At 36.8% G+C, this 68,484-nt stretch overlaps 2 protein-coding genes across 5 annotated transcripts; both read left to right on the top strand.

The window, feature by feature from the left end:
• The first annotated feature begins 5,072 nt into the window (after nucleotides 1-5,072).
• On the top strand, nucleotides 5,073-7,040 carry LOC107788834 (uncharacterized). The gene is made up of 2 exons (XM_016610567.2): nucleotides 5,073-5,207; nucleotides 5,750-7,040. Exon 2 carries the CDS (start codon nucleotides 5,792-5,794, stop codon nucleotides 6,773-6,775), a length of 984 nt encoding a protein of 327 aa, XP_016466053.1. The 5' UTR covers nucleotides 5,073-5,207; nucleotides 5,750-5,791; the 3' UTR covers nucleotides 6,776-7,040.
• Nucleotides 7,041-10,618: 3,578 nt separating this feature from the next.
• LOC107789490 (ABC transporter C family member 13) lies at nucleotides 10,619-45,820 on the top strand. 4 transcript variants are annotated; one of them, XR_012711156.1, is made up of 36 exons: nucleotides 10,619-10,752; nucleotides 11,634-11,675; nucleotides 11,760-11,846; nucleotides 12,755-12,910; nucleotides 12,991-13,122; nucleotides 13,676-13,776; nucleotides 14,447-14,510; nucleotides 14,829-15,086; nucleotides 21,236-21,305; nucleotides 22,027-22,087; nucleotides 22,831-22,918; nucleotides 24,000-24,118; nucleotides 25,733-25,830; nucleotides 26,348-26,414; nucleotides 35,179-35,296; nucleotides 35,386-35,502; nucleotides 35,590-35,670; nucleotides 35,749-35,997; nucleotides 36,724-36,825; nucleotides 36,897-36,964; nucleotides 37,194-37,325; nucleotides 37,424-37,571; nucleotides 38,584-38,864; nucleotides 39,058-39,214; nucleotides 39,736-39,911; nucleotides 39,987-40,098; nucleotides 40,219-40,272; nucleotides 41,029-41,151; nucleotides 41,927-42,025; nucleotides 42,230-42,308; nucleotides 42,415-42,525; nucleotides 42,600-42,761; nucleotides 43,475-43,662; nucleotides 43,823-44,012; nucleotides 44,136-44,303; nucleotides 45,435-45,820. XR_012711156.1 is itself a non-coding variant. In XM_075256599.1 (36 exons), the coding sequence occupies exons 1-36, from the start codon at nucleotides 10,714-10,716 to the stop codon at nucleotides 45,513-45,515; spliced, it is 4,392 nt and encodes a 1,463-aa protein (XP_075112700.1). In that variant the 5' UTR covers nucleotides 10,619-10,713; the 3' UTR covers nucleotides 45,516-45,820. The 4 variants fall into 4 exon arrangements, 1 of the variants encoding a protein (XP_075112700.1); XR_012711155.1 differs by having other exon boundaries at nucleotides 42,230-42,322; nucleotides 43,497-43,662; XR_012711154.1 differs by having other exon boundaries at nucleotides 42,230-42,322; nucleotides 43,465-43,662.
• Nucleotides 45,821-68,484: the final 22,664 nt, after the last annotated feature.

Here is a 68,484-nt window from a genome sequence, read left to right as displayed (position 1 = left end):
AGGTCAGCAAACAGTAAAAGTAGCATGCAATAATAGTAACATTGCAGTCCCATTGTAGTCCCAGCTACCAAGACTTCCCGAACTACATTGACCTGATTCCTATTTAGCCCAGAATATGTAGGAAACCTTTGAAGCAAAGGTTCGGTCAAATCTTTTTCAAAAAAAATGCTTCAACAGAGTACTCGGATGGGCAAAAATCGCTCGCTTTATCTTTGCGCGAAAACCCTTCGTGTCTCCGGGCAAAGAGGGGCAGCTGTAAGTACGTGATTTTTGCCCTATATGAGAATTACTCCCAAAAAATTCAAAAATAAAATGATTTTTCTTTGGTGTGCAATTTTGTGATATTTTGAATAATTATTTGTATTTGTCTGTGCGTGTTTATTTGCTAAATTAATAAAAAATACAAAAATATGTCGCATTTTGCATGTAGGATTTAATTCTACAATTGATAGTAATTAAATTTGTTTTACAAAAATTAAAAATTACAAAAAAAGGCATCGTTTGCATTTTTAGCATTTAATGTCCAAATATACAATTTTATGCTTAATTAATACTTAATTGTGCGTTAATTGTTGTTGGGAGTTAATTTGCGCTTTTATAACTTAATTTAGTTCTTAATAATAGTTTAAGTATTTTTATAATTTAGTTTTAGAAAAATAAAAGAAGAAAAGAGAGCGAAAATATAAAGAAAGTCGGAATTGGGCATCTTCTTCGATTTCAAGCCATAGGCCCAAAAAATGGCCCAATCTTCCCTACAACTCAGTCCATTTCGAACTGGGTTGACCCAGTCCATAACCCAACACCCCTATTATTTTACAAACAAAATAAAACAAAAAAAAAAAGAAAAAAGAAAAAACCCTAAAACTACTAAGTCATCCGCCACCCCCCTCATTTTCCTTCTTCTTCCTCAAAACTCCAAAACACCCCATCCATGGCTGCCTCCCCCACAAACCCCAGCCTGCAACGTCGACCACCCTCCCCCATGAACACCCCCTCACGTCGTCACACTCACACACACATACACAACCAAACGACACAACCACCACGATAGTCCATCGCCCCAGCGTTGTTTCTCCATTGACGAGCTCAAGCTCGACCATGGACTGCCCGCTGCTTCATCGTCCAAACCACACCGTCGCCGCTGCTCCTCCTTGCGTCCGAGCTGCTGCTGCGTCCATTTCAAGCTCCGATGTCAAGCAGTAGCGATGCTACTGCTTCAGTCCAGTCGAGTTCGCGATGGCTTCTTCATTAAGCTGCTGCTGCGTCCATTTCTCTTCATCGTCAACTGTTTCTGCTTCATCTTCGTCATTCAGTTCAAGCGCCGATGTCCAGCAGTAGCGGATGCTACTGCTTCAGTCCAGTCGAGTTCGCATGGATGAGTTTTGGTCGATGTCGTCGATCACTGTCCGAGTTCGTCGTTGGTTGGTCGTTGTTCGTCGTTTCATTTCCGGTTAGTTGGTTTTTGAATCTCATTTATCGTCCATATTTTTGTTTGGTATTTTTTGGATCCAAAATCGATAAATGATTCAATTCTTGTTTAGTTTGTTCTTCGTTGAAATAATTTTCTAGCTTGTTCAGTATTTGGTGAATTTTTCATGTTTATTTCATGTTTGTTTTATTGTTTAGGTAAATGTTGTTAGTTTAATGTTAGTTAGATACAAATTAAAGTTTAACTAATTATTTCCTCAATTTGGTTTATGTATTTTATGTATTTTCCAAAAATGGTCAATATTGTTAAAGTTCAAGTTTAAATTCATAATTGTTTCTTCTTAGGTTTTGTTTTGTTATTTGCCTAAAAGAATTTAGTTGTGATAGAGAAGTATGTTGGTTTAATCATTTGAATCCGTCATGTTGTTTTTGTTCAAAATAAATTTAATTCATGTCCATACTTTGTTTAATTGTTCTTGAATCCGAATTTTGTATAGTTTGATTTCTTGTTTATCATTTATGATTATTTCTTGAATTTGTCTCATAATCTTGTTTAAAGTTTAATATAGGAATTGTTTGTTGTAATGTTGTTAGAGTTGATTTTAAGTTCAATATTATTGAATTTAGAAATCTAAATATACTTGTTTGTTGTTGTTGTTGAATCCGAAAATAGGATTGTTTGTTGCTAAAATATTGTTTAATCAAATTTTAGTTGTTATTTATTGTTCAATTTGTGTTCATGTGATTTGTTGTTGAAATGTTGAAGAAATCATGTTCATATGATTTGTTGTTGAAATGTTGAAGAATTCATGTTCATGAAATTTGTTGTTTGAACATTGTTAGAAATTAATCATATTGTCTATATTTTGGTTAAGTTTGATTAATTGATGTGTTATAACTGATGGGTAGTTTGGTAATTTATAGTACTTTCGGGGGTAAAATAGTAATTTACAATAGTGTCGGAGGGGTAGTTTAGGAATTGTACATTTTGTAATTGTTTATTTGAAGCATGGGGGACAAAATGAAATGGGGTGGGTTGTGATATGGTTATTTAATATAAATGGGGGACAAGACAAAATTTAGTGGGGGGAATCTTGCATTATTTTATGTTAGGCATGTGAGACAAAATATAATGGGGTGATGTGATATCTTTATTTAATGTAATGGGGATGATGGGAAGATAATGGGTTTGGTAGAGAAAATGGGTTGATTTTAATTGATTAAAAGATTTATGGGATGAGATATAAGTAGAAGTTTTGAAATCAGATAGAGAGACAGACAGAAAAAAAAGAGAGATTAGAGAAAAAAAGGAGCTGAACATTTATTCCGAAAAAACATTGAAACTCTCAAGAAAAGAAAAAACTTACAAAGAAAATAAAAAAAAAGTTGAAAATTAGAAGAGAAAGTAGTACACACCTAATAAATATTCTGGTATACAGGTGTAGAAATTAAGGGTTGAAGATTAACTAGCCTTTCAAAAATCTGAAAATTTCCCTTGGTTTCTGTCCGTTATTTTCGGCATTCCTGGATTTTATTTTGAAATTTTCAAATCTGTCACTGGGATTTTCGTTGACTGGTTATTGCTGGTTATTGTTGCTGTTGTTGTGTTACGTATTACGTTGCTGACTTTCTTCTTCTTATATTGACAATATCAGGTACACAACTGTAATTTTGGCATTTTGTAAGCTGAAATGAAGAATGGAGCGTTAAATTTTTAATTTAGTTTATTTTTTTTTTGTATTGTATTTAGGTTATTCATGTATTATTATTCTGTAAATCACTGTCATTTGGCATAACTAGGCATATTATAGCGACATATTAAATAACGCCTTAACCAGATTATTAGGAAATATAATTAAGCCTGATTACTAATTAAAACTGTTTAATAATAAAAAATAGAAAAAATAACGTAAAAAATGGCGTTATTGAATCAGTTTGACAAAAATTGACTAAGTTCCTTATTCATAAGGTTTTTCGTCAACGATAAGTTAATCGGAATCATGTAGTTAATTTCAGTTAAAACATGAATTAGTTTGCGAATCAAGTATTAGGACATGATGTGAATTAAAACAAAGTTAGTTAAGGTTAAATTGTTTAATTTTATAGAAATATGGTTTAGTAATCCAGTTTTTTTTTCTTTCAATTTTCAGTATTTGTAAATAATTAGTTTCAATAAGCTTAAGTCTTACTAACAATTTGAATTTTAATCCAACTATGGGATAATTAGTTTTTTTTTTATATTTTTTTATTTTATTTTTTGACAATTCCATGTTGTATTTATGATTATAATTTTTATTACTTTCTGTTAATATTTGTTTTTCTCTTCTATTTAATATGTTATTTTCAAGAATGTAGATATTGATTTTATATTTATAGACAAACTTAGTAATAATAAAAAGGTAGTCATTAAAGGATATTCTTAAAATAAGGAAGGATTTCGCTAAAAATAAATAGATGTAAATAATATAAAAATTTACAGGATTCTCCAATCTCATTTATTTATTTAATTATTTTAAAAAAAATTACTTAGAATTTGGGATGGATTGTTTAGTGAATTTCACTTCCTTCCCCAAAGATAATGACGCGCTAGACTCTTTAGGCGCGATTTAATTAATTTTACCTTCTTAAACTCGGATGCGCATTTCATGCGACCCAAATCTAAATCCTAAAACATTGAATAAAAATGTGTTCCGGATTGCGGGTGCATTTCATGTGACGTAATCCAAAGACATGTTTTAAACGATGTTCACAATTTTTTTATTTTTTTTAAAAATAATAATAATAAAGTGGTAAAAAGTTAAAATTGGCACATCGGTTCATAATTGTATTAAAATCAGATAAATAAGCCAAATATGACAATTGAGCGACCATGCTAGAACCACGGAACTCGGGAATGCCTAACACCTTCTCCCGGGTTAACAGAATTCCTTATCCGGATTTCTGGTACGCAGATTGTAATATGGAGTCATTCTTTTCCTCGATTCGGGATTAAAATTGGTGACTTAGGACACCCTAAATCTCCCAAGTGACGACTCTGAAATAAATAAATAAATCCCGTTTAGATTGTCCTTTAATTGGAAAAAACTCCTACGCCCTTCGCGGGGTCGGAAAAAGGAGGTGTGACACCATGTAGAAAAGGTATTTGTTTTCCATTTTAATAAAAAAAGTATTTTCTTTCATGATGTAGAAAAAATATTTCTTTTATTTCAATAAAATGAGTACTTTATTTTCATGTTGTAGGAATAGTAGTTTCTTTTTCAACCAAAAAAGAGTATTTTCTTTTTAGTTATGGAGCACAAATTTTAACGTTTTTTTTTTCGTAAAAAAGTAAGGCAACACATTAGTTCCTTTGGGTTTTATGAATTTTTAGAGACTTGGGGGAGTGGGTGAGAAGAGTAGCATAAAAAATATTTTCTACTCTTTAACCAAACGCTAGAAAATATTTTTCGAAAAATATTTTACACTCACCAACCAAACAAAGAAAAATAAGTGATAAAACCACTCATTTTTCATGAAATGTTTTTCCATGGAAAACATTTTCCTTCATGCCAAACACACCCAATTATAAAACAGAATGGTCATCTTTATACTTAAAAATGTTGAAGGACTAATTTATCATCTAGTCAAAGTATAAGGGGTATAAGAGCACTTTTAACCATTTCTCTTCTGAACAGGGGAAATCAGAAACAGGTCCTCATTTCCCCCCTTCAATTCTCCCGCCATGTGTGAAAAGGAAAGAGCTATAAACCCTAACTGGCCTAGAATTTCTCGACGAACTGGTATGTTTCTCCTCTCTCGAAATGAAACCTAATCGTTGATCGATGTTCGGTCATATTTCATCTATTTGAGTTTTCACTTTTGCTGGTATTTGCAACCGATTACTTGCTAATCGACGTTTCCCGGGACTGATACATTGGTTTCCTATTTATTTACTTTTGAAATCGATAGTTGAATGGTCAATATAGAACATTAGTATGTATATAGAGTCCCGTATATCTCTTTACATCCGTATTTTTATTGAATTCATGATTGAATTCTAGGGCTCCTAGATTATTGTTTTTCGCATGCACTGTAGCTTGTGCAGTTTGGGCTGTATCTATAGTTCTTACTACTGGTCTAGAGTATTTTACACTAGCGTTGCTGGTTAATTTATTTTACTGCATGTATACTGAGTGATGTTATGACTGTCAAAAGCTCTATTTGCATATCTATGAACTCTAGCTAGTCCAGGTCAGCTAAGAACCTTTATAGTTGCATATGTCGTTTATTTCGAATCCCCTGATATTTTCATAAATACTGAAGAGATCACTTGGTCTTGCAGTAATCTCGGGGGTACACATTTCCTTGTAGAATATTGAACAAAATGAAGTTCAGGGCATTTCTAACAGACAATGGTGTCAACCTCCTGGATAAGAGGTTCCTTCCAGCTCTTGACAAAATGGGAAAGATCTGCTACCTCTACCTTACGAGAGACCATGTATATTTTCTCCATAACCTCCTCAATGGTGATGGCATCCAATCCATTGCTCAATTCCGCATTGAGGCACTGTTTGATGAGTATCGCATCTCTAGCCAAAATGATGATCGGATATCTTTCACTATTGATCTTTCTCTTCTGCACCGTGCCCTTCGTAGTATCATTAGTATTTACACCGAGTTCAGTGCCAGTCACGGTGGAGATCCTGTCGGAGACAGTGCCCCTAACCGCCTCCAAATCAAGCTGGTAAAGAAGCTCCCTCCTCATTCTCAACAACCTATGCCTTTTCTCACTTTGGAGGCAAAAGGTTACAGGTCTGCTGTTATTCAAGATGTGCCCATCTCTAAGCCCTTGTCAAGGTCTGATGTACTTGAATTACAAGCAGCCCTTGATATGGCTCAAGATTTGCCTCAGACACTTATACGAGTCCCAGATATGCATCAGTTACAGAACTTCGTGGATCGAATGAAAAATGTTGGTGATGTGCTTAATGTTTCTATAAGTAAGTATGGTGATCTCCATCTGCAAGTTTCTACTACCCTGATTACACTTGGTGCTGAGTTCCGGAAGCTGTTAGTTATTGGAGAACAAGCAGAGAGCCCAACAGGTGACCAAAATTTGAGTGCTCAGTCAAGAACAAGAGTAGCACTTCAGAGAGGAGATGCAATGATGGTTCAAGTGAGTGTGAAGCATTTCTTCAAGAGTCTTCAGTGTCACTTTGCAAAGCCCGATTGTGCTTTCTATGGTATTGCTCAGCAGGGTGCTTGCCTAACAGTCATATTTCAGTTCTTCATTCCAGGGACACATCAAACAGATAAGGCAATTAGTCTTTACTGCCGACTACCTGTCCTTGACCCTGGATCTAGTTGAAATGTCACTGAATTAAGATTTTTACTTCTCTGTCTTAGAAGTTCTTTGGGATGTTAACCTTCCTACATTCCATGTTGGTCAAGTGAGAGTTGTCATAGCTGAACGCACAGTCATCATAGCATGGATTATAGTGTCCTATCTGTATAATTAAATGAAGCCTTGATTGCGTGGATTCAACTCTTTGTCCTGCACTGGTGCTTCCTCAAGACACTCAGATTTATACAACTGCCTGGACTTCACCAGGGAAGGATGGTGTCTTCTTTCCCCCTAATCTTTCGCTAGTCTTGGAAGGCATAATATGCGTTTTCCTGATACTTGTATGGTGTGCTCTAGATTTCTATGTTGCTTTGGTTTTTATTGGTACTCGTTTGGTGTTTTTTATATTTCTAGTGTGCCCTTAGTTTGCATGCCGCAGCTCTGACAATCAGAAGTAGCACTTAAAAGACCGGGTGTTTACTTAAAGTTAACCATAGAAAGAAACTAATTAAGGTATATTAGGAGTCCTGTTTTAATAAATAAAGAAATCAAAAAAAAAAAAAAAAAAAAATCAGTGGCCGTGCGACTATAGAAAAAACTTACCTGCATTCGTCTTTCTTCCTCTTCTGCACGATATTCTACGAAAAACCTCAACCAAGAATGTAATGGGGAGACAATTTCTTAGGTATTATTTAGTTTGTTATTTGTTAGTGTGTTGAAAAAAATTCTCCTAAGCTTTAGTTTAGTTAGTAACCCCACTTAGGCTATTATTGTCTTCACAAAAAAAAGTCATCAAATATAAATTTCTTTTCAAGATTAAGTTTGATAACCTTTTCATGATTAGTAATAATATAATTATGCAAGGCCAAGTGCAATTGATGAAGTTCTTTTGTATGAGTTTAATCTTTTTGAATATACATGTATGTTGTTTTCGCAAACTAAGCCATTTACCTTTTGTATGGTAAAGCATATTCACCACTAGTAGACAACAGTACTGTCGATGTACTTGACATTTCCGTCTAGAACATAACATGGAATTTCAAGATGTTGGGTGTTTTTATATTAATATTTAATCAAGGTTATGTGCAAAATATATGGTACTTAACTACAGTTAAGTACTAATAATTGTAGTTAAATAAAGTGACATGTGTTATTTGCTTATTGGTCGGGTGTAAACATCCGGTGCGGATAAGTTTTTTCCAAGGCTAGGTTGACAGATTAGTGTATGGTTAAGGAAACTAAAAGTAAGCCAGAAGATCTGTATCTTTCCTATTTTCTTCGGACTATAAGAATCTCTTGGTGAAGGTTAACAAACAAATATAATGTTAGCTGAATTACGTCTTTACTCTTATGTAGCTTTTTGTGAAGATTTACTGGGAAAATTTGTTCAGGATGCTTTATCATAAGCTTGTTTCTTTAATCGTAAAATGTACTTATAATAATTACTTTGAGTTTCTCAGAAGTTCGTTCTTTAAAGCATGGGATTGTTCCGATGGAAGAATGCAAGAGTAGATGCATATGGTCACCAAAGTAATTTATTCTTATAGTATTATCATTTAACATGCATTCTTTCTTTTCTTTCATTTGTCATTAATTCTTGGTATTTTTCTGGGTCTCTTGCTTCTCGATAAGATGATTTGTTTTCTTCAGCAAGGTTGTATATACAGCTATTTCAATTTTTTAGTATCCTATCCTTCAGATCGGTGAATCAAAGCAAAAGATTAATTCACATTTTCAACGGAAAATTGGTTTTTTGGGTCTTCGGTTTTTTAAAAGAAAGTTACCTTTCCTTGCTTTTTAGGTGACACAAAAGTTAACACTATCTTAAAGTTCATTCTAGCATATGACCAAAAAAAGTTCATTCTAGCATCATTTTGGACATGGACACTGCCACTTAAGAGTTTTCAGAATCATCAATCTTGTTATGCTTCCTTAGATTTTTAATCCTAACATGTGACGTCCACCAACATGCTATTAACTGGTGGATTCGTGACGTATACCATGAAAAATTTGTATAAGATCCATTCCAAAAGCAATTGCGCCTTGCCATAGTGGATTTGTTTTTTTGACTCCCTATTCACTTTCTTCATTCTACCTAATGAACCTTGGGCCTAATTCAACTCTAAAAGCTAGCTTAAGAGGTGAGAATTGCCCAAATCCATATAAAGAAACCACCCATCCCCTTCATTGTCGACGTGAGACTCAACATGTTCCTTTTTCATATTTAGTACTCTTTTTTCTCTTCTCCTTTCTTTTTGGGTAAGGATTTCACCCGATGTTTATTAATTAGTATTCAGATATCACCGTTTAGAAGTCATTTTTTAAGAAGATTCACATATTTCTCTAATAAAAGTTTATAACATAAAATCAATTAGTATTTTTTTCAACAATATAAATCAATTACCTATATATATTACCGTAATCATAATCCAAAGAATTCTTCTATCAAAATGTCACTCTTTACGTTAAAAACGGTGATGAAGAAACATAATCGTAATTTTTGTTAAAAGCAATAATAATCAAGTTAAAAGAAATAAGAATGTGCCATTATTCAGACTCTTGGGAAGGGGGGCGTGAAATATTTCGTGATCTATATTTTTGAAAGGTTATAGTATTTCTTTTTATAAAACTTTATAGCATTTCAATTGTAAGAAGCAATAGTCGAGTGGGGAGGATGTGGCTTTCAGACTTTAGAACTTTTTCCGTTATAGTAGTAGTAAAGTAAAGTAAAGTAAAGTCTATTGGCCTCTTCAGCTTTAAATCGCACCAGTCTCGGCCCGTACCCATAAAGCTTAAAAAAGCAGAAGCCAGTAAAAGAAAAATGAGGCGGAAAAAAAGGTAAAAGTAGAAAAAGACGAAAGCACATATGCAGACTCAGGGGCATGCGGAAAGCAACGAGCAAAGTTGCACAAGGCATTTGCATCTATACTCTTTTTGTATCACGTTTTAACTTGTGTTCGTTTTGAAAAAAAATTATAAGTGTACCCGTTTTTTCGCATAATTTCAGCATACGGGGCTGAAGTAGCAAAGGCAATCACGCAAAACTTCAGCATTCTAGTAACCGGGCCTGAAGTTCAGTTCTAGACCTGAAGTTTTTGTTAAGTTTTTGTTTGTAAGCTTCAGCTGTTTTTGTTTGTATAGAGCTGAAGTTTTTTATTTTGTAACTGTCGAGCTTCAGCTCTAGAGCGGAAGTTTTTGTTTGTAAGCTTCAGCTCTAGAGCTGAAATTTTTGTTTGTAACTGTCGAACTTCAGCTCTAGGAAGGTTGCATGCATGATTACTAAGTTCCAACAACTCGATTTGTCTTAGCTTTTGAATCTTTGCCACCAAAAACATGCGACAATCCAAAATCTGATATTTGAGGTTCATTACCGTCTAGAAGAATATTGTTATTCACCTCCAGATCTCTATGGATAATATGTATCCTTTATGAAGATAAAAAAGCCCCCCGGGCAATGATAAAAACACGAATCCTCCATTAATCTAGCATTTCTTTAATTTTTGTTTGAATCAGTCAATTCCTTTGTTAGTAATTGAGAGACTATAGTATCACTGAATGGGAAGAACGTTCTAAGGTTTTTAATTGAGATTCTCCTGTATATAATTCGAGAGAGTTGCAAAGCAAGGAGGAGGAGAAAGATGACTGGAGTTATTTAAAAAGTGGGTAGAAGTTAAAAGTTTTTAAAATAATGGGAATATGTTAAATGAGGGCGACCAAATAGGCGCCCGTGCAATTTTTACCTTGCCGAATGATCCATAAACCCGACCCGCATTGACATAAAACAAACACAGTAAAGGGACGTCATGATCCATAAACCCGACCCGCATTGACATAAAAAAACACATTAAAGGGACGTCGGATTCGCCAACTCGCTTCTATGTTGCCATCCATGCACTACTCCGCCATTTCTTCCAATTCGACCGTTCCTCTATCTCTCCTCAATTTGAAGCAAAGGTTTCCATATGGAATTGATGAAGCGCGTCTGCCCTGAGTCTCCATATGTATGTTCCTTTTTTCTTTTTCCTCGTCCATACCCAAGTTTCTACTGTTACTTTCTTCTGATTTCACTATAATTTACTTTTTGATCATTTTTCCTTGACAAGCATCTTTCTTTCTTATATCTTTTACTTATAGTCCAGTTTATGCATTAGAAAAATGTCTTGAATTTTTATGACAGGTTTTGTTTTCAAGAATACAAGATTCTAAGCAGAGTAGATAGATATTCGCCCACTTTTCTTCCAACTCATGAGATACCTCATCAATTTTTTTTAGACTGTAATTACTACACAGAGTGGGATACCTTAGTACCTAAACTTTCGAAATTACTCACCTTGCTGCACGGTATTCTTTCTCTTTTAAATTTCAGCAGTTTTCTGCAATGGCTTTTCTTCTGATGCTTTTTTGTTTTATTTTATGAATAGAAATAAAAATAAAAATAAAAAGGCTAATGTTCCTTTTCGCTTTTAATTATCTGAAAATTTGTCTAGCCTTTTTGTTGCGATTTACTTTGCAAGTGTTCAAGATTTTGTGTGATAGTCAGATAATCTCTCCGGCGGTAACCTTAATTATTAAACATCGGAAATACTCCGTTTCTTGAACCTCAGTAACAACTTTGTTTCGCGAATTTTTTAAAGCAAGAACTACAAATACATTCTGTGTGAGCGTCTTACAAACTTCCTCAATCAAAAACAATCAAGAATCCCCCTTAATGACGAGAGAGTAAGGGAACGTGGGGGACATGAATACCACTTAAATCTTGTTCACTCTCTCTCCTTGCAGATAAGGAACATCATGCTTTCTGTCTTGCTACCATTAAACCTTATGTTTGTGTTATTGTTTTGATTCTAACGGACAAACACTGTTTTTATTTCTGGGTGGTCAGGTATGGGATAGCAACGGAGTTTCACAGTGTTTCAGCAACTTATATCCTTAAATTTATGTATGTTCTTTTATGCTAAGAAAGTTATACAAATTGCAATTATTGTTTATTACCTTAACCACATTCACAGTTCTGGGCTTTGGAGCTAATATCGTGACTATTGTCCTTGTTGCTGCCATCGGAGCAGGTAAAAGGAGTGCCAAAGATGGAAAAAGGGTATGCTGTGTCTTCATTGCAAGGAGTTGTTCCCTTTTACCACTCCGCTTAAATTGGATATTACTACACATTTCCTTTTGTTTTCAAAAAGAAGAAAGACATTGCCTCTGTATAGTTTTCTGATTTGGACTTTAAACCATGGATTAATGCTTAGAAGTGAGGAATGGATTATCGTTTTGTGTAAAAGTAGGACTCCTACCATTGATTATATTCTAAGTGCAGCCATTCCATTTAGGAAAGTATTTCATTTGGCATGATCCGCATTTTGGGAAGCATGCACTTAATTTAAAATGCATGTTATCAACCACACATAGTTTTCTTTTACCTGTTAGATAGTGTTTATTGTTGCTTCCCCTGATGATAATTAACAGGAAAGAAGGAAATTTATCAGGAATTGGTGCTTTGTGCAAGAAAAAATTTAACAATGCTTTTTGTCCATTCACTGTTGTCATGTGGCTTGGCAACTGTAGTTCTTAACAAGTTTCTAATGGGAGAAATCGCATAGGATTTTGGCACATAAGAAGGATATATAGAGATGAAGACATGGCTCGGGAAGTGTTCATGTCTTTAATCTCTTCAAGATAAATATCTTCTGTGATTATAAGGCTGAGGGTTCAGTTCATGTTACCTTTTTGTTTTAGACAATTGTACTTTGCATGCTCTTTCTTGATGTTTGTGGAGTATACTTAAAGAAGACAAAGTAGCATGTCCTTATTTAATATGGTTACTCTTTTGCGTTCCAGATATGAAATCCCTTGTTTCATGTTTCTCATTCCTCTACCTAACTAACTCCTCTTTCTGACTCATAATCATGCAAATTATTTCCATGGACGCTTCACTTACATAGTTGGATTAATGTTTTCCTTCATGAGGTGCTTCATGGACTAATGATTACATGGATTAAATAGGTACCCCGTCTACTAACGGTTTCCTTACATCTTCTACCTGCATTGGGTGCAAGCATGGCACTCTTTGACATGATTGTGCTAATCAAGAAAAGACTTGACAGTTTTCCTGAACCATATCATGAATGGCTCTTCAGATTCTCGCAATTCTCAGTTTGGGTGAGCTTTGCACTTCTCTACCAAATTATGCATTTTGTAGCAGCGGCTTCCATTTCTCATCAGGCATTATACCTTTTCAGGCCACCATTCTGCTGGTCCTTAAGTGTGGGTACTGCTATGTCATTTGCTGCAACCCCATCATATGCGTTTGGTGGATGTTGAAATTTATTCTTTTGGTACCCCATTTACAAAGAGATTTTTCTTCTCTTCAGGTATGCCTTTTAATTTACTGGAATTTAAGATGGTGAATATGTTGGATCTACGAAATTTACTTTCTCCAAGGAATACTTGTTTATGTTGTTAAATGCATCTCAATTCATTTTTAAAATTGCTCCTACAAGTAAACAATCTGGATCTTGTTGCACCTCAGAATCAGAAGATATTCTTTTATTCTTGAGGAATGCATTGAGATACTGTTTATTACTTTAATTAGTTCATGTATTTGTTGGGCATTTACATTGCATTCTGCTCAAAATGTTGACTCTAATGCCAAAGCAGATTATTAGATTCTCTGCAGTAAGGTGAAACTAAAAGCGGCAGTGTTAGCTTTTGATGCTTTTTGGTTTTCATGGATATACACCCTAAGGTCTATAAACCATCATCTTATGTGAGAGAAAGTATCTGTTGAGTAGGCTTTATTTCTCTTGAACAACTGCCCATGTTCAATTCTTGATACTTGTTTCGATGCACATATTTATCACCTAGATTCTGCTGAGTGCTGACCACCGAATATTGAAAGAGTCTACTATAATTTTGGCGTTTCAGGTTCTACTATGTCTTAAAGAAAGCTGCAGTGCTTTATTGGATGTGAGTTTTGCAGTTTTGATTAATATTATCAGAACTACAGCACGGCCTCAGAATAGAAGGTAACTTCCTCTTCCTGTTTTTGGCATTATGTAATTGTATTGATACAAAGATCTAGCTGTTTTGTGCGCTCCTAGGCAGTTGAGTTAATCGCATTGGATATCCATAGAAAGATTAGAGGTTACTTGACAAATGAAAAGTCAAACAAAAAAGAAAATCATCCCAGTCGGGATAGGGCTGTTTATTTTGGAATGACCTCCTATTATTTATAATGCACAAGGGAATCATAAAACATACTTTATCCTCCATCACCTTGCTAAGTTCATTTAGTTCGTGTCAAGTTTCTGGGTATTCAACCAGCAATTAATATGTTAAACATTAGAATGTTGATAATCATATAATCACTTGAATGACTGTTGCTTTGGCTCTCTTATCTTTCTAAATTTTAATATATGCGCAATAAATATCCTGCAATAACATTTTTCCTTTCTATTTACCTACGTTGTGTTGAATGATATTTTCCATGCAGATGCATAGAAGTTTTTACCTTTTTATCTACCAGGATTCATTATTTATCTAGTTATTTTTTATTATATATGCTCTATGTGACAATATGAGCTGGCAATAATTTGCAAGAGTTTGAAATTTCAATTATGTTGATTGAACACTGATTGTATAACTAAAAGTTCATCTATAATTCATTAATCGCATGATGATTAATTGCATAAACAGTTCCATGGAGGAATTGCTTCTGCCAAGTAAAATGGACACTGCTCAAGGTCGCTTCGGAGGAGTGGTATGTATATCATCTCCATTCATCATATGAGATGTTTCATGTTATTCATTGAATTCCATCATGGGATTGTTGTAATATGAAAACAACTGAGACCTGTTTTACCACTTTGGAGATGTCAGAAAGCGCTGGTTTTTTTTTTTTTTTTTTTTTTTTTTTATAAAAGAAAAGTTATAACTACAGTACTTTCTCTATGTGCTGAACCTGTCTGCTTTTTTACTTTGCATGCAAAACTTTGGTTGCCTATAACATTTTTACTTTCAGTTCTTGTTTCCCCTGTTTATCCTAATTTTGGGACAATGGGTTTCATTGGGATATTAGCCAAATGGAATTATATGCAACTGCTGGGACCTGATAGGATTCAAATCTATCAAACCTGTAATGGAATGCGGAGTCAAAAGGCAGCTTGACTTTGAAGATTTGCTTGAGCTACCCATTGATATGGATCCTTCATCCTGCCACACTTTGCTGTTAACTAGCTGGAAAGCTCAAGAAAGAAATGAATATTCTCATCCTTCACTAATCAAAGCAATTTGTCTTGCATATGGATGGCCATATTTCCGTCTTGGTCTTCTGAAGGTAATATATTTTTGTGACTGCTTTACATTAGTCTTGGAATAATATAGAAGAACCAATGTGTCCAGATCAGTAAGCTGATGCTTTTCTGATAATCACAGTGATGAGAGTTGTGACTATACTATTGGATATGTTAAGACTTAGATTTTGTCAGAGAGTATTTCAATATTAGATTGTATGTTAGATTGTGTCTGATGGTATAGTCAAAGATTGTGGGTAAAAGCCATGATCTTAGGGATACACTCTTGAAATTATGTCTCTAGCTTTGTGTATATATTGTAGGTGTAATCTATCTTTTGCAGTATGAGGTGAAATACACTTACATCATTCACATGGTATCAGAGCCTCTACGATCTCGGTAGAGACTCAAATACTTTTTCCGATTCTTTTTCCGGCAGTCACTACTCCGGTGGATTTTTCCGACCACCTTTTCTGGTTGCTTTTTCCGCCATCCACTTCTTCGGCGGATTTTTCCGGCCATCTATGACTTTTATTTCAGATACGTGAGGGTCGACCATTTATTCCGGTCTTACCCATCACATTCTTTAAAATCTCCGAAGTAGTTTACGGTCAGATCTTGTTACCCTCTGACCCGACTCTATTAATAAGCTCCTTTCCCGGCCAGATCTTGTGATAACAAGATCTGGGTGAGAGGAAAAGAAAACTATTCTGTTAGATAGAGGGGATTTTTCGTTTGAAGCAGAAGAGTAAAACTTTGGTTTTGAAAAGCTTTTTCAAAAGTAAAGCTTTCTTTATTTTAAGTCATACTTTATTACTTTGTCTTTACATGTGGGGGCCATTTTTGCAAGCTTTCTTGTCCAACAAAGTCTTCTATTTCATTACACGGTCCTCTTACTTTTGTCCTCTTTCCCATATTGTTTTGTACCCTTGCCTTATTGAAATTTAATATCAAAATGACAGGTGAGTCATCCACAACAGAAGAAGTCAAACCATTTTTCCCTACAATTTCGAATCGTTCCACTATTACTACTGTTAAATTACAAGGTAGTAATAATTACTCACCATGGTCTTCTTCAGTTGAGATGTGGTTCATGGGACAGGGATATAAAGATCACTTAGTCAAAAATGCTAGTGAAATTGGCACTAGTGAAACGACTAAGTGGACCCGAATTGATGCACAATTGTGTAATCTTTTATGGAACTCTTTGGATCCTAAATTACTCAACTTGTTTCAATCTTGTAAAACTTACTATAAAGTTTGGACTAAAGCTAAAGCTTTGTATACGAACGATATACAAAGTAGTTTCATATTTAGTCCAACTTCAGCAGAACAATCAAGATATGGCGAGTTATTTAGGACAAATACATACCTTGAAAGATCAATTTGACTCACTCATGCCACTTACTGCAAGTGTCACCACCCAGGAGCAACAAAGAGATAAGTTTTTTATGGTTTTGGCACTGAAAGGACTTCGATCTGATCTCAGCCCTATAAAGGATCAGATCTTGGCAAGCTCTTTAGTTCCTTCATTAGTTGAGGTTTCAGCTCGACTATTGCGTATTGGAACAGAAATACTTGATACTAATAAAGTGGAGACATCTGTATTAGCCGTGCAAAATGAAAATCCACAAGAACAAAATGTCTCTCAAAGAGGAAAAGGTAAAAGCACCAGACCCTACTGCTATTACTGCAACAAGCCAAGCCATACTTGACAACTTGTTGGAAACTGCATGGTCGACCATCACGTACAAACAATCGTAGTACAACCCACATGGTTCAAAATGGTGGTGAAACAGATGATCAACATGCTGATTTTCTGGAGTGGATTATTGTGATTACCTGCAGTATCAAGCGGCTAAACAACAATCACTCTCATCTGGCACCTCAAAAACTAGTAATTCCTTTGCTTGTCTGAGCAGGTCTTCACCCAATTGCTCGTGGATACTGGACTCAGGTGCATCTGACCATGTCTCCGGTAATCAGAATCTTTTTTCAAACCTTATTCCTTCATCAACCCTCTCTGCAGTTACCCTTGCTAATGGCTTGCGAACTGCAGTAAAAGGAATAGGAGAAGTGCAACTTCTTCCCTCTATCTCTATAAACTCAGTTTTATTTGCTCCAGAATGCCCATTAAATTTGATTTCCATTAGTAAATTAACCAAAAGTCTTAATTGTTCTGTCACTTTTTTTCAAACTCTGTTGTTGTGCAGGACTGGAGAACGGGGAAGACGATTGGAACAGGATATGAGTCACAGGGACTATATCATATGTCCAGATCACAACCACTAGTTGCCTTCACTTCCGTTGCGTCAGCTGATTTACTCCATAGCCGTTTAGGTCACCCGAGTCTTGCAAAGCTTCCGAAATTAATTCCTAGTCTTTCCACATTGTCTTCTTTTGAATGTGAATCTTGTCAGCTTGGGAAACCCACCCGCACTTCGTTTCCTAAAAGAGTCAATAATAGGGCGTCATCTATGTTTGACATTGTTCACTCAGATGTTTGGGGTCCTAGTCGTGTTGTTTCAAGTTTAGGATTTTAGTATTTTTTTACCTTTATTGATGACTTCTCCCGTTGCACATGGGTATTTTTAATGAAAAATCGTTTTGAATTGTTTTCTATTTTTCAAAACTTTTGCGTTGAGGTAAATAATCAATTTGGTGTTTCAGTAAAGGTATTACGTAGTGACAATGCAAAAGAGTATTTATCATCCCCCTTCACTAGTTTCATGTCATCTCAAGGAATCACTCATCAGACCTCTTGTGCATATACTCCTCAACAAAATGGAGTCGCCGAACGTAAAAATCGGCATCTCATTGAAACTGCTTGTGCCTTACTTATACACCATCACGTTCCTCTTCGTTTTTGGGGAGATATTGTTCTCACTGCTTGCTATCTGATCAATAGGATGTCTTCTTCTGTGTTGCAACATCAAAGTCCACACTCAATTCTCTTTCCAGGTCAAAATCCCTATCATTTACCTTTGAGAGTGTTTGGATGTACTTGTTTTGTTCATGATCACAGTCGTGGAAATGACAAACTCCAACCAAAGTCAATTAAGTGTGTATTTCTTGGATACTCTCGTTACCAAAAAGGTTATAAATGCTATGATCCAAAAGCACATAAATATTTGATCTCTGCGGATGTAACCTTCTTTGAGGCATCTCCCTATTTTTCACTAAACACTACAAACAGAAATTTGATGCCTCAAGTTTTGCCGGTGCCTACATTTCATATACCGCAGGTTAGTCTTCCAAACAGACCTCAAGGCTCTCCTCCTCCTCTCCAAGAATACTCTAGACGTGCCCGTCCTCTAGCTAATACTAATGATAGCATTACACCTGATCCGGATACAGTGGCAGCTTCCGATGACTCATCTCTTGCTCCTAAGTCACCTGCTCCAGTCATGCCTTCATCAAATGCAGTAACTCCACCAATCGCCATACGCAAAGATATACGCACTACTCAGAAACCAGTACGATTTAACTGCTTAAGTTATCACCGATTGTCCCCATTATATTATACCTTTGTATCTGCTTTTTCTCATGTACCTATACCAAAGACTGTTGGTGAAGCATTGGTACATTCAGGGTGGAAATGTGCTATGATTGAAGAAATGACTACTCTAGAAACCAATAACACTTGGGAATTGGTCCAGTTACCGAAAGGAAAATCTACTGTTGGATGTCGGTGGATCTATACAATAAAGGTAGGTTCAGACGGAACAATTGATCGGCTGAAAGCTCGCCTTGTTGCTAAAGGATACACCCAGATTTATGGCCTTGATTATGGTGACACATTCTCTCCCGTTGCCAAAATTGCATCTGTCCGACTGCTTATCTCCTTAGCAGCAATGCGTTGTTGGCCGCTTCATCAACTAGATATAAAGAATGCCTTCTTACATGGTGAGCTTGCTGAGGAAGTTTATATGGAGCAACCTCCTGGGTTTGTTGCTCAGGGGGAGTCAAACTTAGTATGCCGCCTGAAACGTTCACTATATGGCCTTAAGCAATCTTCGAGAGCATGGTTTGGCAGATTTAGCTCTGTTGTCCAACAATTTGGGATGTCTCGAAGTGAAGCAGATCACTCCATTTTCTATCGACATAATGGTTCAGAAAATAATATTTATCTAGTCGTTTATGTTGATGACATTGTCATAACTTGAAATGATCAAGAAGGAATATCTCAACTAAAGCAGCATCTATTCAGTCACTTTCAAACCAAGGACTTGGGGAAGTTAAAGTATTTCTTGGGAATCGAGGTAGCACAATCCAAGAACGGTATTGCTATCTCACAAAGAAAATATGCTTTGGACATACTGGAGGAAACATGCATGTTAAACTGCAAACCTATTGACGCTCCTATGGATCCAAATGTCAAACTCGTAGGGACAGGGGGAGCCATTGAATGATCCTGGCAGATATCGAAGACTGGTCGGTAAACTGAATTATCTTACTATCACACGACCTGATATTTCATTTGCATTAAGTGTGGTTAGTCAGTTTCTCCAAGCTTCGTGTAAAGATCATTGGGACGCAGTAATTCGCATCCTAAGATACATCAAAAAAAGCTCCGGGGCAATGACTATTATATGAAGACAAAGGTCACACAAACATTGTTGGATATTCTGATGCTGATTGGGCAGGTTCTCCATCAGATAGACGCTCTACTTCTGGGCACTGTATCATGATTGGGGGAAATCTATTCTCTTGGAAAAGCAAAAAGCAATATGTTATTGCCAGATCTAGTGCAGAAGCAAAATATCGAGCTATGGCCCTTGCTACATGCGAGCTTATTTGGTTGAAACAACTCCTCCAAGAGTTAAAATGTGTTAAGTTCAAACAGATGGAGCTTATATGTGACAATCAGGCTTCCTTTCATATTGCCTCTAATCCAGTTTTTCGTGAAAGAACAAAACATATAGAGGTGGATTGTCATTTTATTAGGTAGAAGATCGAGTCCGGATGCATTGCCACTAGCTTTGTCGGTTCAAATGACCAATTGGCAGATGTCCTTATTAAGTCCCTTAAAGGGGCTCGGATTGAATACATTTGTAGCAAGCTTGGAGCATATGACATGTACGCTCCAGCTTAAGGGGGAGTGTTAAGACTTAGATTTTGTCAGAGAGTATTTCAATATTAGATTGTATGTTAGATTGTGTTTGATGGTATAGTCAAAGATTGTGGGTAAAAGCCATGATCTTAGGGATACACTCTTGAAATTATGTCTCTAGCTTTGTGTATATATTCTAGGTGTAATCTATCTTTTGCAGTATGAAGTGAAATACACTTACATCATTCACATGATGCATATACATTGATTTGATGTTGTTATATCTTAACTTAATGCTTACTGTTTCTGTTCTCTGTTATCAAATAGCTTATTTTTCTTTTTCTTTTTCTTTTTCCTTTTTACGTATGACCAGATAAATTCCAAGTTATGCATTTATTACCCCAGAAACTTGATTTAGAGAGAAATAGAGTAGAGACTATTATTCTTAACTATAGTTTCTGCATGGGGCATGCAGTTCGCTTTCTGTTGGTAATAGGTTTTTATGACTAACCGTTATTTTCTTTTATTGTTTATCACCTTATTATCTTGTGTTTTTATTCTGCTTTTATATGGCTTTTTGGTACTGTCCCTTCTTGTCTATATTTTCATTAATGTGGTGCTTATGCTTTCCTGAGCCAAGAGTCTATTGGAAACAACCTCTCTATCCTCACAAGGTAGGGGTAAGGTCTGCGTACACACTACCCTCCCCAAACCCTACGGTGTGGGATAATACTGAGTATGTTGTTGTTGCTGTTGTTGTTGTTGTATAGCTTCTGTATGGGTAGTGAAAATTTCAGTATATTACTCTTTGACCACATTTCGTGCTAAGCGCGATGGCCATGAATTTTAAAAGGTGCAATGATTTTGTATAATACAAGCTGGTAACTGTTGAAAGTTCTGTCTGATTTTAGGTGACTAACTTTTCAAATTGCATACCACAACTTTTTTGGTGTTTTCTTTACGTGGCATCATATGGAAATTTTCTTTAAATTATAGGGACAACTTAGATCTCAAGACCAACATATGAATTTGATGATGCATTCTTTATTGATAAATAAAGTGCTGAATTTGTTTGTACCAATCTTGTTAAATATTACTAATAGATTCAAAAGTTGTTAGTAACATTTCTCCATTTTGTAGGTGCTTAATGACTGTCTTGGTTTTGCGGGTCCATTGCTACTCAATAAGTTGATTCACTTTCTTCAGCAAGGTTTGCATATACAATTATTTCATTTTTCCAGTATCCATTCTGAATCGAATGAATTTAATTCATACTTTCCCTGGAAAACTGATATTTCTATCTTGTTTTTGGAGCCTTTGATATTAGTAGGACAGTTGTTTTTCTTTGCTTTTCAGCTGGCATAAAAATTAATGCTCTCCTAGAGTTAATTATAACCTTCGTTTTAGACATGTGCACTCGGAAGCTTGCTGAATGATTCTCTTGTCAATCAACATAGTGCCTCCATAAAATTAATTCTAACCTGATATTAGTATGTGTGGTGTTAAAATTTTCAGAATCATCACTCTTGTTCACATTCAGTTGCTGTGTACTCTTTTGGATTTTCATTGTGGATGTTCTCTCTCCATCAATCATTAGAGTGTAGATTTTTAGTTGAGGATATTTTCTTTCTTTTCCTTTACAAGGAGTGTAGTATCTTCAATGTAAAGTGGTCTCATTGTCATCGTTTATTATTGTCTACATTCCATGAATATGCGGATAAATGCTCTTTTCAGTTTAACGGTGTTATTGGCAATGTTTAGCTTTAATGTTGTATATCATCAAACTCATTTTAGGGTAGATCAATTAACTACTTATTTGACAAGTGTGCCAGATGTCTTCATGACTGTTAATTGGATCTTTTATAACATTCTTATGGTTGAATAACCCTTTGTGACTGGTGTTCGTACTCTTTTGTACTCTTTATCAACAGGTTCAAGAGACTATGATGGCTATATTCTTGCACTATCCTTGGGCCTTTCTTCTGTCTTGAAGTAACTATTACTTTCCGTTCCTGGAATTCATTAATTTTAAGTTATGACGTGTTTCAGCTTCTTTCAAGTTCTTGTCAAACTACATGGTGTTATTGGTGAACTTTGTATGTTACTGATAGAACAACACTCAATGTTGTCTTGCACATACACACAAAAAAGAAGAGAAAATATTGTGAATTCTAGGTTCTCGTTTATCAGCATATGGGATTTCAAGTTAGATCATGTTATTAAGTTGTTATAATCTACATATATAACCTCTCAAGTTTTTATAAAGGGACGTGTTCATATATTTTTAGTGTGTCTTAAGATGACTTCCATAGTTTGGCCAAACTTGAGTCTTGGATAGATACTAGACTTTTACTTAAAAATTTGCTCTTATCAACATTTTTTGAGAGTAGGACATTTACTCACCATCTCTGTATCTCCAACACTCATTAGAATTTCTTTGGATTTTTACTTTTTAAACTTGAGTTTTGCAATAATTCTGTATTGGAAAGTGGAAAGTGGATTGGAGTTCTGCCCCTCTCATGTTTTCTCTCTTGGGAATGTATTCTCATTGTGGTAAGCTTACAACCTGGGTTATCTATATTTGGGATACTTCGCATGCTAGCTGGCATACTACATTGTCTTTCTCGCATTTGTCTGACTTTTTTTAGTTGTATAACTTAAGCTGTAAGTTATTATTGGGCTCTGATCTATGACATATTGTCTAAGTCTTGGAAGTTCTCTCTGCAATGCTGCAGATCGTTTCTTGATACACAATATACTTTTCATCTTTCAAAGCTCAAGCTCAAGCTAAGATCCAGTATCATGAGTCTTATTTACCAAAAGGTGAATCTTTATTAACAATGTTTCATTATAAGCTCCTTTATTACCCTGAACAATCTGTTCTATAGCCACATTACAACTGTGTCATACTGTATTCATGTTGCATCTTTATTTCATACTATTTATCTTCTTATCTGAATATGTTCATTTTGTAATTTGTATCATTAATAATTCTAACTAGACCATGTAGCTGTTAAAATGGCATTTAACTAGCCACTTTAAGTTTGGGGCAATGTCAGGTGCTTCTTTCTTGTCAAATGAGGAGGGTGTTTATTGTCATTACTTTCTGATGAAACGAGCATAAATCTTGTTCTTTCAGGACTAGGTCTTAGCTTTTTTAAGTTTGAAGAAGTTGTAGAAATGCCTCTTCTAACTGATAAACATTACAGTATTATTTTCCTACGTTCTCTAACTGAATGATTTTTGTCTTTTAAAAGCCTAAAATTGGAAGTTTTTGGTTTGTTTATTCCAAGGTGTGAAGTGGCTCCATTTATTTTCTAATTCAATTTTAACGTTATTGTTAACGGTTTCTCCCTGCATATCGTTGTTTTTTATTCAGATTATCTCCATCTGGGTATTATCAAACTTGAAATGTTCTTCCTAAAATGAGAACATTGACACCCCATCTTTTGTTTGGTTAAAGAGCAAGTACATTAGGAGTTTTGAGCTCTTTGGTTTTAGATAGTAGAGTATGATTCGCAATGAATTGAGTGTTATTCCTATACTAATGGTTGTTGTCTATAGTGACTACTAAGAGAAAGAAATAGTAAATTGGTTATTTTTGTTCCATGTAAAGGTTGTCCACCAGTTTCCAAAACCTAAAGCTAGGAGGGCCTAGTACCAGTTTGCAAAACCTAGGAAATCCAGGTGGAGAGTACCTTGTTATTTATCTTTTTCATTTATCATGTATAATGGTCATAGGGATAAGTGATATATCAATCTTTGTCCTTCTAAAGTCGTGTCCATGTGGCTACCACTTTTTAAAGCCTAAAGGGGCGTGCTAAGTTTTCAAACTTCAACTCTAAGTGAAAGTTTTATATACTACATGATATTAGTGACTAACATTGCCATTTTTCTTTTCAAGTGTCTTTCTGTTAGTTTGGCCGAGAGATCAAAATTTTCTGAAGGAGAAATTCAGACATTTATGTCTGTGGATGCTGATCGAGTTGCGAACCTGTGTAATAGTTTTCATGATATATGGAGGTCAGTATTTTCTGTCTCGAGAGGATTAGTAATAATGTAATTGGTTGGCCCATGTCTACCCCCCCCCCCCAAAACCAAAACCAAAATAAGATATCCAAAATGAAGATGAAGAATATAAATTCCTTTTGCTTAATAATCTTCTTGTGATCAGTGATCGAGAGATCTGAATTAAGATTTCATTCATGCAGTAGGGGCTACTTCTAAATGAATTATGTTGTCCTCAATTTAACATCATTAGGTAGATGGAAATTAGCATCATCCTTATTGTGAAGGCAGCATACTTTGTGACATGCACTGAAATTTCCATTTTTATGAAAAATTTCCGACATATCTTTGATTTTGACACTTAATTCTGCTCAGATCGACATGGCAATGCGAATTATGTTTCTTTGAATTAATCTTGGTTTCCTTTGAATAATTTTCTAATTGTAATCTTTTATATGACCTACCATTTGTGTGTGTGTCTTTTTGATATTTGGTTAACAGTCACCATCCTTGGGGATTCTAGAAACTACAAGGATAAAAGGCCCTAACTTAAGAAACAGTCACTGGCAAGACAGAAATAAACATCTAGGGTCTAGGTTGTCATGTTTCCAAAAATGTCGTTCTTCCCTTAAAGTTTCAAGAAACTATTAGCCACTCTCTGATGCCTAATTCTTCTCGGTGCATATTGAGACCTACTTGTGCCTCATAAATCTATGCCGAAACATTCTTGATAAAGTTTTTTAATAGCAAGTTGCCATTTTCACTTATGACCAGAAAGAAGAAAAACATCTCAGGAAGTTGGAACCACTTAAAAATGGTGTCCATAGTTCAGTGAATCATAAAGATTCACTGATTGCCTTTCAGTAGGAAATTTGAAATCCATGATGTATGAAAACTCAACGTAAAGTTAGCATCTAGCTAAATTTGGGTTGAATGGAATGTATCTATGCTGTCTGTAAAAAAAGATTTTCTTATTAGTAGCTAGCTGTACACAACGATGTCGTGTAAATTTTGGATATTGTGATATTTATCCAGTATGCTTTTTACTTCTGTCAATTAAAATTTGGTATGATAATTTCATATTTGTGTTGATGTATCTTTAACTTTCAGACTTTCTGTTACCATTCCTTCTTACTCTACTTGCACATTCGTGACCGTAAATTCATGTATTTTCATTGATGATGCCACTATTAAATGCACATTTCTGATCCTAGTTTTAGTTTTCTTTTTGGGATAAATAATGATAAATTGTTGCTAAAAGAGAATGGTCCTGCTCCGCAAAATGTTCAACAAACTATAATGTGTTTTATCAGGGTCAACATGTTCGTTTGTATTTCTTTTTTCCTTTTTTCTTCTTGTTTTCTCTTTTGTTGTTAAGTGCATCTATTCAAGAAAAATAGAGGACCTTTTCAAAATCTGCGATACAACTCACTGCACCTTCTTGTGAGGCAGTGCCTATTTGAAAAGTGATGACGTATTTTAAAGTCTTTCATTCAAGATAATATCTAGCATGTTGCTTCGTTGAATTGATTAGACCTCTTATAAAAAGAAGAATGAAGTTCGCCAGCTTGGATGTTGTCCTTTCCCATTTCCTTGGTTACCAGATCTATTAATCATGAAATGCATCAGTTTGCCATTGCAGATTGGAATTGCTCTTTATCTGCTGTATAAACAAGTCAAGTTTGCATTTCTGTCTGGAATAGCTATAACAATTCTGCTAATACCAGGTATTAGATGACTCAGATCTTGAACATGTGCAAAATTTATTGACAATTGAATACTACTGTGTCTGCACTAACTATTAAGTGTTCATATGACAGAGACAACTATATGTTTTAAGTTGGTCTGGTGGAAATAGGGTGTCACAGTGATACTAAGTTGATTGATAACTTGCTTATTGTTGGGGAAGTGATAAGTGATAAATACAGACTAGTTGCCACTAGAAAATGTCGTGGATGTGATTGTGTCACTGCTGTCAATAAAGTTTTCCTTGAGAGGTTGATGAAGGTTTAGGGCTTAGTTTAAGGAGCAATCTATATTTTTCAACTTAGATAACAAATCACCATCAGGAATAAAATCAATAGTCAATATAGTCTTAGACCTTATCCTGCAACATATCTTCAACCTTCAAGGAAGATGATACATTTTTATTTTCAAACGGCTTTGGTAAGTGGCTTGATATGTCAAGGTCTTTATACATTTAATCAATTCTAGAGAAGGCTTGATAAGTGCTATTCTGTGCAGTTAATAAGTGGATTGCAAATGTGATTGCAAATGCTACAAAGAGCATGATGGAGCAGAAGGATGAAAGGTATGTGGCAGCAACTCTTTATAACCTTGCCGGAATTCATTTTGGTATATCACCTCATATGGGGTTATTCCTGAAATGTTAGTTCATTCATCTTCTTTACCTGGTCAGTGCTATTGGAAAGATTAAGTGTATTGGTGCCCATGTTGAATAATCACAAATTTCTTTTCTAAACTTGGCAGAGAGTCTACCTGAATGTGATCAATCTCTTAACATTCTTTTGCAGTTTTTCTAGTGATCCTTGGTTGCTATAGATTGTTTCCTGAAATTAAATAGAGTCAATCAGTGTTGTCATTTTGCTGAAACTAAGCAACAGTTCTTCTTATCAGTTATTTTATTTTACTTGTTGTGAACTTTTTATGTTGCCTTTTCTTTCTGGAGTGTCAAGTGTTCTGTTATCATTTTTAATAAAATCCTTAATGCTACGACCATAACAACCTATTTTGAGATGCTACGACCATACATAAAGGAATTAATAGTGCTAACCTATTTTGAGATGCTACGACCATACATAACAACCTATTTTGAGATGCTACGACCATACATAAAGGAATTAATAGTCAGAAATCAAATCCTTAATGCTACGACCATAACAACCGTAGTAAAAACTGAAAATAATACTCAGACAACCGAACAAGTAGCTAAAGAAGATGCTACAGCAACTTTAGACTTTCTTTGATCTTAAGAATAGGCATTTACATACCATTTTCTTTTAATGTTGTTATCAGGGTGTTCCCACTGAGCATTTAGACTACCCTGATAACAACATTAAAAGAAAATGGTATGTAAATGCCTATTCTTTAGATCAAAGAAAGTCCTTCAGAAATAAATAGATTAAAGATCTAAAAAGACTTAAATGTGATATAGAATTCTTTAGATGGTTCGAATTAACTGGGCAGATTCCAAATCAAAAGGAATCTTTACAAATGATTATTAACAAATGGTATACTAAAAATAAAGGTACAATAGAAGCCACTATTCCACCTTTAGATGAAATAGTAATACCAGTTCAGAATGAGGTCATAACAGCTTCCCCTTTCAAAAGAGAAAGCATTCACCTCGATAAAGAACCAATAAACAAAGACTTGAACAAAATAATTGTTCAAAATAATTACACAAACAATCTTTTACATGTTGTAGCCAATCAATTAAAAGACACTAACAAATTAGGAATCCCAACAAAATCAACAGTAGCACCTACTATAGAAACACATCCTACTATTAAAATCCCTGAATTTTCAAAAGAAAAGTTCCCGCAATTAAAAGATAAATTTGATTTTACAAATGAACTTCTAGAAAAAATAGAAGAACAACTTAAAACGAAACTGAGTGTATCAAAAATCCATACAGAACAAGCTAGTAGTAGTGGAGACAAAACTATAGAACTACATAAATTACAAAAACAATTAACTTCATTAAATAAAACGTATGAAACTATACTAAAGGATGAAACCATCCCTGACAGAGAAGCAAAGTTAGTAATAATAGAGAAAGCTTCTAACGAATGCTCAGACTTTATTAATAAGATAAAACCTCTAGTTACTTTAAAAACTATCTCTGCTAATACTCCTGAAGTAAGTAGAATAATGGGAAATCCTCGACATCCTAATAAGAAAAATTATTATGGAAGACCAACGTTCCCAGATGTTCAATTTGAAGAAGACGTCTATCTATCTTACTCCAGTCATGATGGAACTGGAATTACCGAATGGAATATTGATGGCCTAGCCGAAGGCCAAATTTACAAAAAACTCCACGAAATAGGAATTGCGGTAACAACCTACAAAATGAAAAATGCGTCAGATAAACACGCTGCAACCTTAGTAGTATCAGGTTTTACTGGTACATTAAAAAATTGGTGGGATAATTATCTTTACGAAGAAAACAGAAATCAAATCCTTAATGCTACGACCATAACAACTGTAGTAAAAACTGAAAATAATACTCAGACAACCGAACAAGTAGCTAAAGAAGATGCTACAACAACTTTAATTTATTGTATAGCCAAACATTTTATTGGAGAACCAAAACTATTCCAAGATAGAAGTCTTGAACTTCTTAATAATCTTGGCTGCCCAAAATTAACAGATTTTAGGTGGTATAAAGATATGTTCATAGAAAAGGTAATGATCAGAGAAGACTGTAATAACCCTTTCTGGAAAGAAAGATTCATTAGTGGATTACCCAGACTATTTGCCGAAAAGGTAAGAAATAAAATTAAAGATAGATTTAATGGTTCAATTCCATATGATAATCTAACGTATGGAGATTTAATAAGCTTTATTAATGTTACAGGTTTAGACCTATGTACAGACCTAAAACTAAAAAGCCTTATTAAAAAGGACAGACTACAATCCAAAGCTGAACTTGGTAGTTTTTGCCCAAGACTTCGGTTACAAAACAATTGCAGCTCCTTCAAAAAGAGTATCAAAGAAAAACAAACATAAAATTTCTGATAAACCTAGAAGACACCATAAGCGTAAAGAAAAGAAAGAAGGTGAAACTTCTAAAAAGAAAAGGTTTAAAAGAAAGAAAAATTATGGTGATAAATGTTGGTCATGTGGAAAAGCAGGGCATAGAGCCAGTGACTGTAAGGTCACGAAAGGGAAAAAGAATAAAGTTAATTCTTTAGAAATTGACGAAAATACTAAAGAAAAACTTTACGCTATTCTAGAAGATAATGATTACAGTTCATCGTCTTCATCATCTTCATCCACTGTTAGTTATTCGGATAGTGACAATGAACTAATCAATGTCGCGTATGATTCAGACAGTAGCAGCTCAGTAGAAAACAGCTGTAACTGTACTGGCGCAGTTTGCGTGTGTAGTCAAAACTCACTTAGGGTAATTTCGGAAGACTCCAAGGAAGTCTTATTCGACATCATCGAACACATTGATAACGATGACTTAAAGAAAAAATATCTAATTGAATTAAAAAATATTATGGTTAAACAGAAGGGAAATCGACCACAGATAGAACCTTTTGATATGAAGAAAGTAATGGATAGATTTTCTGTTAAAACAGAAGAACCCACTACCGTCCAACATCTTCAAACTGAACTTAAATCAGTGAAAGAAGAATTAAAAGATATTAAGCTTAGACTTAATAAAATCGAAATGGAAAATATTACTAATAAAATATTATCCCAAGCAAATAAAAGAAAACTTATTAATCAAGAATTCTTCAAAGAAGAAAATAATGGTAACGATTCTGAAGAAGATGGCAACACTTCAAAATTAAACGATAATAATTCAATTGTAGAAGAATCAAGAGACGGCTCATCAGCCTTAGTTAAACTCACTAAAATAAAGGCTAAAAGTTATCATCTCCCCATAACTTTAAAAGTGCAAGATATGACCTTTAATAAATTAACATTATTAGATTCAGGTGCAGATAAGAACTGCATAATGGAAGGAATAATACCTCTAAAATATTTAGAAAAGAGTACGCAAAAATTATACTCCGCTGTAGGAGAATTATAAAAATAAATTACAAATTATCTAAAGCACATATCTGTAATGATGGAATATGCTTTATTAATGATTTTGTAATAACAAGGGATATAAATGAAGAAATAATTTTGGGAATTCCTTTCCTGACCCAAATAAAGCCACATTACGACGATTTAAGTGCACTCTGCACTAATGTATTAGGAAAAGAAATACGATTTCCTTACCTAAATCCAATCTCTAAAGAGGAAAGTGATTACATTAAATCACAAACAATTTTTAAAATAAACTTATTATCTCAACAAGTTAATTACTTAAAAAATGATATAAAAGTTCACAAAATTGAACAAACTTTAAAAACCCCGGAAGTAGGAGATAAGATTAAATTGTTTCAGCAAAAACTCGAACTAGAAGTTTGTTCCGATTTACCTACAGGCTTTTGGGAACGAAAAAGGCACATAGTCCACCTACCTTACATAAAGGAATTTAATGAACAAAACATACCTACTAAGGCAAGACCTATTCAAATGAATCATGACTTAATGGAAGTCTGTAAAAAGGAAATAAGTGATCTTCTCCGGAAGAAAATAATTAGGCCTTCTAAATCACCTTGGAGCTGTGCAGCCTTCTATGTTAACAATAACGCAGAAAAGGAAAGAGGAGCCCCTAGGTTAGTAATTAACTATAAACCTTTAAATAAAGTATTACAATGGATTAGGTACCCGATACGTAATAAAAGAGATTTATTAAAAAGAACTTATAGGGCTAATATTTATAGCAAATTCGATATGAAATCAGGTTTCTGGCAAATTCAAATTGCTGAGGAAGATAAATATAAAACTGCCTTCAATGTCCCCTTTGGACAGTATGAATGGAACGTAATGCCTTTTGGGTTAAAAAATGCCCCATCTGAATTTCAGAATCTAATGAATAATATATTCAACCCCTATAGTAACATGTCAATAGTTTACATTGACGACGTATTAATATTTTCAGAAGATATAGATTCCCACTTTAAACATCTCAATACTTTCTTTAAAATAGTAAAACACAACCGACTAGTAGTCAGTGCTAAGAAGATATAAAGTTGTTTCAAACAACCATTAGATTTTTAGGACATGACCTATATCAAGGAACCTACAAACCAATCTGTGGAGCCATTGAATTCTCGTCCAAATTTCCCGATGAAATCATAGACAAAACACAACTACAAAGATTCTTAGGAAGCCTCAACTACGTAGCAGACTTTATCCCTAATATTAGGAAAATTTGTGAACCCCTTTATAAACGTCTCAGGAAGAATCCGGTCCCTTGGAGTCTATAGCAAACCGACACAGTCAAGAAAGTCAAGTCCATTGTTCAAAAACTCCCATGTCTAGGAATTCCAAATCTTGAAGCGTTCATGATAGTCGAAACCGACGCTTCTGATGAAGGGTACGGTGAAATTCTTAAACAACGATTTCGTCAGAGTCTCCAGAACAGTTAGTTCGTTTCACTTCTGGTATCTGGAATCCGGCTCAAAAGAATTATAGTACAGTCAAAAAAGAGATTTTGTCTATAGTACTATATATTACAAAATTTCAAGATGATTTAATAAATAAAGAATTTTTATTAAGAGTTGATTGTAAATCAGCTAAAGAAATTTTGCAAAAGGATGTTAAAATTCTTATTTCTAAACAGATTTTTGCCAGATGGCAAGCTTTATTATCTAGCTTCGACTTTGAAATCGAATTTATAAAAGGAGAAAATAACTTTTTGCTCGATTTTCTAACTAGAGAATTTTTATAGGGTAAAAATGAGACCAGACCAGAAGGGTCCGTTCAGGGCCTCTCCTAAAAGAGAGAATAGGTATTCTGCTCTTGCAGAATTCCCATTATTACCACCCGTAAGACCACCCCTAAATATAGTGGTTACCCCTCCGAGAGTACCCACTACAAATAAAACCACTGCCATGACAGTACTCGGGACTATTCCCAAAAGAGATGGTCCATTTCAGCAGGTTTTCTCAAAAGCCTCCACCAGCCAAGCAGGTAAGATACTGACAAGTGCCGACTACGCAATGAAGGTTCCTGAAACCTTCGCCCAAGCAGTCAATCCTAACACACCAACAAAAGCGGAAGACAAAAGACCAGTTTCCTCAGAAAGGGAGACTTTTGAGTTAATCGCTAAAGAACCGGTTAAAGTTTTAGCCCTAGACAAAGGCTACGAAAACTTTGACCTTGCAGATTTAATCAGGCCCTGTTACACAGACAAGAATTATGTTGACACTAGTGACCCCTAAAGACGAGAAAATTAATCCTATCAGATACAAAATCTGTTACATTTGAACATACCCTCTACGATGAAAGAGACCCTACTAGTATCAGAATTTCAAAATTCATCATTAACAAAGTATTAAGTCCATTTGAATGGACCATGGATCACTTACATACCCCAATAGTATTATCAGTCCAATATAGGCCTCAAACCTATAATTTTAAAGATTATATGGATGCATGGTTTAATTTCCTCTATTTACGACCAAAAACCCACACCTGGTTTGTAAAGTATAGTGAGCAAGCCCAGTGGTCCATACTACCCAGATGGTTCTACGACTGGTGGAAAGTGTTTGGAGGAACGGAGCAAACAATGCCCCGAAGCTTCCATATGCATTATAAAAGGTTCCAAATAGAAAATGAAATCACTTCTCTTCCTGAACATATAAGGTTATGCAAATACTACTTTGCAAAGCGAATATCTTTTATTATCAATTGGTCATTTGACATAGAGCAAATTGAGAAAATCAGATACTTAGTTAAAACACCAAAGATCAAAGGATGGATTCTAGAGGTTAAAGAACCAAAGAAATCCCGACCAATCAGAACAGAGTCCCAAGCAGGATCAGGAAACTCTCAACATGAGTTGAAGAAAAGGCTGCTTGGAATGTTAGCAAATATCGAGTCAACAGATCCAAATCAAATACAAACAATGCTAGAAGCAGTCTCAAGTTCGTCATCTGCAGAAAGCAGAAAGAATGGAGATATGGAAGAATTAGACGGAATAGCCCAGGCCTATGCCCAGTCTAATAGATAAACAGTTCTGCAGCGACATTTGCCTTTTCGGAAAAGGAGACAGCGACGCCTCCTTTTTCAGAAAAGGAGACAACGACACTTGACCTTTCAAAAAAGCAAGAGTCATTGACAATGACACTTGACCTTTCCGGAAAACAGGAGTCGTTAATTAAATCTTTCGAAGTCTATATAAGACTTCCAAATGTAATAGAAGAGGCAGACCGAAAATCGCTCTTCTCTTTTCTTATATGTCCTCCCTCCCCTCTCTGTAAAATTTCCTTCCGCAGTTTCTTATGTTCTAAATAAAAGTAAGTTTCTTAAAACTTGTCTTATTTTACTTTAATTTCCGCATATTTTTATTTGTACTTTCGATCCTTCAAACTCGTCAATGTAAACTATTGACATGTTACTATAGGGGTTGAATATATTATTCATTAGATTCTGAAATTCAGATGGGGCATTTTTTAACCCAAAAGGCATTACGTTCCATTCATACTGTCCAAAGGGGACATTGAAGGCAGTTTTATATTTATCTTTCTCAGCAATTTGAATTTGCCAGAAACCTGATTTCATATCGAATTTGCTATAAATATTAGCCCTATAAGTTCTTTTTAATAATTCTCTTTTATTAGGTATCGGGTACCTAATCCATTGTAATACTTTATTTAAAGGTTTATAGTTAATTACTAACCTAGGGGCTCCTCTTTCCTTTTCTGCGTTATTGTTAACATAGAAGGCTGCACAGCTCCAAGGTGATTTAGAAGGCCTAATTATTTTCTTCCGGAGAAGATCACTTATTTCCTTTTTACAGACTTCCATTAAGTCATGATTCATTTGAATAGGTCTTGCCTTAGTAGGTATGTTTTGTTCATTAAATTCCTTTATGTAAGGTATACATCTCAACATAACACTTGACCATAATACTCAGACAACCGAACAAGTAGCTAAAGAAGATGCTACGGTTGTTATGGTCTTGCCTTAGTAGGCCTTAATTCTGAGTATTATTTTGAGATGCTACGACCATACATAAAGGATTAGCACTATTAATAGTGCTAACCTATTTTGAGATGCTACGACACAAGGAAGATGCTAAAGGTCTGAGCAAAATAGGTCGTAGCTAAAGAAGATGCTACGGTTGTTATGGTCTGAGTATTATTTTCAGTTTTTACTACGGTTGTTATGACATAACACAAGTACCTATTTTGAGATGCTACGGTTGTTATGGTCTTGCCTTAGTAGGTATGTTTTGTTCATTAAGGTAAATCCAAAGTTGTCGGAATATGTCGGAAATAGTACCAATGGACTCGGAATTTATGTGCGACTAGGCTGTCCTCAAGAAGTTTGGCCAAAAAATGGCTAGAGAAACACACACGCGCCGGAAAAATATAAAAGTGGTCGGAATTTTGTTTAAATTGGATGGGTAGGCTCGGAATTGCAAGGAGATGACATTGTCGAAAAGAAACGTTTCTAAATTCTGGCCGGAACAGCCCTCACGTGCCGGCGCGTGGGACAGACGCGCCGCCGCCGGCAGATCTCCGGCAGGCCCGTGGGGGCGTGTGGATGGTCTTTTTCAGGTAACTTTTTCTGGGGTTTGGTCGCCTATCTCTTGGGAACCTTTTGGTGTTGTTGGATTTCGCACAACAGTGATAATTAGTGACTTTGACGCAAATAGTCATTTAGATCACCAGAAAATCGCACGGTGACTGAGTTCTTTCTTCCCGGATGTCGCTGGAATAACGCACGGCGATCTCTTTTCACTAAAGCTCTGATACCATGTGAGAATGTACGGGAGAAAAATCTGATATTATTCACATATATTAACTTAATGATACAATGAGTCCTATATATATATATATATATATATATATATATATATATATATATATATGTGTCCTACTCCTAACAAGATAGTTTAAGAGAAGCTTTCCTTTAACGTGTTGACTTTCCATCCTTAGTTCGATCCTGTCCTCATGTTATTAGGGTTGTTTATCATTATCCATCTTGTTTCTTCACAAATAAGAAACTGCTGGTTGGATTCTTTTCAGAATTAAGCATCAGCTGATGCTTCTATTTGTTGAAGAAAAATATTTAGAAGACAGTTTTTTTTTGTGTATAGTGCTTAGGGTGGGAAGGAAGAAATGTCTTGGATGAAAATCACGTGCAGATTTTTTCAATGAAGTACAAAGAAGTAATGAGTTATGTCTTTTGAGTTTTCTAGTTAGCATTCCTTATGTTTGTTACGATCCATTGTCCATGACTTTTTGCAGGGTTAGAATGACAGCGGAGATTTTAACACATATACGTACTTTGAAAATGTATAGTTGGGAGCTACTTTTTGCAAGTTGGCTGATGAAGACGAGATCGGAAGAAGTGAAATACCTATCAGTGAGACAATATCTGTCATCTTTCTAGTACTTTACGCTTGATAGAATGAGCCATGTGACTTAAATCTTAAACTTAGATTTTCCTGTCAGACTAGGAAATACTTGGATTCATGGTGCGTTTTCTTCTGGGCAACAACACCAACACTTTTCTCGTTGTTCACATTTGGACTCTATACTTTGATGGGCCATCAACTTGATGCAGCAACGGTACAATCAGAGAATCTAAAGTAACTTGCTTAATTGCGCAATTTTTTAATAATCATATGTTGCCTAATTGTTTGGTTAAAATTGCAGGTTTTCACTTGTGTCGCACTGTTTAATAACTTGATTTCTCCATTAAACTCATTCCCTTGGGTCATCAATGGGTTAATTGATGTGAGTTGTGAAAATTCTTTTGTTTGAGAAATTATCCTCCTTTATTTTATAAAAATTGTTGAATCTTTTGTTTTGCAGGCTGTAATATCTTCCAGGAGGTTATGCAAGTATCTATCCTGTTTTGAGCGGGAGACAAACATGGAACAACCAAGCAATTGTTCGTTTTTCTCTTCCTCTGATAAGCAGACCGAATTGCAAGATGTGGCTGTTGTCATCCGTGATGCATCTTGCACATGGTCGTGCCATGACCAGAAGGAAATGGATTTGGTTTTGGATCCTGTTAATCTTCTTATTCCGAAAGGTTTAGTGGTTGCAGTAGTTGGAGAGGTAAAACTCTATTGCTGTTATAAATGATTTATTTTAAAGCTCTGAGCTTATCAATGTGAGAAAATTGTGACCAGCTTCATCTGACATGGAATTGGGAGTATCTTAAAGCTTTGTCCTTTTGACCGTTTACAAGCTTATGGGTTATGGGATGACATTTCATATGTTGTTGTAGAAAACACAGACTTGACTATTTAACATTTTGGATCAAGAGATATTTGATATATGTATACTTTGTCTTGGAAATGGACATATGTTTAGAATTGTCATTGCAAAGCCTCTGCTTCTTAATGGTGCAAAAGTTTGTGAAATCTGAGCTACTGAGGGTACTATATATGTATGACTCGTGCTATTTGGGTTTTTCCTTTTCACCATATCCTGTTAGATGGAGTTGGAGAAATGATTATAATCTCAGAAAAGAAAATTTGAATCAATATCTCTATGATCTTTTTATACTCTTACTACCTACAGTCTACCATTGGCACCTTCTTTAGTTTAATTCACCTTAGTAACCAGTTTGGTGGTTCTAACTATACGGAAAGAAACTACGACGGTGCAATGCTCTAGTATAATAAGAAGTTATACCTCCCTTTCCACCATAGTAATGGGTGTAGCAGAAGTGATACACTGATTTTCTTGGACATGTAGCTGTATCTAATGATTATATTGTGCAAGGTTCCTTTCCAGCAAAACTATTATTTCTCTTATAACAGATCTTTTTGCCTGCAGGTTGGGTCTGGTAAATCATCCTTGTTGAATTTGATTTTGGGGGAGACGGGGTTAATTAACGGATCTGTGTACCGGACTGGTTCAATTGCATATGTACCGCAGGTGAACAAACAGCTGGTAGTATTGATGTGTTATGTAGCACTCCTGATCTCATATTTTGCCTATCTTTTCAGGTTGCTTGGATTCTCTCAGGAACCATACGTGATAACATTTTGTTTGGGAGAGACTATGACCCAAGGAGGTCTATTTCATTTACCTTTTGACAAGGCAATAAGAATTTGTTTGGATAGTTTCAGTTGCATCAATTTTCAGTTCTCAGTTTTGCATTTCCAAAGACCCAATTCTGCTATTACCCTCATTGACCATTGAGATGATGTTTTGTATGCCTTGGACCCTTGAAAATTCATTGTCTGAAGGTTTATTGAGGAATCACTATCTAACAGAAGCTTATTGGATTTTGATGAGAGCAGATACTCGGAAGTATTACAAGCTTGTTCCTTGGACTTCGATATTTCCAGAATGATGGGAGGTGATATGGCCTCTGTTGGAGAAAAAGGATTTAACTTATCTGGCGGACAGAGAGCTCGTCTTGCTCTTGCCAGGTGATGCAATTCTCTGTCTTCAAATTGCAAGGTATTTGTCTAGTGACTGTGAGTAAGTGAATTGTCTCTTCTTCTGACAACTTTTCTGTATCTGACAGAGCCATCTATCATGATGCGGAAATTTACCTACTTGATGATATCCTCAGTGCAGTTGATGTACATGTTGGTTTTTCAATTTTACATAATGCAATTCTCGGCCCTCTAATGAGTCAGCATACGCGCATCCTTTGCACACATAACTTTCAGGTTTTCCATTCACAACTTCCTTTTAGTGCTGGATATAATAGAGTTTTTTCAGGTTTCTATACCTTTATTTTAAACTCAATTCATAGTTGTTTATTCTTATATAAGACTTGTAGAAATTTTAGTTTCGGTCAAAGATTATAAGGAAGAAAAAGGAGATACCATGAAAATATTGATAGAAACTTCTATTAAATAATGAGCAAGGGCAATTTTGATATAATCATTATGGAGATAATGTGATGCTATATTTTGTATATGGATATACAAGCCATTGATTTTCGCAGCTCATTGTATTTGCAAGTGGGAGCCACCTTGCTTTCAGAAAAGACTAGTAGACATTGCTAATTGAGCTAAATGATACACGAAAATTTCCTTTCATCATGCAATGGGTTCTGTGTAGTTTTATCTTCACTTTAATAGTTTTTCTTCCCTTCTATATTCAGCTGAAACTGATCGAATATAGAACAATTGTTTCTTAATTCCAGTTGTAGTAACAGTAATTGTTAGTTGCTGGGGTAAATTGAACTTGGCTCATTTAACAAGGATCTGTAGATTAAGTGTAATATATAGTTAAATTTTGCTTCAGTTGTTCCCAGTGCATTTCTGGAAAATCTACACATGCAACATTATTTATCTTTCTTTCTAATGACATGAAGTTCCACTATCCGTATGTGTGTCACAAGGTTAGTGATGTTGATTCATGCACCAAATTATGTTGTGAAGCAATTTACTACTGTATATTGGCCATTTTATCAGAAGACTAGGCAAAAGAATGGAAAGGCATAAAAAATTAGAAAAGGTGTATTTCTGTTTTGTAATCTCTTGTTCAAGAAAGAACTAAAAATGCATTTATAATCAGAAAAGATGCATTAATCTCAGGTTAGAAACAAATCGAGCACATCTAACATCTTTGTTAATAAGTTAACTAGTCGTTGGCAACCCAGAGGACCATTCATTTACGATATCTAAAGTAGTGCCTGTCTTCCATATAATAATCTATTCTTTTACTTTATAGGCAATATCTGCCGCAGACTTGGTAATTGTGATGGATAAAGGACGTGTGCAGTGGGTGGGGAATCCAACTGAGTTTTCTTGTTCTTCTGATGTAGCATTCTCAACAATCGATGAACTTAGCACTTGTTCTGAAGTTCAACGGCAGGATAAAAAATCAAATATTTCTAGTGAGATCCAGCAGAAAGTTTCAGAGGGCGATTTTATATGTACTCCTGGTGGAAATCAAGTGACTGATGAATCAGAGGCTCGGAAAGAAGGAAAAGTCGAACTCACTGTATACAAGTGAGTTGTTATTTTATTTTAGCATGAAAATAATTCTACAACAAAGATATCAACATTACACCTCAATCCCAAGCTAATCGTAGTTGGCATAAAGATCCTCACTATCCATGTAGCTCCATTTGACTGTTTAAGGAAAGATCCTGCCTGTGATAAATTTTTCAGTTTGATGATTTCATCATTATATGACTCGCAGGAGCTATGCTGCTTTTGTTGGTTGGTTCATCACAGCTTTAACATGTCTCTCTGCGGTTTTGATGCAAGCTTCTCGTAATGGAAATGATATGTGGCTCTCGTATTGGGTTGATGCAAGTGGAAGAAACCAGAAAGCATATTCAACAAACTTTTACCTGGTAACTAACCAACTACTTAAATTGTGTAGATTCTCTCACCAAGTTATTTTCTTTCCCCAGATTTATTATGGTTTATTTTGAGGAATGAAATAAATCATAATAAAGCTTTATTATGCTTTTTTTTGAAATTAAAAATTTCATTGTAAGACTCTCCTAAAATGGAAGAATATTGAAGAGCTCTGTTGTTGCTCAATATATTGTTTTCTCCTACTCTTCTCCTATTATCAAGAGAAGATCTGGTTTCGAGGCGTGAGGCTTTCTTAGAACATTCCGTTGGTCCCAATCTCAAAAGTAGTAACTCGGTTTGTGAAGAAAGAATGTATTCTTTTTAGTATAATTTTCATCACCAAAGTTGGCACTAACCATATCTAGTATCTAGTCCCCCCCTCATTCGTTCATTCTCTCAAATGTAAAGGTGGAGTTGGAGAAGTCACCATGCCTTTCTTGGTGATATACAGCTCATGTTTACTAATATGATTGACTAATTATCAGTATGCTTGACTGTTTTATTGATGTTGCAGGCCACACTTTCTCTTTTCTGTCTGGCAAATTCCTTGCTAACTTTAGTGAGGGCATTTTCATTTGCATTTGGTGGGCTACGCGCCGCTGTTAAGGTGCATGATCGATTATTAGAGAAGCTTATAAGTGCACCTATTAGCTTCTTTGATCTGAACCCAACTGGGAGAATTATAAACAGGTATATCTGATTCACTAAGAAATTAAATGTTCTTTCTTTTGACATTACATAATATGTACTGACTGGACTATACAGATTGTCTTCAGATCTCTACACAATTGACGATTCTCTTCCCTTTATTCTCAATATTCTGCTAGCTAATTTTGTTGGCCTTTTGGGGATTGCTGTAGTTCTTTCATACGTGCAGGTATGGCTAGTTCCTTGTTTCAGAACTTTTCACGGTTTCTTTTTTGCAATTTTGTAAGTACTGCAGTCCATGTTTTGCTTGTTAGAACTTCTGATTCTAATAGGTTCTGCTTATATGCAGGTCATGTTTTTGTTTCTCTTAATGCCTTTCTGGTACATCTACAGAAAATTACAGGTGCGTTCCAAAATTTCTATATATCTCACTGATTGGTAAAGTGAAGTGGTGTTTTGATCAAAGCCAAGTAATATCAGGATGATAGTAAACAGTGTAATGAATGTAGATCTTTTTGTTCCTTTCGTGGTCTTCTTTTCGTGCTCATTCTATGTTTTAGCATTATTGTATTCTCTTTCGGATGTGTTACTTCCATTTCTATCTCATCAGCGCTTTTATGTTTTCATCATTTAGATAAGAGAAAGGATAGTAGTCACATCTCCTATCTGAACAACTTATGTTTTACTTGATATTTGAGTATCATTTATTGGAATAGACACATCATTATGTAGGCTATTTATTCGTTGTAGCTTAGTGAAACTTGGTGTATCATTTCCGAAGAAACTAGATTTTTCCTTTGTAAGATATAATGCTTGCCAAGTATGGGTATTCATAGAAAGAAATTTTGCAGTATAATGCATCTATTGATCTATTTGTGCTGCTTCAAATATGAACAAATAAAAAAAATCAAAGTTTCTCTTTGAATCTCTTTTTATTTCTCTTTTGATCTTAAGCACAATCTGAGAAGTCATGCTAGTGATCCACAATTGCTAGAATGTTATTAAAGGTTATTTTAATAACCTTTTTCTCAAAGTCCCATATGAAATATTTAGATGCGGAATAATATGGAGCCCTTAGCCACTGGAATAGGTAGTTTCACTTCCATAATATGATTTATTAGAGGCTGTAAGACAGAATAGCTGATGATAAGATCTTCAGCTGTACTATAGGTCAACATCACGTGAGTTGCGTAGACTTGACAGTGTATCTCGGTCACCTATATATGCATCTTTTACGGAGACTCTGGATGGATCATCAACAATAAGAGGCTTTAAATGTGAGGTAATTATATCCTGTTTTTCAATTAAATGAGATAACTCTCGCAGGAGCATCTTTGTCTTTTCTTTCAAGAGGATATAAATTTTCATTACTGCTAATCAGAGCTTGTGCTTTTCCATTTGTGCCCTCTTGAAAGAACTTTTGACTGCTTTACCTGTTGGGGTCAATCACATCTTTGATCGCAGGGAAGGAGTTACTTAAAGAAGTTCCTGTTGTCTAAAATTTCCCTACTAAATTCTAGTCCAGTTACTATGCTTTTCTTCTCTTACCTTGGATTTCTGACAGTTTTAGCATGATACTACAATATACATTTAGATAAAATCTAATTCTGATAGGAGAGTGAAACACTTGTGTTATCTTTCTTTTGAAAAAATGCATCTGTTTGACAGAACATGATCACAAGTAATTATTCTTCCTCATGTGAGTTTTTTCTTTTATCCTGTTCTTCCCTAGTTTCAGCATATACCTATATATATAATAGGTATCTAACACCCCTATTACATAGAGGAACAGTATGATTGCAGTGAATGTCACAGTACCTTAGTAATTTCCCTTGTACATCACACAATTAGGGAACATAGTTTATCCCACGCTTTATAAACCGCATCATTAAGTGCACCTTTTAGCCTCCTCTTGTTGCCAAACAGAAAGACCCATTGCTACCTTAGTGTGGAAAATATCATTTGAATGCTGTGTATTCCCGCATTTTTAAGAACTCATTAACCAACATTCGTGTTTTTCCATTTAGAAAATTCAAACAAACTATATTTTTTGGCAGTTTTTTTTTCTGCTCAAATTTAATCAGCATCTGATGACATATCAGAGGACTTCGTATTCAGAAGTAACAGCGAGTTTGTGGCTCTCCCTGCGCCTTCAGGTATGTCTTGCGCTGTCAGTACCACTTTAGTGGAACTACTTCTGATTTTTGTGTCACCATGTTCTTAAGTTTGACAATGTGAATTGTGAACTTTGGCATGCACACATTTTCTCATTTTTGTAAGTCATATCATAATACTCAAAAATTGATATTGTCATGATTACTAGATGCTATAGTTGCTACTGAAAGATTTAAATTTTCCAGTTGCTCGCAGCTTTTATCGTGTCATTCATCGCGGTGATGGCAGTTATTGGTTCTCATGGATACCTCCCCATCAGTTTAGGTACGCCAGGGTTGGTAAGTTTTAAGTGGTTCTTTTGCTCTTGACACTTTTCTGCAAAGCAATCATAATCTTCCTTGAATTTGATGTACTGATTCTATATGAACAGATTGGTTTGGCTCTCTCATATGCGGCTCCAATTGTATCTTTACTTGGAAGCTTCTTAACAAGTTTCACGGAAACAGAGAAAGAGATGGTTTCTATTGAGAGGATCCTACAGGTAACTAAATTAAGATACAATTCATAAAAAGCTTATCACACAAGTTGAGAACTCCTTTTTACTCCCCATTCTAGTATATGGATGTTCCTCAAGAAGAAGATGTTGGAGGACATCCCTTACATCCACAATGGCCACATCAAGGAGAGATCAATTTTGTCAATGTGACTCTTAAGTACAAGCCACAACTGCCTCCTGCTTTGTGTGGTGTTTCTTTCGACATTGCTGGGGGAACACAGGTCTGTTTGTCTACTTTGAATATCTACCATGTCCTTTAGTTGCAAATCTGACACTTGCAAAATCGCATATGTCAATAAGATGGCCTAAATCTATCTAAGAGAGAGATGACGGTTGAAAATTAAGTTATTGTAATGTCCTTATATTAAATTAAGACATTTGCTTCAGGAAATCTGTTGCTTGTTTACTTTTTATATCAAGTCATCAGGCCAATATAATCTTGTTTTCATTGCAATTATAGTGAAAGTGTTTCACTGGAACTTTAGACGATCATAGTGAATAGGACCGTTGTGTGAAGATGAAGCTAATTCACTAACACTATTTGGTGCTTCCACTATCCAGATTTTCAAGTCACTAAGAGTTAGTGATGCTAATGTTAGCTTTTGGAAGCGTAATAGTTAACCGCGGTGATGTTCTAATTTGCACCATTTGCCTAGTTTATCATCCAGATTCTCCTACCCTTAAGAATCTTTAAAAAATTTAACTTTCGCTATTGGAAAGTTTATTATACTTTTGTTGGGGTTTCTTGGAGAGAGTTTTCTAGCCACTAGATCCTGAGTCTTTTCCTTGAAGGATATCAAAATGATCAAAGGTGTCAAAGGCAAATTGTCAAGACACAGCTAGGAGGGATAATGTGATATTTTGTGTTTCTTTGGTGTTAGCTCCTCCAGACTCCAGTGATATTGAAGTTTAAGGTTGTCCTAGTATCTATCAGGTTGGTATAATTGGAAGAACAGGTGCAGGAAAATCAAGTATTTTGAACGCCCTATTTCGGCTCTACCCAACATGTGGAGGATCAATCATGGTTGATGGCGTAAACATTGCTGGTGTTTCTGTCAGATGTCTCCGTTCAAGCTTCGCTGTTGTTCCTCAGGCTCCATTCTTGTTTGAAGGATCGATAAGGTAATTGGCATAGACTGACATTACTTGTTACTTCTCTTGTGTCATATTTTCTTAGAACATTCCCTTCCTTTTTCCCTCTGTAACAGCATGTGTGTATATTAATGATGATTGGTTGGAAATATGCCTTCCTTTACATGTCTGCGTAATATAAACATCTCAGGAAAAATCTAGATCCATTGCAAGAGAACATGGATTTTGAGATCTGGAATGTCCTAGAAAAATGCCACATCAAGGAGGAGGTAGAAGCAGTAGGTGGACTGGATGTTCAACTGAAAGGGTCTGGAACAGCATTCTCTGTTGGTCAAAAGCAGCTAATCTGCCTTGCACGTGCTCTCCTCAAGTCTTGTAAGGTAGTATAATGTGTAAATGGAAATAGTGCGGAAGTGTGTACAAGAAATGGGAGAGAGTTTTTTTGATGAGGGAAGATTTTATAGTAATGGGAGAGAGTAATGACAGTTTACATTTTTCTGCAGGTACTTTGCTTGGATGAATGCACGGCAAATGTGGACACTGAAACAACTTCAAAACTACAGAAAACTCTAGCCACTGAATGCCAGGGAACAACGGTTATCACAATTGCCCATCGCATTTCCACAGTTTTGAACGTGGACAATATCCTGATTTTGGATAGAGGGTTTCTGGTAAACTTACTGTCTTGACAAGCTTACCTCCTTTAAACTATGTCTAGACATCGAATGAAATATAACACAACTAGCTGACTAGTAAGTTTTTTATTTTTTGAAAAGGTAAAATTTTATTAATATGCAGTATCAAGAGAATAATGCAGCAGAATAAAAAAAACACTACACTTGGTACATCAGATCTCTATAAAATCTAACAAGTCTAGCACATCCTGAAAATTATAAACACAGTTTCCACTCCTCCAATAGTACAAATTTTGAATGCATCTAAATTTCAGAACTTGAAGTTGCTCCTTTTTGCCATCAAAACATCTCCTATTTGTCTCCATCCAAATTGTCCATGCAATGCATAATGGGATGGCAATCCAGACCTTTTTCTTACACTTCCCAGCATAGATTGATCTCCAGCATCCTAAAAAATCTCTGAACTTCTAGGGCATCACACCTTGAACACGAAAAATAGCTATAAACATGGTCCAAATCTGCCAGGTATAATATTGACAATGCAGAAAAAGATGATCAACTGATTCACATGAGCTCTCACATAGATAGCATATGCTACAAATAATAAATCCTCTCCTCCTCAAATTGTCTTGACTCAGGCATGCTTCTTGTGCCACCATCCATCCAAAGCAGGCCACTTTAGTTGAGAAAACGTCTTCCAGATCAGCTTCCAAGGCCAATTAGTTCTCAGCTCTGAATCATATTTTATGAGTTCTCTGTAGTAAGATTTCACGGTGAACATTCCAACATATTGCATATTCCTTCCCCTGACGTATTTAAGTCTCCTCAGATTAATTATTTTGTATTATACTTATCTGGAAAGTAGGGCAACACAATGGTCAGAGACATTATCCTTAACTTAATTCTGCCTCATCATTTATTTTTGGTTTTGTTGCCATTCATTTATTATGTTTTACTTGCATTACCTACATCTTTAAGGCTGCTGATATGAACCACCAAACAAGTGTTGGCATTCAATTTAGTGCGCATACTGTATGTTGATCTGTCAACTGATGAACATTCTTCAATTGTTAAATTGCTTTCATGGTGTTAGGCTATATTAAAGATGGAAATGTCATCCAAAATGAGATTGATCCAGATTCTCATCTTTCCTTTTTTCGTTTCCAGGTTGAACAGGGTAACCCGCGGATTCTTCTAGAAGATCAGTCATCCATATTTTTCAGCTTCGCCAAAGCTTCAAATGTGTGATGCATCTCCGATGATGACTTAGGTTTTAGAAAACTAGTTCGGCGACTGGAAGATGTTGCATAGTAGAGCAACTATCCACCTTCAAACTTACTCTTGTTTTAGTTCTAATGGTTGCTAAAGTATTAATGTAGGCTGAACCAAATCTTCAAGCGTGAAGTTGTTGTACAATAAAACCATTATCTTAGCTCAAAAAGCTGCTGGAAAAAAGAATGGTAGATGTGCAAGGGTTTAACTTCTATGGACTTGTGGGAATATTTATGCATGATAAGTGCCATTAAGATGTTATTGTTCACATTTTGGTAAAACTACCTTTGAGTAAAAATGAAATGATACCAAACTCCAAACTTTAAGATCGTCGAATAAGCATATGCTTTGCACAATTCTCATACAAACCTTTTAGAGTAATTGGAAGGAATTATGCTACTACAGTTGTGGTTAAGCAATATATAATGCACAGACCAAACCAAAGAATATGGATATCCTGATCTTTTAATTACCATAAATGATAAAGGTTGCCCAACTTGAACAACATGGAATGGTATAGCATATAGTCTCTATTAAAATTTTCCTTTTGAAGGAAAAAAGATATATGGTTTTTTTCCCTACATGCTTTTTGTTGGTGACTGACCAACAAATGGAGATATAAAGTTGGACTAATCTCCAATCTTAGTCATGACCATCCTCATCTTATAGCGGACTTACACGCAAAGTTAAATAGAAAAGAAAGTCCAAACTTTGAGCTTTTTTTATGTGCCTGGAGCTGAGGGAAATAGAAATTCAAGAGCAACATTCCTATAAACAACACTTCACTATAAAACTAAGCTTTTCCCGAACCAATTTTTATGTTATGTTATAATATATGTTCTCTATAACATCCAAAAATATTCGGAACAAACAAGACTGTTATAGAGAGGTTTGATTGTATTATAGTATATTTTTTATTTCTTTGACAGGCACACACATTCCTCCTTAATTTTTCAAAAAAAAATTAGGTTCCCGGATTGATATTAAATACTTTTTACACTTACACTTGAAAATGTAGATGGAGGAAAATTATTCAACTATTGTGTTGTTCTTCCATCATTAGAAGCCTTTGTTGTCACTGTTCCCTAAAGGGTAAAGCATAAAGCTAAAGGCAAATGCTTACTCGTGCATTTTTCGGTGAATACGACTAGACAATGATTTTACACCGGCCCAAAAAGTTAGTTAACATTAAACGAAAAAGAGAATTTTGAAGACAAACAATGAAAGCATTACTATGAATAGTAGCTAGCAAGAAAATAAAGCAGTATTCTCTTTGCTCTTTAGACTGTTTACCTTATTGTTGTTGAAAATTGTCCCATCAATCCTCCACCAGGCACAGGCATGCCATGTTCTTTTGCTTGCTCCCTGATAAGTGCTATGCACAAGAAAGCAATTGTGAGTTTACAACCATTATCATATGAAATGAACGGCGGCCCGGTGCATTAAACTCCCGTTATGCGCAGTGTCTGGGAAAGGGTCCGACCATAGGATTCTATTGTATGCAGTCTTACCCTGCATTTTTACAAGAGGCTATTTCCACGGCTTGAACCCGAGCGGATTTAGGGGGGCGGAAGGGGTTCACCCGAACTCACCCCCTTCGCCGAAAAATTACACTGTATATATAAAGCAAAATTTATTTTTTACCTCTAGATATTATATTTTGAATCCCCTTGAACTTAGTGGTCGAGGGGCCGGATTCAAAACCTTTGTGAGGTCATTGGTTCAAAACCATTCGCTATAATATTTTTTCCATTTTTTTTTTAACCCCTTAAACGAAAATTCTGCCTCCGCCACTGTTGGTCACATGCTTGTTTCCACGGCATGAAATGAAGCTTTTGCGCAAAACAGTCTTAGAATTACGCCTCAAAGAATCTCTATCGTGGTTTATAGTTAGATATAAATATTTGATCCGAGTTAGTATTTATCGATCTTTATCATTTGTGTCTCCGCCGCTGATGTGTTTGATTTTGCCATTGTGCCTACTACTACATGTGCGTCTTCACGAAGGAAAGGAATAGAGCCAAAGCTTCTGTGGGCAAAGTTGGACCAATTCTAGATAACACAACCTAATATTTTTAGTTTCCACAAAATAAACATACTTTCTTTCTTGATGATAATATAATGGATTTACTAAGTATATAATACATACTGATAATGTGACTAATCAAGTCAAATCAGTATAATAATAAAGTTGCTTTGCTTGAAAAGCAAATTAAAGAAAGTAGAAGTGGGATAGAGACGTGATCATAGACAAATTAGACAATAAGATAAGGAGACAAAGCATCTCCATCCATTCGGTTGCCATATGCCTTATTCCTTTGAATTGTGACATTTGGGACATCATTTGTTTCTCTTTTAGGATATCCTACTATAACCATCATCTCTTTTTTTTTTTTTTTTTTGTTTCTTTTCCCTCTCAAAAGCCATTAGTTTTGTTTCTTTTACTTTTATTACTCCCTATTACTTTCTTCCTTGCTTTCCTTTTTCTTTTTCAGTTTTCCCATTCTTTAATTATATCACTACAACTTTCATGGATCCAATGCTCATTTTAGGGTAATTCTGACATTCTTTTTCCCACATCTCAAATAACTACTATCTCCAGATATTTGCTAGTTGCTACTCCATTAGTTTAACAATGGAAGAAATAAAATAGTTGGAGGAGATACATAGCAGACTTTGACACATTTACAAAATTTTAGGTGAAAATACAAAAATTGTTACTTGTAAGACTACAATGAAACAGTTAGAAATAACAATAAGGGTTCGTTTGGTTAATGGGATACGGTGGATATCCTGGTATAGAAATTAGGACTAAATTTATTTCATGTTTTCTTATAGGAATTAACTAATCGTGAGATAAATTTTGTACTAAAATAGTGGGATTACTTAATCTCATATAGAAGGTGGGATAACTAATTCTATTGGGATATTCCACCATTGTACCAAACGGACCCTTAATGGTTATTATGAGTTATGAAATAGTTTCATCTTTGTGGAAATGACACCATGTAGCCACTTCTAAACATGCTATTTAAAATATATCCATAGTTTACAATATATTTAAAAAATTAGTCAATTTCGCTCACACTTTAGGACACGATGTCCTAGAGTTTAAACCTCAAAGTTCAAATTTCAGGACATCGTATCCTAAAGTTCAAAAATTGTGTCTGGAAGTTCGAATCTTCTGTATATGGTTAAAATCGAGCATATCCGATTTTATGGGCTCGATGGTCTGCCTCTTGGTTTAAGTTCATATTGAAGCGAACTCGAGCTCGAAGACACGAAGACCGAAGGATCGAGATCGGGCAAGACCAACATCGAGCAACAGAATAGCGAGATATCAGTGATCGACCACAAATCTCGGCGGGAATCTCGGAACCGACAGAACCGCTATCGGTTATTGATACCAATCATGGATTTTACTTCCGAAATTAGAGTTATACTTTATTTGGGATTCCTCTACTATATAAAGACAAACCCTGTTCATTTGTAAGGCAACACTGACTGAGAAATAACAATATGCTGCTCTCTTACTTGCTTATAACTTACTATTATTCTTATTGTTCTTAACGATTGATCTTGATCCTGTTCCAATCGATGACGATACTGCTTGCAATGACACTTGTTTGATTTATCTAAATCATTTAAATCATTTATTTGTCTAGTCATCTATCAATTGGCGTTGAATTAGATTATGTATCCTTATAACCATATTACAAGTTTAATTGTTATTCGTATTTCGAGGTAAACAGTTTGGTGCCCACCGTGGGGCTTAGGATAATAGTGATTGTTTAGTGTTGATTCTAGTATAACACACTATTTTACACTTGTTTCTTGTCAAGAACTTTGTTTTCAGGTTAAATCATGTCAAACTCACAAAACGCATCTACACATAGCGATAACGGCTTCGGACTCCATGGAGAAAATGAGAATGTTATCGCCCCAGGAATCAAGGTGCCACAGGCTGACCTCAGAGGTGCACCGCCCGTTAACCCGGTTGATGTCAGTTCTCATGTTGCTTTGAATATGGATTTAGGCGCAGACCCCAAAGGAAGCGTACGCAGAGAGGGTCAAACTAACGGTCAATGTACGCAGGGCAGAGGAGATGAAGGAGTCAGTCTCCAAGTAATATTTAAAATGCTGCAAGCCCAAAAAAACACCATTTCCCAGTTGTAAAATCAGCATGGGGCGCCAAATAGGGTCGAACAAGAGGTTACTCGTTGTACCGAGCCAGAGCCTGAAAGATCGGGTGATAATACTTCGACAAGTGATCCTGCTATAATGAGGATGCTCGAGGAGCTTACTAAGAGAATAGAATCGAGAGAAAAGAAAATCAAGGCCAACAACAAGAAGGTGGAAACTTACAACTCCAGAGTCGATCAAATACCGGGGGAACCACCAATCTTAAAAGGAATGGATTCCAAAAAGTTCATACATAACTGTTCCCTCCGAGTGCCGGCTCCGAAGCCCATCCTAAAGAAGTTCCGTATGTCCGATATACCTAAATACAACAGGACCTCTGACCCAAATGAGCATGTTACTTCTTACACGTGCGCCATAAAGGGAAACGACTTGGAAGATGACGAAATCGAGTTTGTATAGCTAAAGAAGTTCGGGGAGACCCTGTCGAAGGGAATTATGGTTTGGTATCACAACTTGCCATCGAATTCTATCGATTTGTTTGCCATGTTAGCGGATTCATTCGTAAAAGCACACGCTGGGGCCACAACGAGAAAATCAGACCTCTTCAAAGTGAAGTAGAGGGATAACAAAATGCTAAGTGAGCTCGTATCTCGGTTCCAAATGGAATGCATGGAATTACCATCAGTCATTCATGATTGGGCTGTTCAAGCTTTCACTCAAGGATTAAATAAGTGGAGTTCGATCGCATCACGTCAGATGAAACAGAATTTAATCAAGTACCCAGCTGTGACTGGGGCAAATGTCCACAATCGATATTGTGAGCACGTGATTTTTGTTTCACGAAAATTACTCCAAAAGAAATTGATAAATAAAATAAATTGCCTCTGGGTACGATTTTGAGAATTTCGCGTGACATTTTGGTTAATTATTCTTGTCTGTGAGTGTTTGTTTTATTTTAGTTAATTGAAAAATACAAAAATACATGTTGCATGCCTATTTAGGATTTAATTGTGCATTTTGGAATTAATTAAACCATAGTTTGGTTTTAAAAGAAAGAAAATCACAAAAAATATGCATTTATCCTATTTTTGTCATTTAAATGTGCCATTGTGTGATTTTATTTTTTAAAAATGTTTTGTCTTGTGTGTTAATTGTTGTTAAAGGATAATTAATATTTTGTAAGGTTAATTTTGATTTTTACAATTCAAATTAGGAATTAAAAGAAAATGAAAGAAAAAGAAGAAGGAAGTGAAAATAAGGAGAAAACCGGACTGGGCCATTTCAATTTGGGCCAAAATCAGGCCCAAGTCTCACCTTCACCCGATCCAGACCAGTCAGCCTCGAAGACGGGCGAAACGACGTAGTGTGATGTCGAAACTGCGTCGTTTCGTCGTCAAAAATCACAGCCGTCCACCCAAATCAATCCAACGGTCCCTAATGACCAACCCTAACCCGTAAGCAGCCCCGACCTATTTTGACCACACCGGTCCAACCCACCCTGAAGCCAAACGACCCCGTTTTAATTAAATGAATTAATCAAGGTCGTTGGATCCCACCATCCAACGGCCCAGATTAGTTCACTTGATTTCAATATATCAAAATCCCTACCCCCTTACCCCCCAAACCTAATCAGACCCCTTACCTCCCTTTCGTCTCTAACCTAGAGACCAGCCCATAACTCCACCTCACTCCGCCACCGGAAATTGCCTCATGGCGGTTCCGGTGGCCCAAACCTCCCCATTTTTACACCATAGCTCCCCCACAACCTCCTCTCTCCAAATCCGCACTCAGTTTACCTCGAATCTCAACGAGGCTCTTCGAATCTTCAATCGAAGATCCCCGCCCCAAACCCTAGCCTATCAACTTGACCCCAAACTCACACCTTGTGACCACCGGACCTCCATCGTTCCTAAACTACCCTTAGATTGCTTCGAATCACACCGGGAGATCTCGAATCAGGAGTTTAAGGATGATAGTTGGAAGCTAGGTCAGATACTAAGGTCAAAACGGACCTTAGTCGAATGTGTTCTCGTTCAAGAACACTCGACTAGGGTCTACCTTGGCCTCAAGTCCCAAAAAAAAAAAATAGGCTCTAGAGGTTCGAACTCAGTCCCTGTTTGACTGGTAGGTCTCCGTTCAATTTTTCTTTTTCTATTAGTTTTTGCTCAGTGAATTCATCTTCTACTCCTTTCTTATTATTGTTCAAATCCGAAGGTTTCGTGTTTTCTCTGTATTTTGTTTCTTCTTTAGTTTCCTGATTGATTCGAATCAGTCAGTATTAGTAAGTTTTGTATAAATTCATTCAGTCCCGTAATTGTTCGACATTGTTGTTAGTTCAAAGTATGTCACATGTGATTATATGTAATTTGTGCTTATGTCTATTGTAATTCAGTATGCTTACAGTATTCAAATTGTTTTTGTTTAGGTTTGATTTAGAACGTATAATTTGTTTCAAATATGAATAATATGCATCTGTGTGAGTCGGTTTTGATTCCAGTAGTTCATTGCAGCTTTGTTCCAATTATGTCATTTGGTTAATTTCATAGTTTCAGTAATCAAATTGATAGGTTTTAAGTTGGTTATAACTGATGTTGTTCTTAATTTAGATACAGTTCTTTATATTTCAGTGTTTAATTGAGCATTGGTTTAGGTTAACCAGTGATTAGTTTACCTGTTAGATCAATTGGCCATAGCTGATGGGATTCCGGGGTGTTTTAGGAATAGAGAAATAGAGAAATTTGGTTTACTGATAGTAGTGGGAAGTGGGGCACCTAAATACCATAATTTAATGTAATAGTGGAAAATTGGTTTGACTAAGTGGTCTGACAAGTGGGGTCCTAATGTGCTTTAATTTGAACTAATTGATAGGGGAACCACTAATGAATGAGAGATGTTTGGCTGATTGGGAATTAGAAATAGTAGGGTAATAATGAAAGGCTAAATAACCCACATAGTAGAGGAATATAGGGCTGGAAAGTAAGAAAGAAGTGGAGGGTAATTAGAAAAGGGTAATTAAAAAAGGGTAATAATAAAAGGGTAATAGTAAAAAGTAAAAGAAAAAGGGGGCTGGAAAGGGTCTTGCTTTGGGTATAAGATAGGGGTCATTTGGGACTAAGAGGAGAGATTTTTTGAACACAAAGAAAAAATTTCAGGGTTTAAGTTAAAAAAGAACTGATTTTTTAGAACTTAAAATTGATTCTTTGAGAGTTAAAAACTGAAAGTGAAGCCTTTATTTACGGCTGAAAATCAGAATTCTGTTACTGCTTCCGTGGTTTGCATTTGGTACTACTGATATTTAGATTGGCTTTCCTGGTTTTTCTTTTGGTTTTGGAGTGTTGTTTCGTTTGAATTTCTGGGTTTCTATTTGGTTTTCAAGTTTTCTGCTTGGTATCTGAATCTGGCTCTTGGGTTTCTGCCACTGTTTGTTACGGGGTTGTTTTGTGTATTCCTGCGCTGTTGCTGTTGTTGTGTTGTTTACTGCTGTCCTGCTAATCTTCCTCTTCTTCTATTGTTCTATTACCAGGTACATTCTCGAATCACAATGTCATGTAGCTGTTGAAAAAATAAAAGGCAATGCTCGAATAGTCGAGTATTTAAGTTGTACTGATAGCTTAATAGTCAAATGATAGGTAGTTTTATAGTCTATCTTTGTAATTCAATAAAGAAGGTGGACTATAGGATTTATATTCGACTGAACTGTTTTCTACAATTTTCCTTAGTTTCAATGTATGATAGTTGGGGTTTTGTTTTGTTTTAAATAAATATATCAAGTTGTTGGAATTGAACAAGTTTAGGTAATCCTAATTGGAGCCGGCATCAGTCTGAAATAATAGGTTAATCGTGAACATGTAGATAAACCTAGTTAAGGCGTGAATTTGGGCTAATTTTGTGAATTAGGTATTAAGGTTTGGTTCAGGCAGCTTGTTTGTTTAAAAGGGGGCTTGTTTGGTTTGAAGAGGTAAGTGTTGAATAGGTTTAGTTCTGCCAGTTTTAGGCAGAAATAAAAAGGCCATTAATTTTATAGAATCCGTAGGCTTGACATATTTGAAGCGCGATTAAATGTAGAAAGGATAAGAACCTTAATCCAATAGGTTATTCAAGTTAACGAGCTAGCTTCAACAAACTTTCGTAAGCATCGGTAATTAAGGTGGGTTTATTTTCAAGTAGTTGAAAAGCATTTAGTCCCAATGAATCAATTCATCTAACAATGCGAGTTTAATCTAGTTATAGGCTAATTAGTTTCTTTTGAATATATTATTTGTCGATTCCGCATTTTATTTATAATTTCAATTTTAGTAATCTTCTTTTCCGTTAACATTTGTCTTAATCTAGCAATTAATATGTTACGTTTTTTTTTTAAGCATGTAATTAATTAGGATTTTTCTCTTTTATTTTAGAGACGAATTTAATAGAAATGTAGTCACTTTAGGATATCCTTAAAATAAATGAGGTGTGCTTCGCAAAAATAAATCGTAAGTTGCGGGGCCCTCTATACGTGTTTGAAAAATTACTTAGACTTCGGGATGAGCCATTTAGCAAAATTTCACGGCCTTACCCAAAATAATGATATGCTAGTCGCTTTAGGCGCGCCTTGAATAAATTACTTTCTTAAACTCGGGTGCACATTTATGTGACCCAAATCCAAATCTTAACGGAGTCGAAATGTGTCGCTAATCACGGGTGCATTGATTGTGACGTGGTTCGAGATGCATGTCCATGACGTTGCAAATTCCTTTAAAAAATAATGAATGAGACGAGCCTCGACAAACAAGAATACACAAATTGCGGGGCCCTCAACGGATAGTTATTTCGAATGCTTAGATTTCGAGACAGGCCGCATAGCAAACTTTACGGCTTTTCTCAAAATAACAACGCGTTAGTCTTTAGACGTGTATTTAATAATGTTATTTTCCTAAGCTCGGGTGCATATTTATGTGACCCAAATCCAAATCTCAACGAAGTTGGAACGTATCAAAAATTGCGGGTACATTTATGTGGCGCAATTCGAGATGCATTCTCACGACGTTGCAATTCTTTGAATAAATAATAACAAAGCGGTTCAAAGTTAAAATTTGCATATAAGTTCTTAATTGTTAAAAAATAGATAAATAAGCCGAATATAACAGTTGAGCGACCGTGCTAGAACCACGGAACTCGGGAATGCCTAACACCTTCTTTCGGGTTAACAAAATTCCTTATCTGGATTTCTGGTTCGCGGGCTGTTAAATAGAGTCAATCTTTTTCTAGATTCGGGATTCGACCGGTGACTTGGGACACCATAAATCTCCCAAGTGGCGACTCTGAATTAAATAAACAAATCCCGTTTCGATTGTCCTTTAATTGGAAAAACTCCCTCTGCGCCCTCGCGGGGGCGGAAAAAGGAGGTGTGACAGCTCTGGAGACTCTGCTGGGGACTTCTTTACCCAGAACCGGTTCAAGCTTGATAAATTGTTGTATTTTGGCTTTATTATCTGATATTCTCATATGATCTGTGCTTAATATGCAAAATGATGCTTATTACTGCTTTGATATTATTTGACTGTACATATAAACTGTGCCGAAACCCTTCTCTCTCTACCTCCGGGGATGTGCTTACTGGTTGAGACTCCCTATTCTGCTAGTGTCATACCCTGAAATAAAAGAGGCTCGGAAAGTTTCTAAGTCGGCTGGACTTTTGGTTCCCGGAAAGGAGCTCATTCCTCGACTCGAGTTGTCCGCTCGGGTACACTGTCTAGAACATATACCCAAGATTTGAACCTAGAAAAACATGACTTTATGCCGGATCCCTAGTAGGAAACGCTTATTTGCATCACGTTGCATATGACTTAGGGGGCTCAACACAGGGGTTGGACCTGTCTAGGAATAGCAACCTTGAAAAAAAAAGACCATCCTGCTGCATCTTGTTTGCGCATTTAATTTGCTTCGAACGGGCATGTTGACCGGCTTGTGAAAACAGGAATTCTGGAAAACCGAAAAATTGTGAAAAAAAGAGAGGAAAAATAGCAGAGAGATAACTGCTCATTTTTAGAAAAATCATGTCCAAGTAGTGTCAAAACTCTGTCAAAATTTTAATTTTTGAAAAATAGGGTGTTTAACTTGGGAAAAATAATAGAGTCCTGTTTTAATTTAATTTAGTTTTTTTTTTAACTCGAACTACGTCAGTTTGATTCTCACCGGATGTGAGATACGTAGGCAACCCTTATCGGGTCCAACTTCCCATTTTGCAAAAATAACCTGAAAATGACAAAATTTTTATTGTTTAGAAAAAAGAGTCTTGAATAGGGTAGGTGCCACCGTTCATCAAAAATAGCCGAATGTTCCCGAAAGGGACACCGGAAGGCTGACTTTGCACAAACGGCCACCTTTTAAATTATGTTTGACCGGTAGACTCAAACGGCCTTAAAATCTTCATACATGAAGTGCTGAAAGGCCGTGTTCGGAAAGCTGAGTTCTTAAATTGTAAAAAAAAATAGTTTTTAAGTCAAATAATGCTTTGCTCTTTGCCTAAAAACGCCTAAATAAATGTGCAGGATGAACCCGACTCAAAATGAACCCTTTTCAATCTTGAATGAAATCCATGTCCAATTACGACTCTGGTGGGATGATTTGGGCAAGGAAGGGCAATACGAGGTCAATAAACATCTGAAAGGGCTTACAGGTTTGTTGGTAATCAGGCGTCGAGAGGATATTATAAGAGCATTGGTCACTCACTGGGACCCGACGCACAATGTCTTCCACTTCTCGGATTTTGAACACCCCGACTTTGGAGGAAATAGCCGGGTACATCGGAAGTACTGAGGCTCCATTGGGGGACAAATACCCGGTTGCTCCAAGAGCCGTATCTTTGTACCGATTTTTGGACTCATTGAAAATAGTCAGAACGATCCATAATCCAGATTTGGCAAAAGGTTTTTGTACTCTGAGCTTTATATATCAAAGATACGGCCACGTGGGAGGGTTCGACAGGCCAGAAAACAAGTTGTGCAGCAGGAGTAACCGTCAAAAATGGGATAAACATAGACGGGTTGCTTTCATGATTACCTTCGTAGGGCTTTTAGTGTTCCCAAGAAGAGACAGAAATATTGACATAAAGGTAGGCGGGATCGTAAGTACTCTGCTCACTCAAAATGACAGCACTTTGGCGCCCATGATTGTATCTGATATCTTCCGAGCTCTCACCTCCTGCAAAGCCGGCGGAAATTTCTTCGAGGGGTGTAACTTGTTATTGCAAATGTGGATGACCGAACACTTGTGTCCCCGTGCCCAGTTCCTGAGCCATGGATCATCCTCTAAAACTTGCATAGAGGAGTTCGATACCAGAATTAATGGGGTCCCCTCACCTGAAGGAGTCTCGGCATGGACCTTATACATTCGGACCCTCAATTCCAGTCAAATACAGTGGACACTGGGATAGTTACAGGTCGACAAAGTCATATACATGCCTGCAGCTAAGTCCTATTTTCTCTTAATGGGACTTAAGAGCATTCAACCTTATGCGCCATATCGGGTTTTGAGGCAGCTTGGAAGGTGTCAGATAGTGCCAAAAGATGAGGATCTAAGTACCCAAGTGATTGAGATCAGTCCCGATGCCCAATTCCCTGAAGCAAGGGTCCGCCAGATCTGGAGCCAATGTCAATACCTAGAGGAAAATACTTGTGTACTAAATCGGGCATAAGGGGAAGTTTCACCCGGATACCACGCTTGGTACATAGGGGAGATGTCATATGGAAGACCAGCTAAGAGACCTCACCTTCAGGAGTTCGCCGAGTCTTCATAAGAGCATTGGGCTGGTTGGCGAAAGAACGCAAATACAAGGCCCACATAGGGGAATTGGAAAAGCAGGTTCAGGATCTCCGATATGAAAATAGTTTGCAAGCCGCAGCCAATGAAGGGGGCAGAAAGAAATTAGCCCAAGAAAACAACACTCTTAGGGATCGAATCCGACGAGTCAGAAAGAATGCCGACAACCAACAGAGAAGTCTTGCAAATAAGGAGGGATTATGAAGGGACCATTGCTATATTAAGAGAAACAAATTCCACTCTCAAAAAGAGTCCTTAGACAAGCCCAAGATGCCCGAATGGACAGGAAGCACAGTTTTGATTTAATAGCCAGAATGGAAGAACAAATGTAAAGGTTCCAGGATCAAGTCGCCGACAACGCTCAAGTAGTGGGACTAAAAAATCGGCGAATAAAGCAACTGTTCAGAGAAAGGGATGACATCCGGGTAGGATTGATGAGATTGGGCGCTACATCTACATGAGGTGCCTAGCATGTGAGCAAATGCCTCGTGACACCCTTTTTGCTTCAGTCATGGGTTATGTCCACCAGATTATGAAATAGTTGAAAAGCCTGCAAATGAATCTTGCGCCAAAACCCACGGCAAGGCCAAACAACGCCCCGCGGGCACAAAAATTTAGAACTTTGAAGCATGCTTAGTTGAGTCTGTATTTTCTATATTCTGATTGTCCGTTGAAATCTGTATTTTCCTTTTTTGCGTCAAAAGGTTTTAGTGTGTTTCAAAAATGTTTTGGCTTTGTAAATTGAAATCAAAAAATCCAAAATGATGTCTTTATTTTTCACACTTGTATCACGAACTACGCTTGGTCTGATTCATGCGGGGACATGATACGTAGGCAATCCACATAAGATTCGACCACTGCTAAAAAATAAAAAGAGAAAGTGAATAAGAGAAAAGAAGTGAGGGAAACCTGAAAGAAATAGAGAAGAAGAAAAAGAGAGGTTTTTCTAAAACACTTGAAAGAGGAAAATAAAATAAGCCGAGACGATGCATGCGGTCGGAGCAAAAACATGTTAGAAATGGTTTACTGCCTAAGAACATTGCATCCCTCAACGTGCAATTGCAATATCTGTTAAAACTCTAACGCTACCAAGTTTGTTATTTTTCCAATCTAAACCAGTTAGTTTGTTAGAGCGTACTGGCACCGTACCATTATCAAACAAGATCGAAAGGGCCTATACCAGAAAGCATGACTGGATCAGACAACAGCGTTGAGTCGGAAAAGACGACAAATCAGATGCTGAAGGAAGCCATGGAAAAAATGAGGCTGGAAATGAATGAAATGCAGATAGCCTTAGCTAGAGCCCAAAAGGGGCATGAACTACCCGTTACTCCTACTCTCCAACCAGGACACACGCCGGAATACCCTTCCCCCGGCCCCTCAACGAGCTTCCCGAACCGTCACTACTATCAGGGAAGAGAGGCCTATGATCCCCAAGCTCCGCCACCCAATCAAAACCCTCCTCCACCAAATGTTCCCGTCTTTGTGGTGCCTCCCCCAGCCCCATTGCACAGATCGTCTAGTGAGCCGTTGTTTCAAGCTCACGATACACAATATTACCCCCATGAACTCACATTCAAAGCACCCGAGCCACATACCTATAATCCCCACTTTGAGGTGCCGGCGGAGATTGAAAAGCCGGCTAAGAGCCCAGAGCAGGACGAGGTGATGCGGAAATTTAAAAGCCTGGAGCAGTCCTTCAGGAACATGCACGGGTTAGGCAACCAGGTCAGCGTGGCCTACAAGGATCTATGCCCTTTCCCTGACGTCCAATTACCAGCAGGGTTTAAGATGCCCAAGTTCGATTTATACGAAGGGCATGGCGATCCTATGGAACATCTACGGGGCTTTTGTAGCAAGATGAGGGGAGCGGGGGGAAAAGATGAGCTACTGATAGCTTACTTTGGCCAGAGTTTGAGCGGGTCGGCACTGGAGTGGTATACAAGACAAGATCCGAGCAGGTGGTTCACCTGGGATAATTTGGCACAGGCTTTCGCAGGACACTTCCAATACAACCTTGAGATAGTCCCAGACTGTCTCACATTGCTAAAGCTTGAGAAGAAACCCGGGGAGAGCTTTCGGGAATTTGGGTTCCGATGGAGAGAACAGGCAGCCAGAGTTGATCCTCCAATGAGAGAGGGGGAAATGGTAGATTACTTTCTACAAACTCTAGAGCCAACTTACTTCGGTCACTTGGTGACGTCAGTTGGCAAATCCTTCAACGAAGTGGTGAAAATGGGAGGTATGATAGAAGAGGGACTTAAGTCCAATAAGATCCTGAGTTACTCGGCAATTAAGGCAACAACTCAGGCCATTCAGAGCGGCACAGGAGGTGCGCTCGGAAAGAAAAAGAGAGAAGAGGTCACAATAATAGAGGCAGGCAATTGGTCCATATCTAGAGGTCCTTCCCCTCATTACCAACCCAGACCCCATCATCCAAACTACCCACACATTCCAAATTACCATCTACAACCCTACTACCCACCACAAGAACAACATTTCTCCGTCCATCAAGCCCAGACATATACCCAACCTCCAGCTCGCCCGCAATGGAGCGCGCCAGCTCCCCACAATACATACTCACCTCCACATAATACCTACCCACCACCACAAAATACCTATCCACCGCCAAGAGCCTACAGGAACCCTCTAGGGACGGGTTTCAGGGGAAATCCGGCTTCCAGAAATGATAGACTGCAGAGGCAAAGAACCTTTACTGAGTTGGGAGAAACCTATACTGCCTTGTTCCACAAGTTAAGGCAGTTGGGTTTATTGAATCCTGTTGAGCCTAGGTTGCCAAATCCTTTACCTCAAAATATGGATCACTCGGTAAGATGTGAATATTGTTCGGGAGCTCCCGGACATGATACCGAGAAAATGTTGGAGGCTGAAACATGCAATACAAGATCTTATTGATGCCAACAAGATCGAGGTACAGGCACTGGAGGCACCCTACATTAACCAGAACCCATTGCCAGCACACCACGACGCCCACATGATCGAGCTTGTGCACGAAGGAGGAGAGCCAAAGAAACCATCATAGACAGTGATGATGATCCGTGCCATTCCAAAAGAAAAATCGACCGGTGGGGAGGCAAGGGTACAGGTAAAAGGGGAAGATGTCAAGCCAGTGGTGATATTAGGGAAGAATCCATCTGCCGCTACAAGGAAACCAGAACCGGCCAAATTGGTAATATTGGGAGCATCATCTGCACCCGTGGTTGTTGTGAAGGGGGTCTGCAAGGAACCGGTCATTATAAAGACGGTAGTCCAATTGCCAGTGATTGATAGCAAGGTCGTGCCTTGGAAGTATGAAAAGGCAGTGGTAATGTACAAGGGAAAGCAGGTGGAGGAGGATAGTTGTGAGGCACAGGGACTAACTCGATCGGGACGGTGTTTTGCTCCCGTGGAGTTGAGAAGGTCCAACCTAGCAGTAACAAAAAAACCCGTGTCAGGAGAAGAGGCGGGGGAATTCCTGAAAAAGATGAAAGTGCAGGATTACTCCGTTATCGAACAATTGAAGAAAACACCGGCCCAGATCTCGTTGTTATCACTATTGATCCATTCGGACGAGCATCGCCGGGCCATGATGAAGATACTAAATGAAGCTCATGTGCCCAATGAAATTTCAGTGAACCACCTTGAGATGATTGCCAACACGATTTTTGAGGTGAACAGGGTAACGTTTTCTGACGATGATCTGCCAGTGGAGGGCACTGAGCATAACAAAGCACTATACTTGACGGTCAAATGTGAAGATTCGGCGGTTACTTGGGCATTGGTTGATAACGGATCTAGTGCCAATATTTGTCCGTTATCTACGCTAGACAAGTTGAAGATTGATCATGATAGGATCCACAAGAATAATGTTTGCGTCCGAGGATTTGACGGAGGTGGTGTGAGCACGTGATTTTTGCCCTATATGAGAATTACTCCCAAAAAATCAAAATAAAACAATTTTCCTTTGTGTGCAATGTTTGAATTTTCGTGGCACTTTTGGATGATTATTTATATTTTGTCTGTGCATGTTTATTTGTTAAATAAGTAAAAAATATAAAAATATGTCACATTTGCATTTAATATGTAGTTCTACAATTAGGAGTAATTAAGTTTATTTTACAAAATGAAAAAATCATAAAAATAATGTATGTTGCATTTTTAGCATTTAATGTCCAAATTGTGTGATTTTATCGTTAGTCGCTATTTAATTTTGTGTTAGTTGTTATTAAGAGTTAATTAGTATGACCAGATAATTTTGGGTTTTATAATTTAATCTTAGCATTTTTTTAGCTTTATTATTTAGGAAATTGAATAAATAGAAAAGGACAAAGTTAGAAGAGATCGGATTGGGCCTTTTCTTCAATTTTAAGTCACAGGCCCAAAGATAACCAATCTTCCCCTACGACCCAGTTCATTTCAAACCGGGTCGACCCAGTCCATAACCCAAAACCACACCCCACCCTTTCTATTTTCATTCTTGAACAAAAAAACAAAACCCTAAAGCTACCCCCCTCTCTTCTTCTTCTCCAAGTTGCCAAAGCTTACCCCTCCCATGGCTGCCTTCCCCCCATCTTCCTCCTTCGACCACGACTACCCCGACCACCCTTCATCACCTTCATCCTCACGAACAGCTCCTCCAATCGCGAAGCTTCATCCATGGCTTCCCTCCCCATCTTCTTCATCGATACACACACACACGCACACCACGACAGTCCGTCAACCTCCCATTTTCGTCGCCACGGCTGCTCCTGCTACGTCCAGCCATGGACGAGCTGCCCGCGTTGCTGCTGCTGCTTCATCCAGCTCCAGTCCATCTCCAAACGACCACAACTTCGTCTCCTTCATCTTCAGCTACACCCCATGTCGAACAGCTTGGCCATGAACGACCATGGCTGCCTCCCTCCCCGACGTGAGCTGCTGCTGTGCGCAGCTTAACCAGCCTCTGTAACGTCGACCAGCAGCTTCCTCGACATCCATGGCTGCCCTACTGCTTTGTCTTCTTCATCGCACATCACCCTCACATATCGTCCTCACTAGACGAGATCTTCCAGTCATGAGTCGTCCGTTCATGGTCGTCTTTGTCGTCGAATTATTTTGGTGCGATAATTGTTTCCGGGCAAATTTGTTTTCGTTCGAGTTCATCATCGTTCTGATCCGGTTAGTGGGTTTAAGTTTCATTTCTGTCCGTATTTTATTTGATATTCTCGGATCTAAAATTAGTAGATGTTTGATTCTTGTTTTTGTTCGTGTTTATCGTTTCTTGATTATTGCTTCAGGTTGTTTCATTTGTTCTAGTTTATTTTTAATATAGAAATTGTTAGTTTAATTATAATATTGTTAGATTTAAGTTGAAGTTCAATTAATTATTTCTTTAGTTTGTTTTTATTCATTTAAAAAGATTTAGTTTTAATATAGAAATATGTTAGTTTGATAATTTGAATCTTTCGTTTTGATTGTAATATTGTTAGATTTAGTTTGAGGTTCAATTGGTTATTTAATTTAGTGATTTGAATCTGTTTATTTGTTCCGTTTAAGCTTAATTTGAATTTAAACTCAGTAATTTGAACATGCTTGTTTGTTATTGTTGTAGAATCTGAAAATAGGATGTTGTTTAAAAATATTGTTCAGTCAAAATAATTCCGGTTGTTTCTTTGTTGTTCATCGTTTAATTTGAATTTGTTGATTGAATTGGATTAAGGATTGGTTATAGCTGCTATATTTTGGTTAATTGATTAGGTGAATTGGTTATAGCTGTTAATTGGATTTTAGTTTTGAGACAATGTTTGAAGTTTGAACAGTTTTTGAATCAGGCCAGTAACAGTAGTTTTAGGGGTAATACGGGAATTAATCAATTGCAGATTTAGTTAATATTAAAATATTATAGTGAGGGACAAGACATATGTTAGTGGGGGACAAGACATAATGATGTAAAGTAAAAAAGAAAAGGGGATAATGATGAGGTCTTCTTTGACCATTCAAAAAGAGGGAACCGTGGGGTCCATGTTGACTACTTTTACTTAAGTTAAAAATCAGAAATAATATAGGTAATAATAAAAGGTTAAAAGATATACATAGTAGAAGAATATTGGAAAAAAAGAAAAGAGGTAAAAAAGAAAAAGGTAGTCTTGCTTTGGGTATAAGAGGACTCATTTGACATTTCTAAAGAAAAAAAGGGAGAACAAAGGGAGAGAGAACAAAAACTGGAAAAAAAAATCTTCTACTTTCCCTCATTGTTTGAAATCAGCATTAATTGCTATTGTTTCATCGAAGCTTGAAGCTTCCTTCTTGGGTTACTACTCCACCGGTATGCAAACTCTGTTACTGGTCTATTCTTGTATTGCTGGACTGTTGTTGCTGTGCTGTATTGTTACTACTGCTGCTGATTTTCATCTTCCTCTTCTCTTGTATTCAATACCAGGTACACGACTGTAATACTAGCTATTGCAAGCTGAAAATGTGAAAGCATGAATACATATGAAGAATGGAACTTTGAAGTTTTAATTTAGCTTTTTCCTTGTTTCTTTTACTGATTGTATTTAGGATATTTCAGGTATTATTATTTTATAAATTTCTATCGCTTTGCATAACTAGGCATCTTATAGTGATGTACTAAATAGTACTCTGCTTTAGTTCGGTTATTAGGTAGTATATGTTTAAGCATGCTCTTTACCGTCCAACGGTTTAATAATTGGAATAAGAGGAAAATAACATAAGTTGGTCTTTAGTGAATCGGCTTGGCAAAACGGGTTAATTCAAAGGCTATGAAGGTTTTAATATTGTCAACAGTAGGTTAATCGTGAACGGGTAGCTAAATTTATTAAGGCGTGATTTGAGTTCTAACATTAGATAATGTCTAAGTTTAATAAACTTTCTAATGAGCTTTAGTAATTACGATTAAATATAGTTTCAAATGGCTGTGAATAATTAATTCCAATAGTTTTTTTATATAACAATGCGAGCTTCAATCTAGCTATATTTGATTTCTTTTGAATATTAGTTGTCGAATTTCTTATTTTATTTATAATTTCGAATTTTTTATTTTTTTTTTAGTAAAATTCTTTCCATTAATATTTGTCTTAATCTAGCAATTAGTATGTTACGTTTCCTTAATTTTTCTGAAAGCTCCTAATTAATTAGGATTTTCTTTCTTTATTTTAGAGACTAATTTTAATAGAAAAAATGTAGTCATTTTAGGATTTTCCATTTAAAAATAAATGAGATGAGCCTCGCCTAGTAAAACGTATAGATTGCGGGACCCTCACAAATGTATGTATTAATTACTTAGAACTCGGAATCGGCCGCTTAGCGAAATTCACGGCTTTTTCCAAAATAACCACGCGCTAATCGTTTTAGGCACGCATTTTAATAATCTTACCTTCTTAAACTCGGGTGTGCATTTCATGCAACCCAAATCCAAATCCCAAAAACATTGAATAAAATGTGTTCCGGATTGCAGGTGCATTTCATGTGACGCAATCCAAAGACATGTTTTAAACGATGTTCACATTCTAAAAAAAATAATAAAAAATAATAATAATAAAAATAAAACGGCTAAAAGTTAAAATTCGCACATAGGTTCAACATGTTTTAAATCAGATAATCAAGCCGAATATGACAGTTGAGCGACCGTGCTAGAACCACGGAACTCGGGAATGCCTAACACCTTCTCCTGGGTTAACAGAATTCCTTATCCGGATTTCTGGTTCGCGGACTGTAATACAGAGTCATTCTTTTCATCGATTCGGGATTAAATCGGTGACTTGGGACACCATAAATCTCCCAAGTGGCGACTCTGAATCAAATAAACAAATTTCGTTTCGATTGTCCTTTAATTAGAAAAACTCCCTCTGCGCCCTTGCGGCGCGGGCCAAAGGAGGTGAGACAGGTGGAATAGACACAGTGGGGGATATTATGCTCGAATTGACCATCAGCCCGGTCGAGTTTACTATGGAGTTCCATGTATTGGATGCTGCAGTATCTTATAACCTTTTGTTGGGTCGACCATGGATCCACACGGCCAAAGAAGTGCCGTCTTCATTGCATCAAATGGTCAAGTTCGAATGGGACAGACAAGATGTCGTGCTACATGGGGAAGACACTGTTTGCACTATGGGAGGTGCCATTGTGCCATTCGTAGAAACCGACGACGAGAAAGGTCCCTAGGTTTACCAGATTTTTGATGCTGTCTTAGTGAATAAGATTCCCGAAGGTAAAAGTATTCCACTCCCCAGGGTAGCTTCTGCAACCGTCATGATAGTTTCAGAGATGTTGAGTAATGGGTTCGTGCCAGGAAAAGGTCTGGGGGCTGAGCTTCAGGGCATTGTTCAACCTGTCTCTTTGCCTAAGAATTTAGAGACCTTCGAGCTGGGATTCAAGTCGACCACAACAGATGTAAAGCGGGCTCGGAAAATGAAGAAGAGAGTTTGGGTTCTTCCCAAACTAGTTCCACGTCTCGCCAGATCTTTCGTCAGAGCAGGCATCAAAAGGTTGTCGGTCCCAAAAGTTCTCGGACCTTTGACTGGGTCAGATGGGGATTTGAACCAGAGTTTTGAAAGGTTGTTCGCCGACGTCAACAAAATAAAAGCTAGAGAAGGTTCCAGTAGGGCTGATGTACAGTTTGTGGGGCCTAGGGCCAACATCAACAATTGGACAGCTACTCCTCTTCCTATCCGGAGGGAGTCTTGGTAGTAGGCTTTGATTTTTCTTTCTCATTTTCTGGATTATTCTAGGGTGTAATCCAAATTTTGTTTTATTTTATATTCAAAGATCTTTTTGCATGGTCATATGATGATATGCCGGGGTTAAGCACAGATTTAGTGGTTCATAAAACTGACCCGGCATGCCCTCCCGTCAAGCAGAAATTGAGGAAGTTCAAAACGGATATGAGTGTGAAGATTAAAGAGGAAGTAACCAAGAAGCTGCAAGCAAAGGTTATTCGTGTCACTCGATATCCTGATTGGTTGGCTAATGTGGTGTCGGTGCCAAAGAAAGATGGGAAGATCAGGGTGTGTGTCGATTACCGCAATCTGAATAGGGCAAGCCCAAAGGACAACTTTCCTTTACCCAATATCCATATCTTGATCGTCAATTGCGCCGGACGTGAGCTCGGATCTTTTGTAGATTGCTATGCTGGGTATCATCAGATTCTGATGGATGAAGAAGATACAGAAAAGACGGCATTCATTACGCCATGGGGAACTTATTGCTACCGGGTAATGCCATTTGGTTTGAAGAATGTTGGGGCAACGTACATGAGAGCAATGACTACTGTGTTTCATGACATGATCCATAAAGAAATCGAGGTGTACGTGGACGATGTGATCATAAAGTCTAAGCATCAGAAAGACCATGTAGCAGACCTAAGGAAGTTTTTTCAAAGACTTAGAAGGTATGATATTAAGCTTAACCCGGCTAAATGTGCCTTTGGTGTTCCATCTGGAAAGATGTTGGGATTCATCGTCAGTCGGCGAGGTATTGAACTGGACCCGTCAAAGATCAAATCTATCCAAGATTTGCCACCGCCGAAGAACAAGACGGAAGTAATGAGTCTGTTGGGAAGGTTGAACTACATCAACAGATTTATTGCTCAACTCACAGCAACTTGTGAACCCATCTTTCGACTACTGAAGAAAGATGCTGCGATAGAATGGACGGCAGAATGTCAGGAGGCATTTGACCGGATCAAAGGATATTTATCAAATCCACCTGTGTTGGTTCCACCTGAGCCGGGGAGACCATTAATCCTTTATTTAACGGTCCTGGAGAATTTGTTTGGCTGCGTGTTGGGGCAACACAACATCACAGGAAGGAAAGACCAAGCCATCTATTATCTCAGCAAGAAGTTTACAGTCTATGAGAATAAGTACACTCAACTTGAGAAGACATGTTGTGCTCTAACTTGGGTAGCATAGAAGTTTAAGCATTATCTGCCGTCACATACTACTTACCTTATTTCACGCCTGAATCCATTGAAGTATATTTTCCAGAAGCCTATGCCCACAGGAAAATTGGCAAAATGGCATATATTACTCACAGAGTTCGACATTGTCTATGTGGCGAGGACGGCTATGAAAGCCCAAGCATTGGCTGATCTCTTGGCTGAGAATCCTATTGATGAAGAATACGAGCCTTTGAGGACGTATTTTCCAGATGAAGAAGTGATGCATATAGAGGAGTTAGAACTGACTGAGGAACCAGGGTGGAAGCTTTTCTTCGATGGGCTTGCGAATACAAAAGGAGTTGGAATAGGAGCGGTACTTATTTCGGAAACAGGACATCACTATCCTGTTACAGCTCAGCTACATTTCTATTGTACCAACAACATGGCGGAATATGAGGCATGCATTTTGGGCTTACGTTTAGCTGCAGACATAGATGTCCAGGACGTCTTGGTCTTGGGAGACTCGGACCTTCTGGTACATCAGATCCAGGGTGAATGGGAAACACGGGATTTAAAGCTTATACCATATCGACAATGTTTGCACGATCTGAGCAAGTGATTTCGATCAGTGGAGTTCAGACACATCCCGAGAGTTCACAATGAGGTTGCCGATGCTTTGGCCACTTTAGCATCGATGTTGCACCATCCAGACAAGATCCATGTTGACCCGTTGTATATTCAGGTTCGTGATCAACATGCTTATTGCAACATGATAGAGGAAGAAATGGATGGCGAACCATGGTTTTATGATGTCAAGGAATACCTCAGGATGGGGATATATCCGGAGCAAGCAACCGGAGATCAAAAGAGAGCCATTAGACGATTGGCAAATGGATTTTTCCTCAGTGAGGAGTGTTGTACAAAAGAACCCCAGATCTGGGATTGTTGAGATGTATAGATGCGAGTCAAGCCACGATAGTGATGACAAAGGTACATGCTGGAGTGTGTGGGCCCCATATGAGCGGATATGTATTGGCAAAGAATATTCTGCGAGCGGGATATTATTGGCTCACTATGGAGCGGGATTGTATCAGTTTCGTGCGGAAATGCCATCAATATCAG

This window comes from Nicotiana tabacum, chromosome 6 (assembly GCF_000715075.1).
Source record: "Nicotiana tabacum cultivar K326 chromosome 6, ASM71507v2, whole genome shotgun sequence".
Lineage (NCBI taxonomy): Eukaryota > Viridiplantae > Streptophyta > Magnoliopsida > Solanales > Solanaceae > Nicotiana > Nicotiana tabacum.
This window is presented reverse-complemented; position numbering and strand designations above follow the sequence as displayed.

Bases quoted from the DNA above. Each gene is read 5' to 3' on its own strand.
- LOC107788834 (XM_016610567.2), top strand. From the start codon at position 5,792: ATGAAGTTCAGGGCATTTCTAACAGACAATGGTGTCAACCTCCTGGAT.
- LOC107789490 (XM_075256599.1), top strand. From the start codon at position 10,714: ATGGAATTGATGAAGCGCGTCTGCCCTGAGTCTCCATAT. The intron at 22,919-23,999 runs GTGAATCTTTAT...TTTCTTTTCAAG, and splicing joins TGAGTCTTATTTACCAAAAG to TGTCTTTCTGTTAGTTTGGC. The intron at 36,965-37,193 runs GTCTATTTCATT...TGATGAGAGCAG, and splicing joins AGAGACTATGACCCAAGGAG to ATACTCGGAAGTATTACAAG.